Genomic DNA, 72,089 nt, shown 5'->3' on the forward strand with positions numbered 1-72,089 from the left:
GGCTCTAAGGGAGCCACTGAGGGCACTTAGTCTGCCGCCTTTGTGTTAGGGAGATGACAAAGTTACCCTTTGGAATAAGCTTCCTTGATGTGGTGGGGACCTGGGTCTGTGATACAACAACTTGAAACATAGAGTCATAATGAATTTGGATGTGACACAACCTAATAATAGGGAGAGGTGAGGCTACGTGCCAGATGACAGAACAAAAGAAAGTGAAAGCAAGAGAGAGAGAAAGAGAGCAGACTGCTCTGGAGCTAGATGCCTTTCCAGCAGCAGCAGGAGTAAGCTTGCAAACTTCTCCTTTCAGCAAAGAAACAAGATGTGCGTAACAACATGGAAAGGCCAGTAGCTTTTCTAGGCACTAGTGGCAAACATGCTAAGAAAGGATTTGGGACAACACTCCCATCACAATATCCTTAAACAATTAAAGAAGGAGTAAACCTAACCAAGGCATTGAAGGACCTCTATTACACCCAATCCTTGTCTCAGTCTCTACTTTGGGGAAATCCTAAAACAAAGACAGCAGCTTCCCAGTACAGAATCATGAAAGCCAATATGGCAAACTTCCATGCTCAGAAGACTCCTACCCAGGATGACGGGAAAACAGTTCCTGTCCTTAAACCATCTTGTCACCACCCCTGCTCCTTTCAGCCATGAAAGGGATGGGAAAGGAAGTTAATAGGGCGGAACTGACCATTCACCACACTCCTGCCCCCCCCCCCCCATCAAAGTTCCAGGCTGCGGAAGACCAGCTGCAGTTAGTTCTAGACACATTGCTCATGTTGGTCAGGCATTTTGATGGGCCCTGCATTTCTTCCAGAGGCACAGCTTGTTCACTGGGCAGCATCAGAGCACAGCAATTCTGCTGTGAACATCCTTTACTGACTGCTATGATAGAAAGTAGGGAAATCAAGGAGTCATGGGAAGGGGAAGGAGAGCTCTTGCCAGCAGAAAATCAAGAATTTCAACACAATTAGCAACATTTTCTCTGAAGGTTTCCTATGTGTGGCCACTGTTATTCATATATAGAGATATTTTTAAGTTAATAATGTTAAAATAACAATAAACCATGCTAAGACCTGATATTTTTGAGGAATCTCTCAAGACTTTTGTTTACAAGGAAGACACCCTTTCCCATGAGCCCAATGATCTAGGATATCTTTTTCAGCTATAATCCTATCCAATACACCTCAGGAAGGACCCTAACATCCCATTTAAATCTTTAGTAACTCTTTGAAGATAGGAATTGAGAATCCACCAAAATCATATGTGTCTATATAAAAACAATGAAAGGCAACTCTCTCTTGAGATGCTCACATCCACACTTTTAACTCCTGAACTTAAATTTACATCAAAAATCTTTGTAATTTTTTGTATAAAATTTTATTTATTTATTAGAATTTAGTCACATTATATCCTGATTGTTATCCCCTTGCTCATCTCTTCCTATTCTCACACTCCCTCCATCTTCTGCCCTCTTCCCCTCCCCTAGACCTCTGGCAGGTGGGCCTTCCTCCCCAACCATCTGACCACAGCCTATAGGTCTCATCAGGATAGGCTGCATCCCCTTCCTCTGTGTACCCACAGGGCCTCCCCTCCAATGAGAAGTGATCAAATCACAGGCACCAGAGTTCAAGCTTGTACAACCACTTTGGAAATCAATCTGGCACCTTCTCAGAAAATTGGGACTAGTGCTACCTCAAGACCCAGCTATACTCCTGGGCATATACCTGAAAGATGCTCCATCATACAACAAGGGCATGTACTCAACTATGTTCATAGCAGCTTTATTCATAATAACCAGAATCTGGAAACAACCTAGATGTCCCTCAACTGAAGAATGGATAAAGAAACTGTGGTACATTTACACAATGGAATATTATTCAGCTATTAAAAACAAGGAAATCTTGAAATTTGCAGGCAAATGGGTAGAACTAGAAAAGATCATCCTGAGCCAGGTAACCCAGACCCAGAAAGACTCACATGGTATATACTCACTTATAAGTGGATATTGGCCCAACATAGGTGCCCTCTGAGAGACTCATGCAGCGGGAGATAGAGACAAAGGCTGGCACTCTGAGAGTTGTACGGAAGAGCATGGGTGGGGGAATGGCGGTGGGTAGAAGGGCCCGGAGGGGTCAGGAGCCCCACAAGGAGACCATCAAAGCTGGCAGATCTGGACCCAAGGGGGCCAGCATGAACTGATGCACCAACCAAGGACAATACACGCAGAGCTAGACCCCCTGTTCCGATCTAGCCAATGGACAGTGCATTCTCCGTGGTTGGGAGGTGGGAGTAGCAGGGACTGCCTCTAAAAAAAAAAAATCTCTTTTTAACAGATCCTAATGCTGCTTCATACTGGCTCACCCTGAAATTCTTTTCTATGAAGTTAGGGATCCTGGGATCATCTGAGTGGAAGTCTCTTAAAATAACTCCTCAGGTTGCAGGGGCCAGTGGCACAGAGCTGTGACTCCAGCCTACAGCTATGGATCTGTGCTATCTGAAAGGGAAAGCAGCTCATTGTTCTAGGTGTCCGTAAAACAGGAAAGAAAAAAAAAATCCACTTCACAGATTATCTGGGAGGATGAAGGCGACTAACCAAGAAAATACTTGTCACATGGTGGATGTGCTGACCTACACCATACAGGAACATGGTGGAGCACTCTTGTGCTTGGCGTAGCAAACTTCCTGAGCACGAAGACTGTGTAAAACACAAATAGATTTCTCAAGTTCTCGGCAGAATACTGGGACTCAGTGCATGCTCAGTGGAGCACTGAATGGAGGAGTGAAAAGTGTAGACCGCAGCTGTCCTGCTACCATCCCCCTCAGGCCTTTGGGCACTTTGAAAGTGAAACTGATAACTTTGACTACCTGCAACCTGTTTGCCCTAGGCAGAGGTTCTCAACCTATGGGTCTCAACACCTTGGCTGTATTGAGTGACTCTTTCACTTGGGGGTGGGGGTTGGGGGAATGCGGTGGGGGGGGGTGGGGTAGGGTTTGAGGGATGGGGGGGACATATCAGATATCCTGCATATCAGATACTTACACTGTAGCAAAGTTAGAGTTATAACGTAGCAATGAAAATAATGTTAAGGTTGGGGCTTCACCACAACATGAAGAAGTGTGTTAAAGGGTCACAGCATTAGGAAGGGTGAGAACCACCCGCACAAGGGCATCATGCATCTGTGTGGAAGCTTATGCAATTAATGCCCCCCCCCAATAACCCATCAGTCTCGGATTTGTGGAAATAACCTGCTTTCCTTGCTCCGTACACAGAATATCTAGAAAGTACATGTTCTACCGAAAGCACTAGAAATCTGCCTTACTCTCCAGTGACCAGAGGTGCTAACTTTGATACTCACCCTAACATTCCCCTCTTGCTTGTTTTTCTTGATAAACTACTTATACCGAAATCCCTGATTAGCTTGTAGGGGAAGCTAAATCAAGAAAAATGCATTAGATTTGAATTGTTTGCGACACGTAAGGCTCTCAGAAGTGAGGCCCTCCCTTCTCTCTGCATCACCTCTCCTCCCACTTGGTTTGAGGTCTTTGTGTAAGCTGATTGGCCCCCGGGCCAGCGCACTAGCCAAGCCTTGGCTGGCTACCTTCATGCTGGCTGTGGTGGCATCTACTGTAGCTGGCTGGTGTTTCAGGACCGAGGCCCCAGCAGATCCCATGACTGATGTAGCGAAGCGAATCTTGTGTTTCCTGGGCACTAGGATGACCTTAGCTTGCTCAGGAATCATCCCCCTCATATGACTTGCCTGCTGTTGTGAAGAAAGTGACTGAATGTTCCATTTTCCTTGGAGTCTATTAAGAGTCTCTCTGTACACTTGCTTGCGGGTGTGTGTGCTGTCTGCTACATAACATAGAGGACGGTACAAAATGCTATCTCGCCAGAATGGGAAAGTGTCAGTGGTTTTCCAAGAGGGAGGTTCTTTCTCCCTTGGTCGGTCATTGTGATGTTGCCCTCAGTGGTGGCACCACAGAAAAGGCCCAGAAATGGGCATTCTGATGACTTGTGAACTATTAGTTTTTAAAGCTTTCTTTCCGAGTTCTTCTAGGTTCTCTCACCAGTACTGTTGCCGCATAATCGAAAACAACAACACGGAACTCCTGCTGTGCCTGTGTTGGGTTATAAGTACCAGAACGGACCCTTTCGTATTGACACTCAGCATTTTGGCTGGATGGTCACAGGGCACTGAAGCCATGCTGATTATCAACTCAGCTGTCCTTCATGCCACTCCAACTCATTTGAGGTTTTGTTCGTGTTTGCTCTTGTGTTTCCAAACAGGCTCTTCTAACGTTGTCTAGGATGGCCTTGAACCTGCTATTCATACCAGACTGGCCAGCTTTCATGCCTTAGAGTCCCACATGCTGTGATCACAGACATATACCACTATGCCTGGCTTCTTCACCCTGAGTTTAAAAAGGTTATTCAAAACTACCACTTACTTATTTAATATTTGAAATTACCTTTATTTTAATATGTGTGGGTGTTTGTCCTCCTTGTATGTCTTTGCACCACCTGAATGCAGTGCCCATGAAGCCCAAAAGATGGCTTCAGACCCCCTGGGACTTGAGTGACAGATAATTGTGAGCTGCCAGTTGGGTGCTGGGACCCACTAGGGTCCTCTGGAAGAGCAGCCAAGTGCTCTTAACTGTTGGGCCATTTCTCCAGCCTCCAACACTACCATTTATGATGTACCCCCTAGGTCCATGGCCTTTGCTACTCTGTTTGCATACATTATTTTATTTAATTCTCATGCCAACTGTCTAAGATAGGTTTTTTGTTTTGTTTTGTTTTGCTTTGTTGTATTTCTCTTGTCTTTTGGGTCAGGAAACTGAAACTGAAGAAGTCAAACTACCCTGAGAGTCATAGAGCTAGGGCTCAAGCCAATCCTTCGACATTAGGTCATGGACTTATTGGTTCTCACAATAATTCCCTCTGCTTTCTCTTAGGCCCCTGACTTGCCTGCTGGGAGCCAGAAAAGCGAGGACCTTTTAATTTCTGCCCGGGAAGCTGATGCCATATTCCACTCCTCCTTTTCCAAGCATGACTTGCTGTGGAATACTTGCTGCTCATCAGGGCTTCAGGTTGCCCCCAGGATCATCCCTGTGGACTCTGTGCAGTATCTATTTATCATCTTCTCAGATGTCTATGGTCCTATCTTCCCTAGACTCAGCCTTCTCCTCACTTCAGAATGTTTTGTAGAGCCAAGACAACCAACTTAGTCTCCTCAAAAGGGAAGAGTACCTTTGTTATAACATGAAGATGGTGACCTTTATCGAGGTCAGGACTGTATAACCAAGATGACAAATTTGTGACAAAGCATTAGATGACCTGTCCTGGGCACCCCCCCTGTCATCCTGTCAACTAAGCAGGAAGTCTGCAGTTGTGTCTTTAGGGCAGTTCTTGGGCTTTGCCCACTCCCTGTCTCAGCCTGTGTGGGAAATTGGCAGCAGCTTTTGACTTGGATGAGGAAATTCTTTATTTGGTGAGGATAGCTTGCTGTGAACCTGCAAGCAGGTTACCTGGTGGTCCATAGCCTACCTATGGCGATTTCTAAGCAAGAAGATCAGCGCAGCAACAATAAGGCTGATCACAAACAAATCCCAGTATGGTCCAACGGTGCTGTCCAGTTTCAGCCGTCTCCATCTCATGGTAAACTGCTGGCAAAAGGCAGTTAGTCAAAAGAGAAAACAGTCCGAGAACCTCACTATGGTCAGAACCATTTCTCCACAGAAGCCCACCACTGCCACCCTCTCCACAGGCCATCCCTCCTGCTCCCTTCCCTCTTAGATGTGGCCAGCTTCAGGGTAGAGCTCACACATAGGCTTAATTGCTACTTCAAGGATAAGTAGCCTCAAGTATAGAATTTAGCTGAGCATGGTGGCACTTGCCTATAATCCCTGTACTGGGAAGGGTCTCAAATTTGAGGTCAGCCTGGGTTACACAGTGACTTCGAGGTCATCCTTGGTTATATCATAAGGCTCTGCCTCAAAAATTATTTAATTTCTACTTTTAAGAAATACAGCTCTTTATGGTGCCACTTGCCGCCCGCCATCTGCTTACCAGTCTCAGATTTCAATGGCAGGAGTTGAAGTTTGAACAAGTATATATAGCACATCTCTGCTTAAGGCTCTGAGCAGAGAGTATGCTGGAAAAAGTATCTGATGAATTAATTCACTGCTTCTACTACATGGTGTCAACACACACTCAACAAGTAGAATTGCAGTGCTTAGCACAAGGCTTTGCATTCTATTTATCAAAGAAAAGTTAACTTTAAAAAATACTCCCTTGGTAAGCCTCATCATCACTCTGTCTTGAGTTTCTTGGAGTTTTCAGAGTGTCTGAGAATCTTTTTGGGACAAACTTACATTAAAAAACAGGATGTCTTGGAGCAAATGCATCGTTTCCAGTTTCATAAGAGCAAAGAACACAGGTACGTGGGCATCTGGGTTTGTCTGAGCAGCCATGTCGTACAATCTTCTGGCCAGGTGAATGTCCTAGAAAGAAAACAGCCCATTCTCATCAGGTATAGATTCTTGAGAAACAGAAACTGTTGTTAGAAATATCACAATTTAGCAGGTGGAGGTGGTGCATACCTTTAATCCCAGCACTTGGGAGGCAGAGGCAGTTCAATTTCTGAGTTTGAGGCTAGCCTGGTCTACAGAGAGTTCTAGGACAGCCAGAGCTACATAGAGAAACCCTGTCTTGAAAAACCAAAAACCAAAAAAAAAAAAAAAAAAAAAAAAAAAAGCCAAGCCAAACCAAAACAGAAGAAAAATCACAGTTTGTATTTGGTAGACAGAATGGGCCAAGAAAATTGTCCATGCCCTTCCTGGGACCCAAGGCTATGTCACAGCAAAGAGGATTTCGAAAATAGAAAGTTATAGACCTTAAAATAGAGTGTCCTTGACTATGCAGGTGGACCCTAATAATCCTAGAGGCCTTAAACCCAAAAGTCTCATGGCTGAAGGCAGAAGAAAGTCAGAGGGAGTGGGAGAGGGAGATTGAGGTATGAGAGGAATTCAGATTGTCACACAGGGTGGTGGGGGACGGGATGAGATTACAGGGAGAGAATCAGAAACGGCTCGTAGAGGCGGCAAGGAAGGAAGGAAGCAAGGGGCTTGGTCTTGACAAGTTCTGAGAACTTAATTCACCAACAACCTGAACAAGCTTGAAAATGCATTCCTCCCCACTCTCTCCAGTGAAGAATCGGCCTTGATTTTAGTCATAGGAGACCTTGATTACTGGCAAAAGCTGCCTAGCTCCGAGCCATTTGAGTCAGGATGCCTTCCAGGTGTGGCTGTCAGAAGGTTGGTGCTGCTTACCAACATAGGAGCCAAACAGGTTGGAATTAACACACAGATCAGGGTTTGCAGGATTTAGTTTCTTTGTTTCCAGGAAGACTTGTCCCAAACAATCTCCTGAATTGGCACCCACCTAAACATGCAAAGAGATCCAACCCCACAAAGTTGTCCTCTGATGCCACATATGCGCTAAATTCTAGAAATGACTCCTCACTCTTTCATCTTATTTAGCAAAATGTTCACACCACTGAAACACAAAATGTTCTTCTTTTGATATATATTGCTCTGTGGATGGCCAGGACTCTGTGAAGGAAAAGTCCATTGCCGACTTCATCCACTTAGATGCAACTTGTATGTGGTGCATGGGAGTTTATTTTACTTTAAGTTCAGTGATTCAGGTTAAGTGAACCAGTCTCTGGCTCTTCTTAAATAACATGTTCCAACTAAAATATCAGGTGTGCCACAGTTGTGCTTAATGTGTTCATATGTTCAAAATAGCTTCTTACAGGTCAAAGAGACAGACTTCTCAAAAAAAAAAAAAAAAAAAAGCCATGACACTTGAGTTCTCCAGGTCCACATATTTTAATATCACCAACGTTTTCTTACACTAACATAGACCATGTAAACAGAAACATGGTTGTTTGAGTAATTTATTTTCATTTTCTTATTATGAATACATCACTTAGAAGTTGGGGGGAAAATCTGATATTATAGAACTGAAAAGGAAAAAATTCACCCATAACCTTATTATGCAAATATAACTATGGATAGTATTGTATACACATACTTTCACCATAGATGATTTACTGGATTTTTTTTTTCTTGACCCCAGAACCAAGCCTACTACTTCATAATATGAGCAACTACCTGGTAAATATACAAACAAGTAATTGAGGGTTAAACTATAATAACAGGGCATTCTAGAACCAGATTATGAGGGGAAGGAATGAATAGTTTAGAATGTAGTTTGAAGAAAGGTCGTATATGAAGCTACTGTTATCAAGGAGAGTTAAGGCAAAGGAGGCACTGAATTTAAAGTAGGAAGGCTAGCTTATAATGACAGCAAAGTATTTTCAGTTTTTGTGTTTGTCTATCTGCATTGCCTTTGGGGGGGGAAGTGAAGTTGGTAACTGTTTAAAGGAGTTATACTTTACCAATGATAACACAGTAGTTTTTGATGAATTAAGTATACCTTAAGGCAATGGCAACACTTGTAACAAACCTCCCAAATTCAGGGATGTAACACCGAAAAGTTTGTTTTTAACTTTAATCAACATTTTAACTCGGATCTTCTTGGATTTTCTTCACTGGTAATTAAAGGATTCAGCTCTTTCCATTCACACACACAGAGAGAGAGACACACAGACAGACAGACAGACACACACACAGACACACAGACAGACAGACAGACACACACACACACAGACAGACAGACACAGACACACAGACAGATAGACAGACACACACACACAGACACACAGACAGACAGACAGACACACACAGACAGACAGACAGACACACACACACACACACACACACACACACACACACACACACACACATACACCCAGCCTCTGATTTCTGCTGTGTTCCATCAACAAAGTGCAAAGCTGCTAGGGAGAAGCCCCATATAGCTACTTTAGCACAAATGGCACCTTTCCCTTAAGCTGTTTAGTAAGGGACACATAGATACAAAGGATGTTGGGAAATGTAGTATAACTAGCCAGGCATTCTTCCGTGGAGGACTAGTGATTATAAGTCCCTAATGGGCAGAGGTATTTCTAATAGAAATGTAATGGGAAAGCATCAGAATTGAAGGCACCAAATAGTTTTTGCAATAGACCATAGTGATTAAAAATTCAGAACTGATGCAAAGTAGAGACAGTTGCGATGGCCAGGAGGAATGGACAGCAGGCTTTGTTCATGGATATGCTTCTGAAATGATTTAAAAAAAATTTTTTTTTTAGAAACACAAACTGACAAAGACTTTCATAGTAATTTTCAAGCAGAATGCTTATGTTTTTATATTCGTATCCTTGGTTAATTCTACTCCAGGTGTGCTGCAGAGCACTGCCCTCCCCACAAAGCAAGCGCCATCTTCATCAGGTCAGCTGAGTCTGCTTGCAGACGTCCTTACAGCTTCCGTTGTAGACTGTTGATACTTCCTCACAGCAGGAGGAGTTGGGGGGGCCCTTGGGCCCTCAGTTCAGTATCCAGCTCCTTCGCACAGGCATGTGTTTGTAATTCTGTCCTATTTTCACGTGGTCTCCGTGAGGCACTAAACTACACAGGCTTGGGAGCATCTGGTCTTTGAAACTATGGAGAAGTCAACATCCATGCTGAATGAAAACTTGCCAACGTGGCTGCTTTGGGGATCACCCACCATCCCGACAGTAACTCCTGACCCGTGCTGCGTAAGTAAAGCCCTCCAAAATCCATTAGTTCCCCAGGGTGAACTTTGAAGGAACCCCTCTTTGGTCCGTCCTTGGGAGTTTAGGAGGAGGAAGTGGGGCGTCCATCCACTAAGGGATTTGGGCAACAAGGTGTTATCTGACCCTGAGTTAAGTTGAAGCGCCCTGAACTGAGGCGCTTGTCAGTGATATAGGGGGATAAACTGTCTGCATTACCTCAGGTTCCAAGACAGATGAGACATCAGTGGCTCATGTTTTTACATGGACTCCACAAGAATTGGTTTATACCTCACCTTCCTTCCTTTAATGCAAGTGTTTACAGCACACGATCCCACCCACCTTCTTTCATTCTCAGAGACTCTCTGCAAATGACATTGCACTCACTTTGCTCACTGGTTTGCTCAAGAATTGGAAACAGGGATGTGAAGTGCTGTGATGAAGCAATGCTACAGTCCCTGGCAAGCTGGAAAGGCCGTCCTCGCAGAGCAGCTGGAATAACTTTGGGACTTGAACTCATCAGGATGATTATGTTGAAAATTAGAGTCACTTTATTTAATTTGGCTATGAGATGATGAGGTTAATAAACTTTGCCCTGGACACTTGGTGAATATTTTTCTAATTGCTAAACAAAAGAGATCAGTGAGGGTAAAACCCAGTGATCTCTCATCAGGTGAATCCAGAATCCTGAGATCTAGGTCTGAACGCAGCCCCTGGTCTCTCTCTGTCTCTCTGTGTCTCTGTCTCTGTCTGTCTATCTGTCTGTCTGTCTGTCTCTCTCTCTCTCTCTCTCTCTCTCTCTGGTTTTTATTTGTGTCCCACCCATCTCTGGTTTGATTTTCTTCTTTTTTGTTTTTCCTTTTCTTTTTTGTTTGTTTTTCGAGACAGAGTTTCTCTGTGTAACAGAGCCCTGGATGTCCTGGACTCACTTTGTAGACCAGGCTGGTCTCAAACTAACAGATCTGCCTGCCTCTGCCTCTTGAATTCTGGGATCAAAGATGTGCGAAACCACTCCCAGCTTGACCTCTAGTTTTTAATGTAGACATTTTCTGCCAAAACGAACAATAAACAAAAACCAGGAGACCTCAAGTGAGAAAAATGATCCAAGTGTGCAGTCTGTGAGTTAAGAGGAAACCTGGCAGGAAGGAACAGAAAAGTGATCAGAGGGATGAAGGAGAGAGGAACCTGTTTTTGTTATGATCCCCAGTGTGGGATGGGGAGAGGTCTTGTGAGAGAACAGGTGGTGTTAATCCACTAGAAGACAAATCACCTCATGCGGGAGCTTGATTGTTGCCAGCTGAAAAGATCCGTGAACAGACTCTGGGAGGAGATATATAAATAAGCCTAAAACTGGAGGCTGGGTTTTTTGGAGACTTATAATAGTTTTGGCTGTTCATCGCCACTTCGAGACGTTCCTGGAGTGAACTGCTCGAGGAAAGGCTTCGGGGCTCCAGGCTCCTGCTGAGGTTCTGAGTTCTGATTACTCCAGGTCCCAGCGGATGAAATCCCATTGATTACGCCAGGAGAATTGCTCCTTGGAACTGATATCCTTACGGTTTTGATATTGTATTCTTTAATCTACATTTTCCTATAGTTTAGGTTAGTTGGGTTATAAGTGACGTACGCTTTGTTAATAAGTTTGTAATAAAATATATTTGTTAAGAAAATTGAGCCTACAGAGGGAAGACCCTGCAGGTCTTTTTCTTAGTGTGAAAGGGATGCCTGCTCTCTGCATGTGAAGAAAGTGTCCAGCAAAGAGCCTCACCATTGACTTTGGAAGGAACCCCAAGCCATCGATGTGGCCTGACAGCTGGGTCCCGGACAGCATGTCCTCTCTTGCTGCTGTGGCCATGTGTTCTGGGAGGTTACTTCCAGGGACACAGGTAGAAAACAGTCTCACCACGGTGAAGATGTGGCTATTAGGAGAGTGAGTTCTGTTGTGAATCACTCTGTGTGTGTGTCTGTGTATGTGTGTGTGTATGTGTGTAGGGGATGGGGTAGGAGAGCTAGCTGAGTAGAGCACACTGAGTTGGGTCATTTGTACATTTTCTATAATGATGCTTCTTTTCTCTTGGGTTATGGTGTTTCCTATGAGGAATTATGAATAACAACCTTTGATCTTATTGAAAACTTAGCAGTCGTTCAAATTCCCTTCTGATCTAAATGGCAGCCATTTCACACGCTGCTTAACTACAAAGCCTTTCCACATAGGCTTGTTCATTTAATCCTTTAAGTGGGGTAAGGGGGGTGGGGGATGGGGTGAGAGCAGGGGGTGGTTGGGGGGTGTGAGGGGGTGGGCCTGGGCCAGGTATCATTAGTTCTGTTTCTCTAATGTGGATGGCAGTGGGATGTAGAAGAGCGATAGGCAACAGCCAGAGAATTATTGAATCTAGCCGCTTGGTCCTGTCCATGTTACAGACACAGATAGCTACCATCTGCTAGGTTTGGGGGAAGTAGGCTGGGTTTGGTGATGATAGTTTATTGCTCAGGGTGCTGAGGCTGATGAAAATGATCGGGTAAAGGCAGGGAGAGCAAGACAGTGGGGTCCATACTGCCAGGCGGTCGGTCCTGAATAAGCAGCCTTTGGCTATAGATGCACCGGCTCAGCGGTTCTCATCAAATTCCGTCCCAATAATTAATTTCTCAACTGTCAGTCCCACTGGACTGAAGAAGAAAGTACAGAAAGCCAAGAGTCTCCATAGAATTTCACCCTAGAAATGGTTAGCAGTATAAGCTGGAGAGGATAAACTTGGTTACTAAGAATGGCTCATTTTCAGTCCCATTGTTTTTGTTTTTTCTTTCTTTCTTTTTTTTCCCCTGAAATACTTGGGATCAGACAAGCTTTGCGTAACAGTCTGGGCCCACCACTAAAGAGCTGTGCAAACGTAGTTGAATGACTTGATCTTTGCAGTATGGATCCCTGATGCACACAAGAACAGAGCGCTTACCCCATCAAAAGGATGCATGATTTGCAAGGTTACATATATGACTACGTATCTGTCTGTCTATCTATCTATCTATCTATCTATCTATCTATCTATCTATCTATCCATCCATCCATCTATCACCTAACTCAAACTGGTTAATGTTGGCATTTAACATGCCTACATACCGGCCTCTGCCTTTTAGACACATAATTCATCTTCTGACTGATTAGTCCCACTGACTAAGGGATTCCCCACCCCCTTAGCACCTGTAGTATAGTGTAAGCTTTCTTCCATCAATGACAATGCTGTCTCTGTAGTCTCGGAGGCCTCTCTAGAGTTCCCAGGGGTGGTGTCATGGAGGTAATAGTTGCTTCGTGAGCTACTCCTAGGTTAATGAGCGCCACCTTACTCTCCAGCTTGAGCCTCATTCCACCTGGCTGTTGTTACTGTTAGGAGTTGGTGGAGGGGTCAGTGCCTAAGTCCTTGCGGTGAAGAAATAGAGTCAGGGCTTACTACAAAAAGATGTGTTGGGAAAAGGAGGAATTGGTGCATTAGATTGGCCCAAATTAGATTTCTTTTACCCACTAGTTATGTCCGTGGTATAAGTGGAGGATATGGAGGCAATAGCATGGCATATGTGTTAGCCCAGGGGACTCTTGTTCTTCCATATCAATGACATCAGTGAAATTTTCCCTTCTCACCCAGCGTGCCGTTACTAGCTTTGAACCCACGCGATTACCTTTGTGATTCCCAAGCCGTGTTCGTACATATAGGCCAGATTGAACATGGCTTGTGCACTGTGATGCTTGTCCGCTGCGATGCTGTAATGTGTGGCTGCCATTTCATAGTCTTTCTTAGTCCCATAGCCATAGTAATGGTAATCTCCAATTTTCACTCTAGCAAAAGCATTCCCTGAGAGAAATATCAGAAAGAGAGAATCACAAGTGATTCATGTATGGTTCTCAGTAAGTCAGCCCAATAAGCTGTAAAAACACCACATACACATGCATATGTACATGTATGCACATGAAATATTCAAAATCCCGCAGTCAAGATTACTCTATGTGCTCTATGAAACACAAAACAATGCTTAGTGCTAGTGGTCTTCATTGCAGAATACTTGTCGTGGTTATAATGCTCTGAAAGAAATGATAAACTCCACGTTTTACCTTTTAAATTCATATTTTGGAGGTAGGACAGCAACTCTTGGAAAAGTAAATTCCATCTTTCCTGCCCCTAAAATTCCTTCCTAAAACTCTACTCTCATGTGGCAGTAGCCCCATCAGGGCAAGGCAAGAACCACAGGCTCCTAATTACTAAAATTGTTCTGGATCCTAGTATGGCACTTGATAAATATTTATGGAATGATTAGGCAAACATGCTAGGATATTTTTAGAAAATGCCTTCCCCAGAGGTAATTTAGGATATTACTTTCCAACAAACATGGATATGTGGATATATCAAGGAAGGGGGAAATTGCATTACTTTTAAAGATATGCAACATTGTTCTTTTGAAGGTCACTTAGAAACAGCAGATGCCTGTGCATGGCACACGTGTGTGCATGTGCGTGTGTGTGTGTGTGTGTGTGTGTGTGTGTGTGTGTGTGAGTGTGAGTGTGTGAGTGAGCACCTCAAATGATGGCCATGCTTCTGTTCTACGGGTTGAGAGGATGAGGAAAAATTCATGTTGGATATTTGACTCAGCTGTGGCCAACCCTCCACAAAATCTGGGCTTCCCTGAAAAATGGGAACCACATGTAGCAGGGTCTGAGGTATGTCTTGAGATCTAGGACTCTTTCCAGAGTTCTCTGCCCATTTGGCTCAGTGCAGTGGCTATTTTTATTTTAAAGTGATACTTCTAGTGTCTTCTATTAAAGCACGGATACTTTAAAGAGATGTGATACCATGTGCCATCTTTGTTTCCCTTTGAGCAGAGCTATTGTTTTAAAGTTCTTAAGCTGATGAAGACATTAACTTTCAGAGTTTGATTCCCAGACAATTCATACAAAATGTATAGGTGATCCGGGCATGGTGGCGCACGCCTTTAATCCCAGCACTCAGGGAGGCAGAGGCAGGGCGATCTCTGTGAGTTCAAGGCCAGCCTGGTCTACAAAGTGAGTTTAGGACAGTCAAGGTTACACAGAGAAACCTAAAACCAACATAACCCAACCTAAACCCCAAAACCAAAATGTATAGGGGAGTGGAAGCAAGGACTGATGGGAACGGTACTCAGGCAAAGGGAACTGCAGAGGCCAGGGAAGACATGATACCCAAAGAGAAACCCACTCCATCTCTATGTCATCTTGACCTCAAGGTTCCATCCTGGCATAGTCACAAAGGGATGGGACACAAGTGTATTCTTAAATGTTGCAGTTAAGAGCAGCAGCCCCCAGGTCCCTAAGATTGGGGGAGAGTGAGCAAGCAACGGTATCCTAATGAATGCTACTGACTAAGGGCATGTGGTCACTCTGACAGGCTCCTGAACAGATCGGTTGACTAGAGAAACATTTCTACTTCAGCTCCACGATTGCACAGTGGTGTCTGAGGCATAATGGCTCAGTGCCCACTTCACATGAAGCGGCCGCTAAAAGAAGCATTAGTGATTGCTTGGAAGCTCTCATTACTAGATTTTCTACTTTTTGTGAGCCACTCAGCAGCCAGAGATTTGAGAATGGGCATGCTGATCTTTTGTGACGCATGATTATTTTCAGCAACTTAGTGTGTGTGTGTGCATGTGTGTGTGTTCAATTTAATATTAATATCTCTTCATTTTCAACTTTTCTTTGTTCCAATTTCCATGCCATTTCCTGGCTTGAAATAAACGTGTGTTTGTTGCAATTGAGCTGATTTGCCATGGCTGAGAGATTGCTGGCGTTGTTTTCTCACTCCGAATAAGGTCTTTATTGCATTTTAGAAAACATAGAATTTCCCACTAAAATCGCATTGATGGCTTGGTGCTGTATTACCAGCTCAGCTGGGTCTGCGAAGGCACCACTGTGGGCCTTTTTCCCCTCTGCCTCATATTAGCATCAGCTGAGAACCATTTTTTATCCTATTACTTCCTGTTAAAAGGGATGATTCAGCCTTAACAGGAGATGATTTCAAGAAACCTAATTGGAAATAAAATTGCTCTCTTATTGCCAGAGTTCCTCACACATCCAAATGCTAACTGTGACAGCTGCGCGATATCACTCTGATTTTAATACTATAATTTTAGGGGGGAAATTGGAAGGGACATGGTGATTCAAATGCCACCTGTCAATGCTGTTTCAAGCAATGATAGTTTACAGTCCTTACCACATATGAAACCAATAAGTAGGAAGGCCTTGAGGTGCCAAGAAAGGATCTTTACACTTATTTATACTAGCTTTTTAAAAATAGAATTCTACCATATTGATGGTTAGAGTGGAGATCTGAAGAATGTTGTCATCATCAGCATCTCATTTTAGATGAGAAATCAGACACTGCCAGTACATAATTAATTTTGCCTCCATACTCATAGGGACGCAGGTCACATCTCAGATTAGCTCAGGAAGCAGCTCAGCAAATGAATGGCTAAAGCCAGACCAAAGAAATTGTTTTCTTGAGTAAAATTATCACGTTTCCAACAACAGCTCTGGTACCATGGAGACAGAGACAAATTCTTAAGGCTTGCTAAACTAGGGGACTTTGAGAATAATGAAGAAAACAGTCTCAGAAATGACCTCTAACCCCAGGATAATTTGAAGTGGCCCCTGCTTGCCACCTTGTCCCTCTCTGTCTGTGGGCCCAACAACACAACTGAAGCAAATCAGATGAACAGTCACAGACAGAGTCCAGCTATGCACCTACTTTGCTCTGTTTATACCTTGAATGGCGGCTCGGTTCCATAGCAGGAGTGCCAGTGGGTACATCTTCTCTTTCTCCAGAATTTTAGCTTGTTCTGAAAAAGAAAGAGAGAAGGAAAACATCCCATTAAACAGGCTTACGTGAGGATGTGCATATGTGCATATGCATGGTCGGGGAATTGCAAAGATCTTACTAGATTCCAAAATGAACGCCGAATTGCTTTGAGCCACTTCGTATCCCATCTCGGCGAGCAGTGCATACTGAATAAGAGAGGAGTCTACGTCGCCATCCTTGTAGGCAAAGTAGGCTGTCAGGAATTTCTCAGCCCAGTGGCCTAGTTCACAGACACCTTTGTAAAGCTGAAGATTGGAAAAGAAATCAGAGAGGCCAGTTAGGTTCATCCTGTATCGTGTTCTGTGGCCCCAGTCTTCAGCTTCTGCCAGCTGACAAGGCAAGACTCTTTTTTTTTTTTTTTTTTAAAGAAAAACTTGCCTGGCTTTGAAAATTATTAATACATTTATCGGCACACAAATTCTCAGGGTAGTTTTGTCTTTAGCAAATCGTTGTCAGGCTCCTTTTTAATGTGTGTAATAAACTTTCCTGGATTGAAGGCTGTTCAGCAGGATAGAATATCAATGTGGAGGGCTTCCTTGTTGATTCTGTCATTTTTAAATTATGTATATATATTTTTATTTAATTAATTTATTCAGATTACATCTCAATTGTTCCTCCCTCTCACCTTCTTTCACCCTATTCCCCTCTCCAAGGCACTGTTGCTCTGCAGGGACAAGGCTACAGCTGTTGCGGAAATGCGAAGGAAGGAAAGTCAGAGCCGGAGGGTATAGGTGACACAGTAAGGAGGGAGGTGTGCAGAGCTCCATGGGGACAAATGTCAACTTAGCTGAATAGCCCTTATGTAACCAAAAGAGGTTAGCCATACATAATTCATTAGGAAGTTGGCAAAGGAACAAATCTAAAGATAGATTATTAGCTGGCAGCTTTTGAAATGAGCTTCAGAGGGACCAGATTGCAACGTGGAGGTATTTATACTGGTGCAGCGGACGTATTTAATAAATCAATGAAGGGCATTAAGGTTCTAGAAGCATTCTTTTGAAAAGCACATTACTAGCTCAGGCTGGGAAAAAAACCCACTTTCTTCATTGTCATCCGAACCCTCAAAAACCCAAGGACCCTGCTTTCTGAGAAGAAACGGGCCACATTTTCTGAGCTAAATCAAGCCTTCATTTCCCAAGTAGCAATTTAGAGAGCCAGCTTGCTCTGGAGATCCCACTGAGGGCTGAGACTCAGCTTCTAAACCGAACTCAGAGGCAAACTCAAGAGGGGAAGAGGCCATGTCTCTCTCGGCTCCCCAGGTTAAGATCCGCTACTGTTTTTCTTCCTGCCAGTGTTCATTTCCACTGCAAGAAAAGAGCTATGAAGCAAAGGCACCAACCCACTGTGTGAGGCAAATGGAAGACCTGTTTGAGCCACCCCGTGTTTACCTCCACGGCCGTTCTGCATGACCTCAGCACACCTGTGCCCGTTGCGTACATCTCGGCTAGATAGTAAATGGCGAGAGGCTGCCCGCTCTGAGATGCCAGGTAAAAATATTTGAAGGCAAGTTTATAATCCTTCCACACTCCAGAGCCAGCTGAAAATTAAAATTCTTTTGAGCTACTCATTTAAAAAAGAATCTATAAATATATTGGTCACGGTTGATACCCACTAGTCTGAACAAGATGGGGAAAGACCACCAGACCATAAGCCAAATGGACTCAGATTCACTGTTTTGGAGGTGAGTGGCTGAGTTCCTCTATGATCTTTACCCATTCAGAAAAATTAAGAAAGAAGGGCTGTTCTGTTTCCTGTCCATAGAGAGTTGAAGTATTGTACAATCATGAGAGATCCTCTGTGATCTCCTTACCATTATTGTTACATGTGCCCCCCTTCCCCCCACCATCCATGTAGAGCTCAACCAGGGCAATAAAGAGCAGCTCTGTCTAAGCTCATGACTGGAGTGAGCAAACAGAGGTACTTGGTGCTGGGCAGCCGCGGTAGATCCCTGGGAGGAGAGATTCTTAGCCTAGCTCTCCAGTTCCTGTTATTCCTTGCTGACTCGTTTACACCAAGGGACCTCACTAACGAAAGGGAGGGGGCTTTCCCTGATTCAACTTACACCCTTTCTAGCTCTAAAGTCTCATGGCTTTTTAACAGCAGTGCCACGGAGGAATTAAGCAACAGCAGTAGCTTAGCCTGGCATGGTGGCACCCACCTGCAATCACAGCGCTCTGGAGACTATACAAAGGGCGTGCTCAGTCCAAGGCCAGCCCAGACTGCACGGTGAGAATCTATGTCTAATTAGATAAGCAAATAGATAAAAAAATTTTTTTGCTTTTTTTTTTTTCCAAGACAGGGTTTCCCTGTGTAGCCTTGGCTGTCCTGGACTTGCTTTGTAGACCAGGCTGGCCTCCAACTCACTGCGATCCACCTGCCTCTGCCTCCTGATGGCTGGGATTAAAGGTGTGTACCACCACTGCCCAGCTGCAAATAGATAAATGTTTTTAAAAAATTAAAAAGAGCAAAAAGTCTGGAGGCAGATTGCTTAGAATTGAATCCCAGCCTGGCTGTGTAGTTTTGGATAAGATGTGTGGCCTTGATATGACTCAGTTTGCTCAGCTGTAAACTGTGGGGTATCCATATGCTGAGAGAGTAAAATGAGCTAGAACAGGCAAAGCCATTTCTGTTACTCTTTTCCTGGAAGTTTGAGGAATCGGACAGATTCTAAGCTGAGGACTTGAAGTGAATTAGGAGAGCAAGGTACTGAACACAAACATAATACAAAACAGGCCCTCTTGCCGGGCCACAGCGGAGAACGTCAGCGGCCTTCTTCACAGATGGGACCTCCTTGATAGAGTTGACTATTGCTCTGGGTCCACCTCTGGCATGAAGGACTGAGTAAGGGCACATCCGGGTCTCTGGAATCTGTCCTCACTGCCCCTTCTTTCAACTCCCACAGAAATTATTACACATGCCCCTCACTGTCTGAGGCCCCTTACCCTACTGACTTTGCTATTGCTCTAAGAGGGCACATAACTGAGGACAGCCCTACCTTGTTTTTTCTTACTTGCCTCCCTGCTCACCATCTTGCCCAGGTTTATGCTCTGGATCTTTCACTCCCCCTTCCCACCTGCAAGATGAGGGACCCACTTCTCCATCATGAAGCCTCCACCTGCCCAGAATCAATTGCATCTTAATGCCACTAACTTTTCTCGGAACCTCCTTTTATTGATTATAATTATCATCATATCTCTTAGCATTTTTATATCAATTACTTCTTGGATTTTCTTCCCTTTAGTTACTTCTTCTTTTGGAAACTGTTTATAGTTTCTCACCTTGCATTCACACCCTAACTCACTGTCAAGTAATTGGTCCTCTTTCCAATAAATACAATAATCTCATCAGGGTTCTCTATATCAACCAAACAATAAGGCCACTGGACCATTTCTCCATCCTTCTCACCTTATTCCCTCCTCTTCCTTTTCTCCTCTCCCTCCTCCCTTTTCACTTCCTCCTCCTCCCTCTGCCCTTCCCCCAACTCTCTCCCCCTTTGCTGCTACTTCTACTGCTATCACCAGACTTTGTGCTCTATTACCAGGCAAACGTATGCAGTCTCATCCACTTACTCTATCTGGAAAGTTCTATATTTTATTGCCCCTTTGGGTCCCTTTCGACCCCTCCCTCCCTTCCAGGCTTTTGTTCTTTTCCATGGCCACTCTTCTTTGGCTTATCCTTTTAAGATGGAAAAAAAAGGAGGGGTCACCAGATTTGATTATAGCCACATCTCATTTTTTTTCTCTCATTTCTTGTTTTTCCTTTGCAAGCTTGACTGCTCTTAACTTACACCTCTGTGTTTATGTCTCAGATCTTTCTTCTTGACATTATCCTCTCTTGTGAGTGTCACAGCTGCTTCTGGATGTGCACACTGGCTATCGTAAGCACCTCCAAGTTAAGCTTGTCAAAGGTGGCTGTCCTGAGACACAGATGTATCTCCCTGCCCTTTTTTTTCAACTAATGTCCAAGTCTTTACATTTCTTTAAAGCGCTCTTTAAACTGATACCTTAATGTCCTTTTAAGCCACTCAGACCTTTGATGATTGTTATAAGAGGAGATGACTTACGAATGCATACATCATCCTAAATAAGGTAGCCGTATTTGTGGTACCTACAGTAGTACATGAAGCCTAGCTGGAACTGTGCATTAGGCCATCCCTTCTCTGCAGCTTTCTGGAAGTATTTAAGTGCTTCACCATAATTCTGTAAGATAATTAGACTGTATTACTCAGAGCTATATGCATGACTCCATGGTAACAAACACATTCCAGTTTAAGAGTACAATCAGTGTCCTATAAGCCAGTTAAAACAGCACCAGAAATAGGTTTTCATTATTATATTAGATTCTATAAAGAAATAACTATCTTATTCCATTATAAATCATATTTGTCTGCATTGATAGTTGGTTTTGTTAGGCTGGGGAAGGTCACTTTAAAGACATATGAAGCTAAAGAGATACATTTCTCTTACAATAAAATTCTTAGGAAGCAGCAGTTTCAAAAGCTAGTTAACCCCGTGAGTCTCAGATACAACTGTGGTTGCTATTTTTGTTGAAGGTTTGTTCCTTTGTCTCCTCATAGAGATTTTACTGAATCATCTTATTCTCTGTAAGATATATTAGTTTGACTAACTAAGCAATAAAAGCCAATTCCTAGCTGGGCATGGTGCTGCAGGCCTTTTAATCCCAGTACTCAGGCAGATCTCTGTGAATTCAAGGATAGCCTGATCTAAAAAGCTAGTCCAGACAGCCAAGTCTACACAGAGAAACCCTGTTTTGAAAAACCAAAACCAAACCAAACCAGACCAGACCAAACCAAACCAAACCAACCAAACAAAACCAAACAAAAAGCAAAGACCCCACTTCCTATACATTAATGCATGACCATTAATATAATATTAACCCCACAAATGCTAGAAATATGGTGAAAGGATGACAATGTTATTGAGCTTACCACAGGAACACCTTTTCCATGAAAGTAAAGGAGACCAAGTCCATGAAGACCAATTGCATTGCCCTAGAAGAATTGAAAAAAAATCAGTGATAAGGAAAATTACTGCAAAATCAATTCAAATATTTCAAATGTACCCAGTAAGAAACAGCCAAGACCATCACTCAGGCAGATGGCAAATCATTCTGGCCTATTTAGTCCCCTTTCACACCTCCACAACCTCCTCCCTGGCAGAAAAAAAAAAGAAGGAAATGGAAGTCAGATCTTTATTTCATTCTTTTAGCACTTAGCGCTTGCTTTGTGAGGGATTCCAGAAGAGGCACTGGGCAGAGTACAAGGTAAACTCCGCCTTGGAGTTATAGACTTGAGCTATAGCGAAGAAGTGGGTCACCTTTTCCCCCACTTCCTTCCTTCCACTTGTTTTTGTTTGTTTGTTTTTGGGTTCTCACCAAATAGCCCTGGCTGTACTCAAACTTACCATCCTCCTGCCTCCTTCTCTGGAGCCCTAAGGTTATGGGCCTGCAGCACCATGCCTGGTTCGGTGGGTTTAATGTCTTAGCTGTGCTACATGAGGTAAGTCCTGGAGTTAAATAAGTCGATAATGTTGTGGGCAGATGAAAAGGGATACTCGACTGCTCGGTTGGTGCTAAGAGCTTGAGAGAATCAAAGTATCGTGGGAGTGACATTTGAGCCAATACTCAAAGGATGGATGTGTTTTCTAGAATAGGAAGGTCTATTCAGACAACTGTTACCTAATTTGGCCAAAGGGAGTTGACATCAATGACCAAATATCATTTCAGGATGTTGGATTTTAGTGTAACCATTGCTAACAGTAAATAATTTGATTTGTATATATTATGTAATATATTGTATATATTATTTATATATATTGTATGTATTATTATGTTATGCAGTATGCACTTATTCAAATTCAATGGGTCATAACATCACTGATATCTACCTGATGTTAAATTACCATTTCTTTTTCTCATCTAAACTCAACACTCTACAAATGTGGTGTTTTCAATAAGGGGAGGGAAATGCTCAGCCAGAACATGTTCTGGTATATAGGCATTTAGTGTGTCAGTCCTGGATGAAGTGAGGCTTAAAATTATTTCCTCACAGGCCAGGTGGATCATTGGGTAAAACTGTTTGGTGTGTAAGTAGAACAACCTGAGTTCCAGCCCTGGAACCTATAAAATCCATAGATTCCAGAAAGCTGTTCTCTGATCTACACACACACACACACACACACACACACACACACACACACACACACCCCTAGTGATTTTCCAACAGAGTTCCTCTTTCTTCTCTTTTCTCTCTCTCTCTCTCTCTCTCTCTCTCTCTCTCTCTCTCTCTCTCTCTCTCTCTCTCTCTCTCTCTCATAAGAATATCTCCTGTGTGTTTTGCCCTCTGGTGTCTGTGTAAGGAGCCAGGGCTTGGCCACTTGGCTTTTGTTCAGCAGATCTGCCGGTCGATCTCTTTTATAGACTTACAGAGTTTCTGCAGGAAGTTAAGTTCTGATAGAAAGCTCTCCAGTGTCCCCTAACAACCTAAATTTAGTTCTTGTGGACACAGCCAGAGCATGCCCCTGTGACCACGAAGGAGCACAGAAGCAGAGAAGGCATATTTCAGACACCACCTCAAGAATCCCAGCTTGACCCTGTGCATTTCAAAGGATTTAATATTATATTTTTAAAATCCTTGGGACATTCCACCAATATTAAACAGGTGGCACAAGTGCCCTCTCTGTTTGTTTTGAGCTAGGTATCAGTCCTGAGGCCTTAAAGTACACAAGCATTCTGTGCCCAAGCTACACCTCATCCTTTCTTTTTCTCTCACATCCACCTGTGATTTCTAACAATCAGTGGCTGCTCTGCTTAAGGAATAATAAGACTGACTGCGATGGATGTGGCAAATGTTGAAAAAATAAAATGGAAGGGGAGGAATGGTGAGGAAAGAGGGAGAGAGTGTTTTAACATCCAGAGCGAAATCCTTCCCTTTGTTCCTTCACGGGATGACTCAGTGGTCTTAAGGCCAGAGCATATATTTAGACTCTTAAGACAGGGGTGGCCCACTCTGTCATCTCCGAGCTCTGTGCTGGTGATGTAACGAGTCATATGACGTCATCCTCTGCGTGTGAGGGCCATTACCATTGTTAGAATGGTCATTTCTGCTTGCGAGAGACCCTCCTCATTGCTGCCTCCTCACTGCTGCCTCCTCACAGGAGGAAGGGGAGTTGTCAGACCATCTGCTTGAGATTCCAGTTGCTTTTTACACCCTCCTTCCTGCTTTCTGGAATTCAATCTCAGCTGCACACTGTCTCACACTTTGGGCACTCACTGGAGTGTGTGGTGCATACAATGATGGTGAAGCCACTTTCTATGCTGCACAGAGGCTTTCCAGTGGGGTGGCTGCTCTGGGGTCACCCATGTTCCTCCAAGTCCCTGGTTTCCAGCCCTTTCACGGGGGTCGCCTAAGACCATCCTGCATATCAGATTACAAGTCATAACAGTAGCAAAATTATAGCTATGGAGTAGCAAAGAAAATAATTTTATGGCTGCATGAGGAACTGTATTAATGGGCCGCACTATTAGGAAGGTTGAGCACCAGAGCTGTAAGTCACTCTTACTCTATAGGAAAGCCAATAAACTCATTGGTTTGCCAAGTGGGCTTTGGGTGGACTCCAACTTTGATCCGTCATTGAGTTCCATCTGGGGGTAACTCAATTAGGCCACTGATAGGATGTCAGAGAGTGAAGCAAACCAGAGGGCGTCTGTCTGCCTTGTCTAGGGACAGCACAGCGTATTAGTATCTCTGCTCCACAGAACAGCAATTCTGCACAGTCAGCTCTTGCCATCTTCAAAGAAAAGCCAGAAATCATTTTTTTTCCTACCTCAGAGGCTAATGTGGTAACAAGTTCTGAGGGAAGCACATCTTAACATGTGCTATCACAATTATGAATCACAAAAGGATCTGACTGTCCATGGTTTGATGGGACATTTACTGATTTTAAAAGCACTTTCTGGGATGAACAAAAACACATGTCTAGCCAACTTCCAATATACAGCTTCCACATTAGGGCTTAATGTTCTCGATTAGCTAAGTGTCATGAACCTAGGGAGCAGATGGTCATTTTCCTGACCTTTAATGAACCTTAGCAACAAGCTAGGGCCTGGTCCTCCTCAAGTTGGGGGGTGGGAAACAAAGACTTCAGGCACTAGAAAAAAAAAGCTAGAGGGCCCAAAGCTCTAGAAGCCCAGGAGAGGGGATGGTGCTAATTCAGCAGAATGAAAGGATCGTGTGAGTAAGAAGATGTGGGAAGCTTAGTGACGGGAAAGATGACTGAGTTCAGCTTAGACTGAGGACTACAGGAACGAAGGGCATGATACGTGCGAGGAGAGAGAGTTGGGCCTGATGTGGTCTACGTGAGATAAAGAGTTTGTACAAAAGAGTTTGTAAAGTGTTTATTTATTTATTTATTATGTATACATTGCTCTGCCTGCCTATACCCCTGCACACCAGAAAAGGGCATCAGATCACATTATAGATGGTTGTGAGCCATCATGTGGTTGCTGGGAATTGAACTCGGGACCTCTGGAAGAGCCGTCGGTGCTCTTAACTGCTGAGCCATCTCTCCAGCCTGTAAAGTGTTTTTTTATGTCCTAGTTCTGATGAAACCTTAAAGCAAACTTCAACAACAACAACATGTGTGTGCGTGCGTGTGCGCGCGCGCGCGCACGCACACACACACACACACACACACACTTTTGGAGACAGGTTGCCCAGGGTAGCCTTGAGCTTGATATGTAACTCCTGATCCCTCCTGCCTCTACCTCTGCAGTGCTAGGATTATAAGCTTGTATCACTTGTATCACATGTGCTTTATGAGGTGCAAAAGATTAAACCCAAAATTTTGTACATGCCAGGCAAAAACAAAAACACAATCCAGTCTACTGACTGAACTCAACCCCAAGAACATTATTTTATTTTTATGTTGCAAAACAAAAATGTGTATGAGAAATCTAATAAGTTGCTCAGGCAATGGTCACAGAGTATATAGCTGTGCCCATCTAATGCCATTGAACATTCCTTTAAATACAGTTTTACACTTCCATTGTAAAGAAGAAAAGCTGAGGTTAAAATGTAGTTCGTCTGGGTCACTGCTAGTTACAAATCGTCAAGTATCTGGGGAGCAAATTCACACACCCAGCTTCCTGGCAAAATTCCTTTGGAGTAACAAATCAGTATTATTTTCCCAATTACAAGAGGTTTTCCTCAGTTACCTCCTTTCAGCCTGCCACCAACCCCCTGCCTTGTCTGCCTAATCTAACGGCTTTCCAAATAGCTTTCTCAAAGACAAGGAGTAATAATTTCATACAAATTACAAGGGGGAGGTGCTGAGGACCAGCCTCCCAGTAATTTAACCACCAGAGAATTAGCTACGGGCTGCTTGTCAGTAGCCTCCTAAGGCAGTGTGCAGCTTGTAAAAACGGAGAACAGTTGAAAATATTCTTGATCCAAATGTATCTTGGTTGCCAGTTTACAGAATAAGATTGTAGGACAGAAAAAAATGCTTCTTACTGTGGGTACCAAAGAGTCCATCGGCCATTTTCCAAGGTTAAGCTAAGGGGTGTTGGATGGCATTCTTGGTTAGGGTTTCTATTGTTGTGATGAAACACCATGATCAAAAAGCAAGTTGGTGAGGAAAGGGTTTATTTGGATTATATTTTCACATTGTTGTTCATCACCAAAGCAAGTCAGGACAGGACCTCAAACAGGGCAGGAACCCGGAGGCAGGAGCTGACACAGAGGCCATGGACCGGTGCTGCTTACTGGCTTGCTTTCTCTGCTTTGCTCAGCCTGCCTTCTTATAGAATCCAGGACCACCAGCCCAGGGATGACCACCCACTATGGGCTAGGCCCACCCTCAGAGATCACTAATTGAGAAAATGCCTTACAGGTGGATCTCATGGAGGCATTTCCTCACCTGAGGCTCCTTCCTCTCTGATGACTCTAGCTTGGCATCAAATTGACACAAAACCAGCCAGTACAGATGAGGTCATTCCTTGTGTAGAAAAAGGATTTGGGGTAGTATACTAAGTTTGAGCTGATAGATACCAGCTTCACTGAGCCTACAGCAAAGATAGTTTCTTTTTGCCCCGCCCCCTCCCCTCTTTGAGTCAGTGTTACCGTGTAGCCCTGAGTGGCCTTGAAATCTTAGTGATCTGCCTGCCTTTGCTTCCCGAGTGCTAGGATTAAAGCTATGTTCAACCACACCCAGCAAGGCAAAGATTTCAACAGCAGGAGATGTATCATGAATGTCCTCAGCTTCTGTGGGGGGGGGAATGGGCTTCAGGACCTCCAAGGATACCAACGTCCTTAGATTCTGGACCTTTCACACGTGATCACGTATTATTGCATATGACCTATGCACTTTCCCTGTACATGGGATCATGTCTATATAACATAGCAAATGTACCCTCAAGGTGATTGATATAAATGGTTGTTATACGGTTAGAGAAAAAGACACAGCAAGAGAAATGCCTGTATGTATTCAGTTACAATTTTTGAATCCATGGTTAATTGAGTGCATGCATATGGAACATGGTATGCAGGGGGCCGACTGTCACACCTTCTCTGTACTCCCTCATAGCCACAAGCCTTGGCTGTGGATCGAGACTACAAAGGACAACAGTTAATATCCAGCAACTATTATATGCCAGGCAGCGCTTTAGTATTTTATAATAGGACGTCAAGCAAATCTTACATTCCCAACTTCCTGGTAGGAAAAGCGAAGCACAGAAAGGCTAATAGCTTATCCACGGCTGCATGGGGGAGTAAGCGTCAGGGTTGGTGCTCAAGCTCATCCGTGCTCGTCTCCTTTCCTTGGCTACTGCCCTAGCAACCTTCCGTGTGGGCTGCTGGGGCTCCAGCCTTTAGATGAACTGTGCCTGAGAAAAGCTGGATGGTGACTGTCTTTGTCTGTGCAGTCTGTGATTAAAGCACCCTCTCCATTATACAAGGGATGAGCTAACAATTGACATGTAATATGAATAAATTAATTAAAGAAAACACTCTCTCCACCCCTTACCCTTTATTGCCTGTTCCCAAGGCAGAGCTTCAGCTACTGCTGGGGGAGAGGGAAGCTAAGCTTCAGTCTAGCCTCCTGCTGGCTCCAGCAAGGGTGCCATGAGCATCTGCCCTTTTCAGTTACCAAAAAGATAGAAGACAGGCCATATCCGTCTATGTTCCTGCTCAGTATTTTATTGCTGATGATATGTTTTCTTTGGATACAAATGTGCTTTCTAAGCTTACTGTAAGGTCCAAAGGAAACTCTGGACAAATGGCCTCTGGGCTCTCTGAGCTTCTGTGGGTATCTGTTAGAGTCCTTGGTGGTGTCCTGGCTCCTCTCCATCCTTCTCACCTTGCCCCTTACCCTAAAATTCTCCACCTCATAAGCTTCCCTACCCCCAATTTTTATTCCCATAAACCCCTGCCGTTCTGGCCGTGAGCTTTCTTCGCCTTCTTTTGTCTTCCTTTCTTGGTCTGCTCTTTGCTCTCTTTCTTGTCCCTCCTCTCCCACTGCCCCCGCCCTTTTCTCATGGCCCAGTCCACTGGCCATGTTTAGTCTACTGCTTTCTCTCCCTGTTCTGGACTCTTCCAGATGCCCCTAGCTGTTCTCTCCCTCATATCGACAATAAAAACCTTCCCCTCAACCACACCTTGCAATGGTCATGTCCTCATTTTATACATGTATCCTAAGGGCTTAGGCCTTGGAAGCCAATTTTTGGTCATCAGTCAGCTTGGAACAGAAGCCAGTTATTTTATATGATTCCTATGGTGGGCCGAGTGTATACCTTGCTGGCCGCCATGGAGAAGTATTTGAAGGCAGTGGCATTATTTTGTGGTGCAGCCGCATTCCCCTCGAAATACATCTACAGACAAAGAAGAGTACATAAGTAACAAAATCACTTAAGAGTGATGCAAATATTTTGAAAGTAAACAGCACTGACGATTGCCACAGCATTGTGTATAATAAGTACCACTGGGTTTTATGTTGTCAAGTCGTGCCGTTATCTTAGTTTTTCTTCAAGTAAGAAAATAGGAGAAACTGTCACCTGCTACACACACACTAGAGTGATGTTGCCCCAGGACAAAGAAATGGACCCTGTTTGTGTTTTCTCATGTTCCTCGCATCTAAATTACAGTATGTAACATTTCTGGAAGCAGGGTGCTTATTCCCATGGTAACTAATGCAAATTGGCTGTAGGGAGCCAAGGCAGCCCTGGGGAGTACAGGGAGTGGTCTCTTTAATGGGAGAGAATATCCCATTAAAGGGGACATAAGGGCTGATTTTGATTTTGGTTGAGGTAAAAGTGTTTCTTATTCTAGGGGTGGAGGAAGAGACACCTGACTGGGCCAGGGCTTGTACCATTCTCTGATGGCAACTAGCCTGTTACTCACAGGCTCATAGCTACTCTCTGAAGAGTGCAGGCCAGGTGTCTTTCAAGGCTCTGTTGGTGCCGCAGATAAAGGCTGATATTCTAATAGGCTTCTTCCTCTCACTGCAAGAGTCCCACCCGCTGGCTGCAGCTGAGTGCCTCTTTAGTGCGGGCATAACTGAGTTCTTCAAGTGTGGTAACACTTTACCCTGCATTTAGCTAGCCGTACATTGAACTATATCTCAAGTCCGTTGAGAGAGGGGAGCAGGGAGAGAGTCAATTTTGTTGAATTGGCTCTTTCACCTTCATGTGGTTTCTGATAATTGAATTCAGGCCATCGGGATTTCCTAGCAAATGTCTTATCTGCTGAATGATCTCGCTGGCCCCTCTTCCTTGTATTTTTAAGCAGAGTCTCTCACTAAACTTGGGACTCACTGATTCAGTTAGACCAGCTGGCCAGTGAGCTCTGATGACCTGCCTGTCTCTCCCTATCCAGAACTGGGGTTACAGACCTGCATAACCACGACAGGCTTTGGGGTGGGGTGTAGTGGAGATTGAGCCCAGGTCGTCATGCTTGGCAACAGGAGCTTTATGGATTGAGACACCTCCTCAGACCCCACATTTCTTAGCTTTTAAAGGAATGACAAGCACTGATGAACTAGAAGCATGTACCTTTCCTATAAATGCCATGGCGTTTGTACTGCCAGCCTTTGCTGCCTTTAAAAAGTAGTATAGTGCCTTCTGGAGAGAAAAGGAACAGTGTTATTGGCAGTCACAAATACATTCTACAAAATGGCTTTTGAACTAGATTTTATTCATTCAATATGCTTTCAAAACTATCTGTAAAATAACCACTTTGTTCAAGGCACTCTTCCAAGTGTTATTTCAACCATAAACCTGAGGAGTGGGAGAGTACGTGTGTGTGTGTGTATGTGTGTGTGTGTGTGTGCGTGCTCAGGCACGTGCACGTGTGTATTCTGAAACACATGAGTACATATCATATTATATTTTATGTTATACATAATTTAGAGCATAAAGACATTTTTTTCTCCTCATATTTGGAAAAGTTAGGTAGGCATGTGGCTTCTTAGGGAAAGGTGAATCTCAGCTACAGATTTAAGTAGTTCATTATTTGGAAAAGTAGGCTACTATGTACTTATTTTGAGACAGCTTGTACTACAGTTGGCAGAATCCTGATGTTTATGAGGCAGCCTAATGCCAGCCACACACAGCTGCTTGCTGAGACTATGTCTTTTGTATAGGTCAGCTTCAAGACAGTTTCTTTTGAATCAAAATGAAAGAGACCAGCAAACCCTCTGCTTTTTCTAAGTAACAAGATTAAACATTTTAGAATAATCTTTTTCTTTTTTTTTTTCTTTTTTTGGTTTTTCGAGACAAGGTCTCTCTGTGCAGCCTTGGCTCTCCTGGACTTGCTTTGTAGACCAGGCTGGCCTTGAACTCACAGCGATCCGCCTGCCTCTGCCTCCTGAGTGCTGGGATTAAAGGCGTGCACCACCATGCCTGGCTCTAGAATAATCTTATCTCGTTCTGCTATACTCTCTAAGCCTCATCTTGACTTTCTAGAAAGTACCTGAGAAATAAAAGCGACCAACCCAAGGAGTGAGACTTAATGACAACTTTTTAGTGTCATATTTGAACACATTGTATCTGTTCTTTACAAGAAGTTGCCTGGGTTAATGGCAGATGGTCTGCCCCCTTCCCGGAGACTCATGATTGGTCAAAGACCTGAGAATAAGTTATTGTTGAACACTCAGCCCTAAATTGAGTTGAGCATTTCCTACCCCCGCCTTCTACCCCGACTAGCTCAAGGAACATCATGGGACAGGAGATGGAAAGAACGTGTGAGCCTGAGGATGAGGAGGAGTGCTGTCTTTTTGACAGGTTTCACTTGTGAATTCACGGCAGCTGTGGTTGCCTGCACAAGAACCGTGTGAGATCAAGCCAGCCATTGTTACAGCATGGGTGGGAAGGGTCTTATATGGCCCTATTCCTAGTCGAGGAGCTACTGGCAAAGGTGCTGGGGAATATAGAGTCAAGTTTCTTTGAGGGTTTGGCCACTGGTAGGTTGCTGATGTTCCAGTGGATGGGTCCACACCCATGTGTGACTAGGTGGCACTAACTAGCTGTGTTTTATTAATACCTAGAAGAATTTATATATGTCTGTATGTCTCTATGAAGAGGACGTGAGGTGAGAGAGGGATGTATTAGGGAAAGGAGCCTGGGGGAGTTAAGTAGGGAGTGACAGGTAGATATGATGAAGATACATTGAATACATGTGAGTTCACAATCAACACCAAATAATAATAATAATCAAAATATCAAAGAATAAATAAAAATATTCTAAAGCAAAACATGGTTTCTATATTTGCTCCCTGACAATAGTGCTCAGAAAAAAAATGAGTATATGTTAATAGCACAGAGTATGTGAGGAGATAAAAAGGAATGCCCCCAAATAATTAGATGGGCAGAGAATGAGAGAAGAATATATATTGTCCTGTTTCCTAACAAATGTTTATATGTTTTTCTTTCTAAATTCTCATACCATCTTTGCAGGGAAGGTACTATTAATATCTTGTGTGAATTAATGATAAGTATTAGACTTCTGTAAAAAGACTAAGCACAGTTTCTATGTCCTTAGAACTCTGATTCCGTGGTTAAAGGGGAAGGCCCGAGTGACAGAGCCTCACTACTGAAGCTCTCAGGAGGCACGGGAGTGTCAAGGGAAAGGGAGTCTTCAGTCCCTTCCTCAGAATGCCCGAGCTGTCTAAGAAATCATTGTTTCAACGTGGTCAGAGTAGAATACTCAAAATTTAGCACTTGTAAGGGGAAATGGAAGTGTCAGTTTTGACTGCTAAACGTAAGGTTTAATTTTGTTAGAAATATAAACATAATTAGAGATTTACAAGCATTGGGAAACGTTGAAACTAAAATCTCTGGACTGATCCGTGTGTGTTAGGTAGAAGAAACTTAAATGCTGGTACTGAAAAGGGGCATTTTGTATGGAATCTTTTTCTGTCCAAATACCAATCAGGCTGGCACTTGGGTTCTGAGACCTGGTGAAATTGGACACATTGGGTTGGTACTGTCGTAGACCATGGGCCAGAGCTAAGTATACACCCAAATAAGGGGGTCATTTATGCAAGTCACATTATCTCCAGCTTTGATTCCCTCATTTAGATCCCCCTCCTCTGTATTCTGCAGGCACCCTGTCATGTCCCTATAATGCCATTTACCTACCAACATATCTGTTTCTCTCCTTCAGTGTTGGATCCTCTGGACTTAGCAGTGCCTTTCATATTTAAAGCACACAGAAAATATTTTAAGAATGAATGAATCTTTATCAATCTTTAAAACAAGGGACCTAGACTTTAATCTTTTTGCGACATTTTGACCTAAATATTATGGTTCTAAAATCATTTCAAAGTCCAATTTAGTAGTTTGGCTCTTACTTAGCCTGCAGTAGAGAGTTCTGAAGAAAAAGTTTCATTCTGGGAAAGAGAAAAGTTGAACCTTTAAATGAAATACTCTTCTCAGAACAAATAAAGGTTCTAGAGTTCCCCAACGCCTGAACAATCGGATCCCATAAGGCTCCGGAGACTTGGCAGCTTCTCACTCACCACTTAGCCACTTAGCGGCATGGCTCCGGCTCCTCCACAGCAGCGCCTTACAGTCCCCTGTCGTGGCTAACTGTGCTCCTGGTTCCTGGTTTTATTTACATCACTGTCTTTGCCTACTTGGAACTTCAGTTCTTGGTTCTTCCTTTTTAAACTTACTGGTTCTGGTGTGATTGCTTCTTTTGTTTAAAACTGTTTGTTGTTGTTGTGGTTTTGTTTGCTTTGTTTTGAGACAAGGTTTCCCCGTGTTGCCCTGGCTGTCCTGGAACTCACTCTGTAGACCAGGCTGGCCTCAACCTCAGAGATCTGCCTGCCTATGCCTCCTAAGTGCTGAGATCAAAGGCATGTGCCACCATGCCTGGGTGTGCATACCTGGCTGTAAAATGTACTTAGCCTCACATGAACCTGCCATGCAAGTCACTTCCGTTGTGATCCATATGTGACGCTAAGTCCTTACTCTCAAGAGTTTTGATGGTTTGGAGGTGTAGTTCAGTTTGTTGCGTGCTTGTTCTTGCCATAACATGTGCAAACCCCTGTTTTGGTCTTTAGCACTGCATAAATGAGGTGAGGTGGTGCATGTCTGCTATTCCTGCATAGGGAGATGGAGGCAGGGTAATCAGAAGTTCAAGGGAACTCTCAGTTACATAGTGACTCTTGGTTACTAAATGATTTTGAGGCCAGCCTTGGCTACAGGAGATCATGCCAAAAACAAACAAACAACAAACAAACAAACAAACAAGTGGCTGCCTACGCAGCCATCCACGCATCTTTTGTATATTTATTGAGCAGAACTAAAGATGTTGGTACGGTGCCTGCTTCACGGGCTCAAGGCCTTGGGTTCAACCCCCAGCACCACCTAAACTGGGCATGGCATACGCTCCTGTAACCCCAGCACTCAGGAGGTGGAAGTAAGAGGATCGGAAGTTCAAAGCCATCCTTAGCTACAAAGTGAACTTGAGGCTAGCCTGGGGTGCATGAGACCTTGTCTCCAAGAACATTATTCTTGGAGCTTTTCACCAATTGCTCATTCTGCAATGTACACTTTAATCAGGATGGCTCTTATTGCAGATTATAGCTTAAAGTTCTGTTGACAGCTACTTTCATTCTCAATAGAAAATAAAATATTGGTTTCCTCACAGTTAACAGTGTGCTATTATGAAATATAGCATGTCCTGGGCATTGTGTTAAGTTTCATTATTTTAACTCTCTCTCATAAGTGTGGCCTTTCATTGGCTCTAGGAAAATCCCTAGCTTAATCGGTTTGCAACATTTTTTCTAGAATGAAAAGTGAAGGAAATAGAAGATTCTGAAAACATTCATGAAGATTTCTGTTATCCAAGGTTCTGTAGATCATCCTGAAATGGAATATTAGCTCTTTATAGAGAATGGGTAGCAAGAAGATGATACAGCTGCCCCGAGGGTTGATATTCTTCCTCTGCCAGCTTTAATTTAATTATGTTGCACCCACTTGAATAACATGCACCCAAGCACCCTGTTTCCTAGTTCAATTCATTCTGAGCTTTTATATTTTTAAGAGTACAAATGAAAGTAAAATTTGCACATAAAAATTCAAGATAATGTAATCAAGAATCGTACATATACACGCTTGAATAATTACAAGTTTGGTCCGAGAGAGGCCAAATTGTTCCCTGTGAAAACAAATTCTGAGAAATTAATTCAATCAAATAGCAAGCGGTGATGGGGAAAGGCAGGGGAGTTATTCCTGAGTATTTTAATTTTTTTTTTTTTAAATTTGCTGATCAGCAAACTGGAGCATCACATTTGAAATGAGCTTTGTAGTGATAATCCTTTCAGTGGACTGAAACGTCAAGCTGACTGAAGGGGTTTTCAGGCTGAGAAGCGTCATCCCACATGTAGGCTTCTAGCATCTATTGATTCAACACATATGTATTGAGTGTTTCATATACACTGGGCACTGCTCTGAGTAGAAGACAAACTAGTGAGCAAGAGAAACAAGAACATAATCCATTGTGGACACAGAAAACAATAAAGGCCAACGGAGTGGAGAGAGTCATATGTACTCTGAGGAAAATTAATGGTGCAGGAGTGTAAGTGGAGGACACTGGAGTTATCAAGAAAATCCTCTCCAAGGGGCAAGACTCAGAGAATAAGAAGCCACACATGGGAGAAGCTGATGAAACAACCTCTGGGCTCTGTCTTCCCTCTCCCTCGTGGCTAGCTAGCTGAGCACAAGCCAGTCAAGCTTGAGGTTTGAGATTTATGGAGGAACTTCCACATATGTGCAGGCTCACTAGAGTAAGGAGAAGAAAGGGCTAGCCTGAACTTGTCCCAGAGAGTGTCTGACTACTGGCCAGGCTCTGGAATTCGGCTCATGTATTGGAGTCTCTGGATGAGAAAAATGAGGCCCAGTTCAGCTATTAGAAAGTTGGAGATAAGTAGACCCGAGGTGATGATGCCCTTCTGTGTTCCTGCTTTGAAAATAGAGAGGCAGATTTTAGAGGCCAGACTGTCAGAGTGGTGCAAAACTAAATGGTATTTACCAACAATGACACAGATTTTTAATGCCGAAGGCCTGCATCCAAATTTTGCTTCCTTATTTTTATTTTTTTGCACACATGAGCATTGTGCCTGCATGTTTGTCTGTGTGCCATGCACAAGAGGCCAGGAGAAAGAGTCAGATATTTTGGATCTGGAGTTACAGGCAGCTGTAAGCCACCCTGTGGGATGCTGGGAACTGGACCTGGGTCCTCTGCAAGAGTAACAAGTGCCCTTAACTGCTGAGCCATCGCACCAGCCCTCAAATTCTGCTCTTTAATTACACATACTTTCCAGCTGTGCGACTTGAAACAATTTGCTTTCTCTCTCTAGACCAGGCTTTTCATTTATAAAACACACTTAAGGCAATCTCTCCAACACTGCTTCTGGAGAGCCTGCGATGGGTCCTCCTGATGCCTGCTTCCTGCCTGTTGCCACCATAGCCTTGGGAATCCTTCAGTGCTACCCAGGAGGGCTTACACTTCACGTGATTTGAGGTAGCTCCAGCTCCCTTTAGGTGTTCATGTTATGTGTGGCTGATGGACAGTACGTGTGTGTGTGTGTGTGTGTGTGTGTGTGTGTGTGTGTGTGTGTGTGTGTGTGTTGAGGGAGGAGGTTCTTTAAAAAGGCTGCTGCCATCCTTAAGCCAATCAAAGTTCCTATTTATAAGAAATGAAGAAATGTCCCCAGCATGCACCCTATGCCTAACATTTATTGCAGGCTAAAACCAGACAGTGGAGTAATCATGTGAATCCAGAGCTCCCATCTAAGGAGCTGGAATGGTGCTTATGGTTAGTTTTTTAAAGCCCTGGAAACCTTCATTTCAGCTATCCTGGGATGCGTGTGCTTATGTAAATTGCTACCTACTTTATGAAATTAACTCTGACATTTATCTAATGTTTACCATATCTCATATAAAGGGGAAAACACAGCACTAAAGACATACATAAACTAACAGTATCAAATGAAATGGAAAGTAGTAACAGATGCCTCTTTTTAGGAAATCTCCTTATAAAAGGGGTCACTTCCATCCCTTAGGTTCTTGGGTTTATGCTGAGACAGAGTTTGCATTCCTTTGAGAAGATGAGCACATAGCTCCCATAAAATGATAATAACTGCAACCTTATTTTTTTTTTTTTTTGCGGCGGCGGGGGGGGGGGGGAGGGGGGAGGGGAATCCTGTTTCCCCAGGTCTGTGGTGATTGGCACCATGAAACCACAACCAGAATCTAAGCAGGAACTTAGCCTGCAGCGCTGGCGTCTTACAGAGGAGGGCGCTGTGTAGGCGAGCTTTGTTATTCCTTTTCCTCCACTAGGTATTTGCACACTAATGTATGGTTAAGCGCAATGGTGAAATGTTTTACACCGTTACAGAGACACTGTTTAAATTTTAGAAAGAAGCAGTCTGATTTCTGACCTAGGCAAATCTGGTCTGATCAAGACAAATCAGGTCCTCAGGCTGTTTTGCAGAAATTTCCCTTAGGGACTTTCTGCTACTGGCCTTTGGGGAAGAGGAAAGTTCCAGGCCAGGAGATGGGGGTAAGGCCAAGGGGTGCAGGCGCTCTCTGTGTCCAACTGCACCCTGACAGAATGTAGCGGGTAGGGAATGGTGAGGGTCTGCACAGGAATGGGGTATTCCTTGGCCTGGCTGCTCCTCAGAAGTTGCTTTGTCGCTGAAGACGCTGAAGACGGGTTAGGAAAATGAACCGGCAGGTGGACTCTGCTTTCCCAGCTGCTGGCTCTCGGCAACTCGCTTGGCCTGCCTTGCCTCTCCTGTTCTACGTTTTCTTCACTGGCCCCTCAGCTTCCCTCACCACAACTGCTCTCTCCTAAAGGACAGAAGTTTGAGGTCAACTTACATAGTAATCCTGGTCTAGGCCTTTCCTTCCAATTAGATGTAACTGTCCAAGAGATACCTAGAAACGATGACAGTTTTGAAGATGGTTTTAGCAGCAATCTTAATGTAAACCAAAATAGCATTCATTTGTTGATTTCACTCTAGTGCATTGTTTCGGTTTGATGTTACTGGCTTGCTTTGAAAGAGATGGGGAAACATTTCAGTCTTTTATTTTATTCTGTGTCTTTTATTGTATGGTCAGTTGCTACTAGGCATATGGCTTCCTTAGGGGCAGAAAGCCCCTGGCCGGAGTGTGGTAATGACCAGGCTCATGGATGAAGGGGCCATAGTCTATGTCTCACTAAGATCTCATTGGTGCTGTACTGTCCCCGCTCTGGTGCCTTTCCTCAGGAGCTCACTTATATTAATCCCGACATTGGAAGTACTAGTTTCCCATAATTAAAACTTAGGTTTTTAAAAAGTGAAATTTCCACAGAGAAATGCAAAATCGCCCCTCCCCCTTCACCACCGTTTTACTATCACTATGGCAACTACCTGTTGAATAAGCCCCAAAAGATGCAAGTGGCAAGGGGACAAAACAGAAGTGGGGTGGAGGGGAGAGGGCACCTCCTCCCCTTCACACTCAAGGAAGGGCATTGTCAATCCTCCTGGCACTCAGAAGGAGCCAGCTCTCTGGCAATTGGCATGTTCTAAGAACGCGGTCTTTTCTGTGTACATTACTTGTATCTGAACATCTCCTCTTTCTGCCAAAAACTTATAGTATTGGTATATGTCCCAATCCAAAATCTCACTGTTGGAACTCAGATTCTCAGGTCTCTCCGTTAGTCTCACTTTTTCCACGGGGATACCTTCACTCTTTTCCAATTTGTCAGCAACTGCGAATAGAAACAAACCAGAGAATAGGACACTCGGCGTGTAAGAAGTAACAGTTATCTTGCAGGAAGGCCAGCAGACCCACTCTGCTTAAATAGTGCGGGAATCTGGACTGCCGACAGGGAAGAGCCATAGAAAATAGAGATTTGCTTTGTTTTGTTTATTTAGATCTGAAAAATGTTGTGTGTGTGTGTCTGTGTGTAAGTCTGTACTTGCTTTTGAAACTCATAAATATCGTCAGCATAGACTCTTGTGAGGATGTGGAGTTTTTTTTTAAAGAATATTTTTATTTAATTTTTAAATTTATGTGCATTGGTGTGAGGGTGTCAGATCTTGGAGGTACAGACAGTTGTGAGCTGCCATGTGGGTGCTGGGAATTGAACCCGGGACTTTTGGAAGAGCAGATGGTGCTCTTAACCACTGAGCCAACTCTCCAACCTGAGGATATAGAGTTTTAAAAAGACACCCACTGATTCCCTCTGTGCTGACTTTTCCTGAGATGAGCATTGCAATACAAGGGCTACTCCGTTCTTCCTTGTAAATAGTCTAAGAATAAATATGAAGATACATATGCTTGAATAATCCTAACAAAATGTACAGTTTGAAATACATATGTAGCAGTTCTGTTATCATTAAGCATACGAAACAATTTTGTCATGAATAGCCTCTGAAATCCAACAGGGCTTTTGTCAAGCCCTTGCTTTCCCCAGATGTCTGAGATACATGTGCAGATGTTTATTCTGAATGTAGAAGTTATCCTAATGGGTGTGGTCCACTTCCAGAAAGACTGTAATCTAGAGCCGTATGTAACGCCTGAGTGATGCTGCACGCGCAGAGATAACTCCCATGAGCCTCTGAGCACCCTCATTAGCCCATGCTCTGTTTTTGTAGACGAAAACTGTATGGTAGAACAATGCCAGTTTGAAGTGTGGAGTGAGCCCTCCTATCCATGTCTTCTGTCTGTTTCCTTTTTTTCTCATTTGTATTTATTTATTTTTTTGAGACAGGATGTCATTATGTAGCTCTGGCTGGCCTCTAATTTGAAGCGACTTTCCTCTGACTCCCTGTCCCAAGGGCAGAGATTACAGGACCATGCCAACATGTCCCCACTAGGAGCGTTTAACAAGCCACACAAAATCACATAGGTTAAACTTAGGGGAGTTTGCTTAATGTTTGTCAGTTCAAGAAACAAGCATTCTGGCCGGCATGGTGGAGCACACCTTTAATCCCTGTACTTGGGAGGCAAAGCAGGCGGATCTCTGTGAGTTTAAGGCCAGTGCTCCATAGTGAGTTCCAGGACAGCCAGAGCTATGTAGTGAGACCCTGTCTTGGAAAAAAAAAAAAAGAAACAAATATTGTAAGAAAAATAGAAAGGTTTGAAGATAAATATTACAAAATAAGAGGTGAGTGCCATTATTTAGAACTTTTTTGAAAACAATTAAGGTTGCTCCAACTTTATATTAGATTAAGGTTGTACTAAGTAGATGAGAGAGAGAGAGAGAGAGAGAGAGAGAGAGATAGAGAGAGAGAGTGTGTGTGTGTGTGTGTGTGTGTGTGTGTGTGTGTGTGTGTGTGTGTACAAGTACATGAGTGTGGAGGCCAGAAGTCAACCTTGGGGTTCTTCCCTCAAGTGCTACCCATCATGTCTTTAGATACAAGACCTATGACTGGCCTAGAACTCACCTGGTAGGTAGACTAGCTGCCAGTAAGCCTGGGGATCAGCCTGTCTCTGCTTCCCCAGCACTGAGATTGCAAATGTGTCCTACTATGCCCAATCTTTTTTTTTTTTTAATGTGGATCTGGGGCTTGAACTCAGATCCTTATCCTTGTACAATAAGCCTTTTATCAGCTAAGCTATATCCCCATTCCTTCCTGGTGTTACTATTTTAAAAACTGCTTGGTAAAAGTCTGACCTATTTCTAATTCTGGAGGAATAAACAAAACCCACATTTTTGTGTATGCAAGTGCTTTACCACTGAGGTAAGCTTCAGAACTGTTTAGATTAGAATGCGTTATGAGAGCTGGGTGTGGCAGTGCACACCTTCAGTCCCAGTACTTGGGAAGCAGAGGCAGGCAGATTTCTGTGAGTTTGAGACCAACCTGGAGTTTCAGGCCAGCTAAGATGATATACAATGAGACCTTCCTTGTCTAGAAAAAAAAAAAAAAAAAAAAAAAGCAACCAACAAATTATCCTCCCAAACCTCCCCCAAAACAGGTTTATGAGAATTACTCACTATAGTCTGCCACTTTCTTGTAGTGATTTAGGGCAACTTCACAGTTTTGTAGAACATTGATTCCTGACAAATATCTGTACCCCTAAAACACAAACATACATATATGTATTAATATGCAGATAGTGCTATTTATATCTATTTTGGTCTAAGAATGTTTAGTTTACAAACCAGAATCATCTGGGACATCATGCTTCCTCCAGCACTTCCAAATGTGTAGTATATCAATGCCTAAGGTAAAAGAAGCACAATTATATTGGTTTCCTAAAGTTAGACTCAAACTAAGCACTGTTTTATATTTATTTTAATTTATTATTATTATTATTATTATTATTTTATTTCTACCCCAGTAATGAACCAAGAGCCACTCCAAAATATGTCCCAAGTTTCAATCTGTCCTGTTAAGATGGGGTGTAGAGTCTATGAAAAAGGCATGGTATTTTTTTTTTCCCCCATTTTAAAATCCTACAAAGTAGATATTACATACTTTTGGTAAAGAACCTGACACATGAGACTAAGAAGTTTGTGGCAGATTGCCAAATTTCTCTGTTGAATAGACACTTTTAATACCGCAGTACAGAGGTCCTCTTTAGTAATAGATTGTATCCAATGTTCCTTTTAAATAAATACATTTTGTTTCAGGAAAGAAAATAGATTTCACTTTACCTTGGCTTGGTCATATTCCATTCCTATTCCATAAGAAGATAAAAATCCTAATGCCTAAAGGGCAAAAGAAAACACAAAACCAAATCAATCTATTTGTTTCATAATTTGTATCAACATATTTTTTTTTAAGATCTACTTCTTTTATTTTATGTGTGTGAGTACTTTGCCTGCATATATCTATGTGAACCTCATACATGCCTGGTGCCCTCAGAGGTCAGAGAGGAGCACTGATTCCCTGGAGCTGGAGTTAGAGATGGCTGTGAAACACTATGTAGGTTCTGGGAATGGGATCCTGGGCCTTTGCAAGAACAGCAAGTGCTCTTAACCACTGAGTCATCTCCCCATACCCATAAAATTTTGTTTATATTGATAAGGGATATTTTTACATACATTTCCATAATAATTTATATGGTTGAATAATTTATAATGCCATAACAAAGTATGTTTGTTGCAATTATGAAAATTTGGGAAACATTACAATATTGAGAGAAGATTATATAATATATATGAATCTGTGATAGTTCTTACTGTACTTTAGAATAAGGCTTAGTAATAAAACATTAAAGTCAGGCATGGTGGTGCACATCTGTAATCCCAGGAGGCTGAGGTAGGAGGATCATGGCATCAGGCCATCCTGGGCCAAGTAGAAAGACTTTGTCTCAACAAACAAACAAACAAACAAGCAAAAGTTAAAAACAAAAACAAAAACCCAAAACCAAAAGGAAAGCAAACTAAGAAATGTTATAAACTAATAGTTGAAATATGTTTTCCTTTGTTGCAAATAAAATTTTCCTTTGTAGGTTAAAATTTTTAAATCTCTGCTCCTTTTACTTTTTTGTGTCATGGGACTTAACCCTGGGGCTTCCCGTGTGCTAGGCGGGTAGTACTGAGCTATTTCCTCATCCCTGATTCGAGTATTTTCAGTCGTATTTTAAAAATAATACAGGATTGACATAGCAAATTATTTAAATCAAAATATACTGAAAGTGAAATAAGTGAAGGCCTGATCGCAGAGCAAGATGGAGGTATTGGGAGCCCCAGCCTGCATCTCCCACAGACACAGTTTGCCATCCAAAAAGCTTTTATAGAAACCAGAGAGAAGTTAAACCAGCAATCAGTGTGACGCACCAAGCTGGAAGTGCGATTCAAAGCCCACATAGGCAGCTCCCAGATGGTTTGACCTATGATTTTTCACATTTGCGATGGTGTGAAAGCAATATGTGCTCTGTAGAAATTGTGTTTTGAATCTGGATTTTGTTATTTCCTGGGCTAGTGGCACGGGATACTTACCATTCTGTTAGGATGCTGGGCACTGGCAGCAAGCTGCAGTTCCTGGTCAAACGTGAGCACAAGGGTGGACTGCTTTGTGATGTATGTATTGGTAAGCTATAGTATTCGGAAGGTGGCATGGACTAAGTGCATTTCAATTTGTGACATTTTCAATTTTTTTTTCCTCTTTCTTTCTCATTTCTTCTAGAAGCTGTCTGTGTGAGCGCCTCTCACCCAATTCTTATTGCCCACCACAGCAGTCTCCGGTCTCCTCTCATCTGTTCCTCATCTGCCATTGCTGCTATGTTATTTTACAGAGTTTATAAGAATGCTGTCAAATGCCAAGCACATCAAGCTGCATCAAGATCCAATAATTTAATCACCTCAGAAAATGAATAATTACACTACACTTTTAAAGATAAAGAACTTGGCTACTTTTTGTTTATGTGTGTGTGTGTGTGTGTGTGTGTGTGTGTGTGTGTGTGTGTGTGTAGGCCAGAGTACAATCTCAAGTGTAGTTCCCCAGGTACCATCTGTTGGGGTTGATCCGTCTTCAAGTGTTGGTTGCTTGCCCCCAGGCAACCAACCTTGTTGTCCTACAGGCAGATTCTCAGGCATTCAGGATGATGATTTTTGAACTTTGCCTCCCAATTTCCCCCTGATTGGATAATAAAAGTTACTGACAGCCTATAGTTGGGCATAGAGAGAAGTGGAAGGCAGGACTTCCTGGGAGAGAGAAGGATGCTGGAATAGAGCCAGGTGCACGGAATTCAGCCAGCAAGATGTAAGGGAGATGCATACATGGTGCCTGAGCTCAGGGAACCAGGCACGTGGCAGGATGTAAATTAGTAAAATGGTTATTTTAAGTTATGAGCCAGTTAGAGAAGAGCCTAGCTATATGGGCTAGGCATTTGTAAATAATTATCTGGAGTCTCATGAGTCATTATTATGGGAGCTTAAGAATGGGGTAGGAAAAAAAAAAAAAAAACCCACCCGAAACATAATGGCATCCTACAACAACTACCCGCTTCCTTTTGTTTGGTTGGTTTTGTTTGAGTCAGAGTCTCTTACTGGCCTGAAATCTGCAAGACTAAGTAGTGCTAGGGTGGCTGGCCTGCAAGCTACAGGGGATCACCTACCTGTCTTTGCCTCCATCGTGTTGGAGGTACAAGTGTGTGTTCAGCCCTGGCTTTTTTTTTTTTTTTTTTTTTTTTTTTAAAGAGGAAATGCTTTTTTTTTTTTTTAACACATTTTTATTGAAAAATAAAATAATTCATATTACATCTCATTTGCTATCCCATCCCATGCATCCTCTCATTCCTCCCTCCCTCCCGCTTTCACCCCATTCTCCTTCCCTATGACCGAGACTGAGGGGGACCTCCTCCCCCTGAATATGGTGCTAGTGTATCAAGTCTCTTCTTGTTAGTCTGCTGTCCTTCCTCTGAGTGCCATTGGGCCTCCCCAACAAGGGGACATGGCCAAATATGTCGGCTCTGGCTTTTTATGTGGGTCTGGAGCTAGAACCCAGACTCTCTTCTCTACAGAGCAGGCACTCCACCAACTGAGCCACGCCCTGAGGTGTTATTTTTTCCCCCTCAAAACACAGTAATTCTAACGCGTCAGTGTAACTTGTGCCCTTTATATAATCTGTCCGCTGATGAGAGCGTCTGGTCCTGTAAATTCTCATGTCCTTTAGGGTTAGAAAGCCTCCTTTTTCATGGCGCACACCTTTAATCCCAGCACTCGGGAGGCAGAGGCAAGACAGATCGCTGTGAGTTTGAGGCCGGCCTGGTCTACAAAGTGAGTCCAGGACACCCAAGGCTACTCTGAGAAACCCTGTCTCCAACAAAACAAAACAAAACAAAACCCAACCAACAAAACAAAAACAACAACAAAAAAAATAAAGCTTCCTTTTAAAGAACCTGTGCAGTGAACGTTCCTTGCAAGCGAAAGGCCCTGTAACTCCTCGACGCCTGGAAATGTCTATTTGAAATGGCTAAATTGGCTCTTTTTAAGGGCACCACTAGCCAAGTTTAGATTCAAAACATTTTTTTCCTTGCAACTCCTGGCAATTCTTGATTCTGCTTAGTTTAGAATCTGATTCAATTATGCAGAAACCTTGACAGTAAATAAACATATTGACCTTTAAAGCGAAGGTGTTATTTGGACTCATATTAGAAGACATTCCATCGAGAGTGCATCCTTTTGTGCAGAGCCCAGCAAACGTGTTGGTTTGATCCTTCCAGAAAAATTGTAAACGGGTGAATTTGTGAAGTGAAGCTGCCATTACATTTCTACCCTGTGACTGGGGAGGGGACGTTTCTCTCTCAAGCTCACTAAAATCATGAGGACTGGAGCATGGCGGTATCACCCTCATGCAAGTGACCGAGGGTCACGCTGCCTCCCTCTTCAGCAGGGGAATAAAAATGAGTGGAAGGCTCCACATTCAACTCATTTTTAGGATTCTTTTTTTAAAAACTAATTAATTAATTTTACATATACATGTATCTCATTTTTAGTATTCTGATGCTGGGTACAGCGTGCCAGGACAATAGAAGTTGGAAGACATTAAGGGCTGCCACTCCGTAGAATGTGCTGAGGACTGTCTGCACTGCCCTTGCCTTTAGTGGCTCTCTTCTTTTTTCTTTTGATATAAGGATAGGATAAAACTAGGTGGATTGTAAAAATGATTAAATCTGAACCCAGGAAAGAGGCGTATTGAGAGATGGAAAGAGAGAGGTAGCATCTGTGACATTTCAGCAGTGTTGAAGGTCAGATCCTGCATACTGGATTGCTCATAAGACTTGGTTCTGAGTTCTGCCGGTCTGCTGATGATGGCATTCAATACAGGGTTCGTAGTACCTGGGATTTACTGTAAAGGCTTTAGTGTGATGGATATTTTAGCACGTTTTAAGGCAAAATTCTCAGGGTCTGTAGTAACAATTTAAAGATCAAATATTCCTCTGTTTACTTTTCCTAAGAAATTATTAAAGGAGAAAAAAGATTAAGTAATCTCCCTCTAATTACTGTACAAAGTTGGAAAGCTTTGCGATCGTTACTTTTGGCTCAAGCCACATGCCAAAGCAAAGCGTAAATCAGTTTTAATGAGTAACTCAGACACTCTTAATATAAGGCCACCAACATCAAAAACACCCAACAGAAGCCTAGAATCATCAAAGTGATCATCAGATTGATGCTAAAGACGGCGTTTTCAGCCATATCATAGTGCTAATGACTATGGTCCTTCCAGGGAACGCTTCAAATTTGAAATAAGTGAAGACTATGTGGAGCCTTTGCCAATGAGATATAATTATTTTCAAATCACAAAACATGGTAAAACATCGCTCACATTTTTTTCTTTTATACATCAATTGTAGTTATTTTGATATGCTAGAAAGGACTTTCTTAATGTCTGTAGTAAAACTGAACTGTATAGTCAGTGAAGTGTACATATTTAAGTCCAATAACTAAAAAATTTTACATTTAAGTGTGTGTGTGTGTGTGTGTGTGCGTGTGTGTGTATGTGTGTGTGACAATATGCATGTGGCGTTCAGAGAACAACTCCTGTAAGTAATTTCTCTCCTTCCACTGAGTGGGTGGGGCAATCAAACTTGTGTTTCAGACTACACTGATGGACACCTTTCCCTGCTGAGCCATTTTCATGGAGACTACTCTATTTGCAGTTCTTTTTTTTTTTTTCTTTTTCTTTCTTTGTTTTTTTGAGACAGGATTTCTCTATGTAGCCTTGACTATCCTGGACTCGCTTTGTAGACCGGGCTGGCCTCGAACTCACAGCAATGCATCTGCCTCTGCCTCCCAAGTGCTGGGATTAAAGGTGTGTGCTACCACCACCCAGCCTATTTGTAGTTCTTATCATCAGGAAGGTACTGGGTCTTTGGAGAGAGAGAGAGAGAGAGAGAGAGAGAGAGAGAGAGAGAGAGAGAGAGAGAGAGAGAGAGAGAGAGAGAAAGAGGTGGGGGTGGGGGAGTGGGGGTGGGGGTGGGAGAGGTGTACTTACACTTATTTACTGTTGTCCTTAGAAGAATTTCCTTCAGTTTATTTGAATTTTTAAAATTTGGGTCTTTCTGAGTGCCGGTTTCTCTATTTTTTTTTTCCAGAATTTCTGATTGTTCCCCCTTTCCCTCAGACATCATAAGTATCTATTATTCTCTCTCTCCCCCCCCTCTCTCTGAACACACACACACACACACACACACACACACACACACGCTTTTTCTATGTACATAAAATATAAATATATATATAGTAATATTATTATTTGGTCACATTTTTCAATTCTTTAGGTGAATTTGTGTGTGACATTGTCCTTTTAGTTCCAAGAAACATCTCCAACAATTCAAAAAGTGTTCATAGATCAGGCTGGTTCAAGCAGCGTGCCCACAAAGATGCACCTGGCAAGCCCTGGTAAAGAGTTGTTATCCAGATGGCCTGTGGCCAGCCTGATCCCTTCAATCAGGCACTAAACTACTCATTTTTTTTTTTTTTAGATTTATTTATTATGTATACAGTGCTTTGCCTGCATGTACACTTGCAGGCCAGAAGAGGGCACCAAATCTCATTATAGATGGTTGTGAGCCACCCTGTGGTTGCTGGGATTTGAACTCAGGACCTCTGGAAGAGCAGCCAGTGCTCTTAACCTCTGAGCCAGCTCTCCAGCCCCCAACTACTCATTGTTTGTGGCACAAAATCTTTTTAACTGACTGTTCTTGTACAAAAAATAAAAATAACAAAAACAAACAAACAACAACAAAAGAAGAAAAGAAAAGAAAAGAAATCTACTCCTAGGGAAGTAACTGCAGTACTGACAGGGTTGACAGTCCTAGTTCAGTATCAAGTCCAGCTATAGATGTGGAGACTTCATGCTCATGCCCATGCAGATGATGTGCTTCCTAGGCCTGAGCGGCTCAGACTAAAGGTTAAAGGAGTCCAGGATGTCAGAAAACGTAAAAGTGGGCTTTTGTAGTGGACTTTTACCAAACATTTTTTAAAGCTTAACAAATATATATTTTTTAATTTATTTTATTTTTGTTTATTTATTTATTTAATTCATTCATATTACATCTCAATTGTTATCCCATCTCTTGTATCCTCCCATTCCTCCCTCCCTCCCACTTACTCCCTACTCCCCTCCCCTATAACTGTGACCTCCTCCCCCTGTATATGCTCATAGGGTATCAAGTCTCTTCTTGGTAGCCTGCTATCCTTCCTCTGAGTGCCACCAGGCCTCCTCATCCAGGGCACATTACCACACAATATTATACCTGGCCATATTTGAACACTATGACTGAAATTTGCATATCAGGTCAATGTCAAACCTTTTTTCCATTAAGTTTGTTCGCACACACATATTCTCTCTTCTGGTCTCCCTTGAGACCAGATGCACACATGCTGGACAGATAACTCCATTTTTACATGTGGGGAAATTAAGACTCAGAAAGGATATATCACAGGGTGGGGACATTGCCATATGTAAAACAAGGGCTGGCTGACCCAAAACACGAAGCTGATGGAGCGAACACTGTCACACACCGGTACGCTTTGGTGCTCTTTTGCGTTTGCTAATGACTCTTGTGGACATTACTTACTTCTTCCGGCAGCTTTGTGACACTTGTGCATTATCAGCAATCTCCTTGCCAGGTATGGCAACCCCTGCTTTGCTGCCTCGCTGTGACACTGTGCAGCCTGCAACTGCATTTCCTTGAGTTTCCCATCAGTGCCTACGTCTCTCGAAAGAGGATTGCAGCAACCAACAGCCACTGGTTGTAGCTTAGAGCTGTCTCTTTGGCTACGAGGTTTGTCCTGGAAAATTGTTTTCTTGCTGTCTCTAAAGCCACAGGCAAACACGTCAATCATAGGGTGGTGCAGTTAACCGAGTTTATCCATACATTGAGAATAAGGGAAGAAATTAAGTCTTATAATTTTGGGGTCATCCAGAGCTTATATTTTTAGTTAACCAAACTCTGCAGATTTAACAATTCTTGTACTTTATTATCATTCACAGATCTGTCCATTGGGTTCTTGAGGAATGTTTATTCAGAACATGGCTGTTCTGGCAAGAGATCGCATCCAAAGATCTTCTAGGTCTGTGTGATCCTGCTGGAATACAAATACTCCTTTATTCCAGGAGACAGAGGCAAACAGATTTGAGTTCAAGACCAGCCTGGTATAGAGCAAGTATCAGGTAAAGAAAGCTTAGATCCAGGCGTGGTGGCACATGCCTTTAATCTCAAATGTAGGTAGAAGGAAGCATCTAGATTTGAAAGTGACGTCTAACTGAATGGCAGAAAAGGTGACGAATCAGAGAAGATTTGACAGAGTAGGATACGCCCAACTCTCACAAGAAGAGAGAGAAAAAGGAAGCTATGTAAAAAGCAGTTTTACAGAAAGAGGAGGCAGTTTTTACCAGAACAGAAATAGAGAGATGGGTTGCAGAGAGAGAACTCAGGTGAAGATGGAATGAGCCAGAAAATGCGAAGGAGCCAGAAGATTATAGCAGATTGCTGAGTCAGTTTGAGGCTGACCAGAGCAATTCCAGGCAGAGAGAGAGAAGCCAGATTAAATAAATCAGCTGGGAGAAGAGTTTAACTGGAACAGCAGTGTCAAACCAGCCAGTTCAGAGCTCAGAAAGAACAAATAAGGATGAATTTTTTTTAATCTACCCATAGGAACCACATTTTATTTATTTTTTAAATTAATTTATTCTTGTTATATCTTAATGGTTATCCCATCCCTTGTATCCTCCCATTCTTCCCTCCCTCCCATTTTTCCCTTATTCCCCTCCCCTATGACTGTTCCTGAGGGGGATTACCTTCCCCTGTGTATGCTCATAGGGTATCAAGTCTCTTCTTGGTAACCTGCTGTCCTTCCTCTGAGTGCCACCAGGTTTCCCCCTCCAGGGGACATGGTCAAATGTGAGGCACCAGAGTACCTGAGAAAGTCATATCCCACTCTCCACTCAACTGTGGAGAATGGTCTGACCATTGGCTAGATCTGGGTAGGGGTTTAAAGTTTACCACCTATATTGTCCTTGGCTGGTGCCTTAGTTTGAGCAGGACCCCTGGGCCCAAATCTGCCTATCATAATGTTCTACTTGTAGGTTTGTAGGACCCTCTGGATCCTTCTACTTTGCTATTCTCCCATGCTTCTCTCATCTAGAGTCCCAGTAGGATGTCCTCCCCTCTGTCCCAGTTTCCTGGTAAGTGAAGGCTTTCATGGGACATGCCCCTTGGGCTAGTATGCAGATATAAGTGAGTATATACCATTTGAGTCTTTCTGCTTCTGAGTTAACTCACTCATTATGATCATTTCTAGCTCAATCCATTTATCCACAAATTTCGGGAATTCCTTGTTTTTAATAGCTGAGTAGTATTCCATAGTGTATATGTACCACAGTTTCTTTATCCATTCTTCTACTGAGGGACACTTAGGCTGTTTCCATGTTCTGGCTATTATGAATAAGGCTGCTATGAACGTGGTTGAGCAAATTTTCTTGTTGTGTGGTGGAGCATCTTCTGGGTATATTCCAAGGAGTGGAATAGCTGGGTCTTGAGGAAGCCCTATTCCCAGTTTTCTGCGGTAGCACCAGATAGCTTTCCAAAGTAGCTGCACTAGACTGCATTCCCACCAGCAATGAAGGAGTGTTCCTCTCTCCCAACATCCTCGCCAGCATGTGGTGTCGCTTGAATTTTTGATCTTAGCCATTCTGATGGATGTAAGATGGAATCTCAGAGTTGTTTTGATTTGCATTTCCCTGATGACTAAGGAGGTTGAGCATTTCTTTAAGTGTTTCTCAGCCATTTGATATTCCTCTGTTGAGAATTCTCTGTTTAGTTCCAAGCCCCATTTCTCAATTGGGTTATTTGGTTTGGTGGTGTTTAATTTCTTGAGTTCTTTATATATTTTGGATATTAGACCTTTGTCAGATATAGTGTTGGTGAAGATCTTTTCCCAGTCTGTAGGCTGTCGCTTTGACCTCTTGACAGTGTCTCCTGCCTTACAGAAGCTTCTCAGCCTCATGAGGTCCCATTTGTCAATGGTTGACATTAAGGCCTGGGCCGTTGGTGTTCTGTTCAGGAAGTTGTCTCCTGTGCCAATATGTTCCAGCCTCTTCCCCACTTTTTCTTCTAAGTGACTTAGTGTCTCTGGTTTTATGTTGAGGTCTTTAATCCACTTGGATTTGAGTTTTGTGCAAGGTGACAAATATGGGTCCAGTTTCATTTTTTTACACATAGACCTCCAGTTAGACCAGCACCATTTGTTGAAGATGCTATCCTTTTTCCATTGACTGGATTTGGCTTCTTTGTCAAAAATCAAGTGACCATATGTGTGTGGATTCATATCTGGGTCTTCGATTCGATTCCACTAATCAACCAGCCTGTTGCTGTGCCAGTACCATGCTGTTTTAATTACTATTGCTTTATAGTACAGTTTGAGATCAGGTATGGAGATTCCTCTGGAGCACCTTTTATTGTACAAGATTGTTTTAGCTATTCTGGGTTTTTTGTTTTTCCATATGAAGTTCAGAATTGAACTTTCAATGTCTTTAAAAAATTGTGTAGGTATTTTGATAGGGATTGCATTGAATCTGTAGATTGCTTTTGGTAGGATGGCCATTTTTACTATGTTAATTCTCCCGATCCATGAGCAAGGAAGATCATGCCATCTTCTCAGGTCATCTTTAATCTCTTTCTTCAGAGTTTTGAAATTTTTTTCAAACAAGTCCTTTGCTTGCTTAGTTAGAGTAACTCCTAAATATTTTATATTGCTTGTGGCCAATGTGAAGGGTGTGGTTTTCCTAGTTTCTTCCTCTGCAAGCTTGTCATTTGTGTATAGGAAGGCTACAGACTTTTTTGAGTTAATTTTGTATCCAGCTAATTTGCTGGAGGTGTTTATCAGCTGTAGGAGTTCTCTGGTGGAATTTTGAGGGTCACTTATGTACACTGTCATACCATCTGCAAATAGGGATAATTTGACTTTCCCCTTTCCCATTTGGATACCCTTGATCTCCTTTTGTTGTCTTATTGCTCTGGCTAGAACTTCGAGTACTATATTGAAGAGATATGGAGAGAGTGGGCAGCCTTGCCTTGTTCCCGATTTTAGAGGAATTTCCTTGAGTATCTCACCATTTACTTTGATTTTGGCTATTGGCTTGATGTATATAGCCTTTATTATGTTGAGGAAAGTGCCTTGTATCCCTGATCTCTCTAAAACTTTAAGCATGAATGGGTATTGGATTTTATCAAATGCTTTTTCTGCATCTAAAGAGATGATCATGTGGTTTTTTATTTTCAGTTTGTTTATATGGTGGATTACATTGATGGATTTCTGTATATTAAACCATCCCTGCATGCCTGGAATGAAGCCTACTTGGTCATGATGAATAATATCTTTGATGTGTTCTTGTATTCGTTTTGCAAATATTTTATTTAGTATTTTTGCATCGATGTTCATAAGAGAAATTGGTCTGAAATTCTCTTTATTTGTTGAGTCTTTGTGAGGTTTAGGTATCAATGAGACTATGGCCTCATAGAATGAATTTGGTAATTTTCCATCCATTTCTATCTTTTGGAGTAGCTTGAATAGTATCGGTATTAGCTCGTTCTTGAAGGTCTGGTAGAATTCTGCACTGAAACCATCTGGCCCTGGGCTTTTTTTGGTTGGGAGACTATCGATGATTGCTTCTATTTCTGTAGGGGAAATGGGACTATTTAGCTTGTTTATCTGTTCTTCACTCAACTTTGGCAAGTGAAATTGATCAAGAAAATCATCCATTTCCCTTAGATTTTCAAATTTTGTGGCGTATATGCCTTCAAAGTAGGATCTTATGATTCTTTGTATTTCGTCAGTGTCTGTTGTTATGTCTCTAAGTAAGGGTGAATTTATTAAGCAGTAAGTCTCAGAGGCTGAAAACATTCTAGGCCTAGGTTATATTGAACAGAGGCTAGAAGCTTCCAGGACTAGGCCTAGGTTAGCAGGAGGAGGCAGTAAGCCTCCCAGAGAACAGTTGAGCCAGGAGAATCAAAGTTACGTTTTACAGGTTACTTTATATATAATTGCAAAAAAAAAAAAAAAAATCTGTGGAGTTAAACACAATATCCACCAACATAAATTAAGATCATATGGATCTTTACAGTGATGACGTTGATCTGTATGTTTTTGCATAGTAAGAAGCCACAATATTAAGTGAATAAGGAGCAGCAAATGTGTATGGTTCTATTTTAAAAATACTCTATATAGTTATAAAACTTCTAGAAGTATAATAGTACAGACAGTAATTGTCATAGCTTCCTTCTGCTTAACTGAAACTATGCCTTTTCAGTCACTACCCCTGCACTATGTACCCGCTTCTCTCTTCTCTCTCTCTCTCTCTCTCTTTCTCTCTCTCTTATAATGAATGGCCATGATGTTCCAGGCATGCAAATGCATGCCCTACCATAGCTCCATTAAGCCACTCATGACTAATTAATTAATAATTCATTTAATTTTACATATTTTTTTTGTCTCAGACACTTGGCTAAATGTCAGAGATACCCCATTGAACAAGATGTAGTGCCCAGTGTTTTATAATTATCTTAGCTTTATAGATGCGGATTTAGAGAGATTGCCCTATTTGTCATGGGTATTTGGTTCAACATCTTCGGGTTCAACTAAGCACACAGATCAACAGGACCTTCATGAGCTGCATTTGCCGCCAGTCTTATTCTGGAAAGCAGGGGGCAAAGGAACCAAAGTGTGCCAGGGAAAAAGCACCAAGCCTTAGTTAGCACTGTACGCAATCTCCTAGGATCTGTCATCCCAGATGTCTCAGAAGATGACTCAGATGTAAGACCATGAGACCTCTATGGGGAGGATGTGAAGACCACCTTGGTGTTCATTCTCCGTTCTCCACATAACGGCTCCATGAGGACAGAGACAGGGCTCCCATTAAAAGGTTTATCATCATCAGGTTCAAGAGTTCACTATACTTTGTTCCCCTCCAAAGGCCGTTTGCCAGTCAGAGGCCGTTTCCATCATAAGCCATGCCAGGTAAATACATAGTTAAAATCTTATTCTTATCAGGTTTCCTGGGAAACGGAACCAGTGTGAACCAAAGGTCAAATTCTCATGCAGAAGAAGGGGAAAAGGTTTTGTTCAATAAGTAGCTTATCCACTAAGCAAGCATAATAGTGTATTCAAACTTAATCTGATTCCATGCCTAGTTCCTGTAGTGTATTGGCTGACAACAAAAATGATCTCTAGGTGTGTACACCTTTTAGGTGACTTTACTTTCACCTTCATATGCTCTGAATTCTCATGCGTGTGTGTGTGTGTGTGTGTGTGTGTGTGTGTGTGTGTGTGTGTGTATTTGCATATATATGTTAATGGCTGTGAATCTTGTTTGTAGGACAGATAAAACCATTCCATAAGACTCTAGCATCAGGAAAGCACTCCCTAGCTTTCTATTAAAAAGCTGAAATGAAATGATGTGTGGTCGCATGGCAATTCGGATGGTCTAAAAGTAGAGCTTCCCAGAGCAGGAAGCCCAGTGAACATATATGGCAGGTCCTCATAACCCCTGCACTGGCAGGCCTGCCTGGCTCCTGAAGGCCTTTGGCTTTTTACTTTTTATTCTCTTCACGCCTCCCAGCTCTCTCTTGCTATGTAGCTAGGAACGACCTTAAACTCTGATCCTCCTGCCTCTGCCTCAGGTGCTGGGATTATAGAATGTACCACCAAGGGACATTTTAATTGCTGCTGGAGTTCATAGTCAAGGCTTCATCCATGCCAGGAAAGCACCCTACCAACTGAGCTACATCCTGAGCCCCAGTTTACTGATTTTCTATGAAATGATTATTTCATCCTTGGAATAAAGTGAAACACATTTGTCAAAATAGAAAAAGAAATTCATTTAGCTTTTAAAAGATTTGACATTAAAATTCAGGCAAACATTACCTTAAGAATAGATTTTGTCCCATATTTCTTTGTAAAGAATGAACATGTTTCACAATGTTTGGCCTCAGTGGTCTATGCCAAAACGTGCACACGGAGAGACCATAAGGGAGCTTAGAGTGCGGCTCTGCTGTGCTCCTGTGAGCTAGAACAATTTATCCTTAGCTCCTGCTGTGCTCCCTCCTGGACACCATTTTAGTGGATTTGGAGCGGCCATAGGTCTGGGTCTCTGCAGTAGGGTGTGGGCATTATTTTTCTCCCCTTTCACATGTCTGTCTGTGTTAATTGTGGATCTATCTATTGAATAACTTGCACTGTCTTTCAGAACTCACGTTTTGGGCTTTGTGTGACCCTTCTTTAGCCAAGGACTCATATAACTGGATGGCCGCGGTTATGTTCTGACTGCCGAAACTTCCAAACAGCAAGGCATCAGCCATTTTTTCCATAGCTTTCAAATTTCCCATGTCAGCTGCTCTGGCGAAGAGTATGTAGGCTCTGTTTTGAGAATGTAAAGTGAGGAAGTTGATTCTTAGAAATGAGAGAGCCTGCCCCCTCCTTCAGATGATGTCTTTCTAGCAGGTAAAACTGTGTTTGTCATTATTGATAAGATGCAGCTTTGCTGAAATCCTTTATACCTCTACACCAAATATTCTTTCACTTCTATGTCAATTGAAGATTTGCATTTCAAATATGTCTGACAAATTATGAATCCACTAAAAAGGAGATATCTATGTAATATATACCAACTATATAAGGAGATACCCATGTAATACATACCAGCTAAAGTGAAAAATTAAAAAAGTATCCTAAAGTGAGCTCCTCTATGGTATCTTCCATTATTAATACCCATTTTCCTTATAAAATAAATTCCAAAAGACACAAAAATTATCATAATTGAAATGTCACATCTATGAAGTTGATATCAGAAGAATGCTGATAAATTTATATTCTAAACTAATATTCAAAAGCAGAACTAGTTCTTCAACACAGCAAAGCCAGACTGCTTGGAAAAATAACAATCCAAACAAACTTTAATGGATGGGGCTTCAGACTCTTAGTGCCTGGGTTCAAGTCCTGGACCCACTGGTTGAAAACTTCGGGGTAACTTCTCCATCTCTCCTTTGGCCGCAGCACTGAGATGGTTGTAGCACCTACTTGCGAAGCCTCCTGTGAGATGATGCTTGTGGCATATTTGGCATAGCGCCTTACTCAGCTAGTTCTGTTAGGATGATCATATTGACCAAGACTTTATAGCACAATAATTGTTCTGTAATTACATGGTAAATGGTGAAGTTTTAGTGCTTAAACATCTAGTCAATATAAGATCACCTTACACTGAATTTTCTATTACAAGTCACCTGGTCTGTATTGCAAGTAGTGACAGAAAGGCTAACAAGACTTAAACATGTGTCAGAGACAAAAAAAGTGCTTTGGGGATTTGTCCTTACTTTTATAACATCTTTTGGTAGTGGCAAGACCAAAAAGCATTATCCATAATTTATAATCTTGGATCAAATATATGAACACACACACAAACACACACACACACACGACAGAAAGAGAGAGAGACAGAGACAGAGAGAAATAGAGAGACAGAGACAGACATAGTGACAGAGAGAGAGACAGAAAGAGAGAGAGAGAGAGAGAGAGAGAGAGAGAGAGAGAGAGAGAGAGAGAGAGAGAGAGAGAGAGAGAGAGAGAAGAGAGGAAAGAGGAAGAGAGAGAGAGGGAGAAAAAAGTCTTTGATTCCAATTTAAAACAACCCAACTTTGTGCACAGCCTGTACTGATGCTAAGGGAAGGTGCTAGTTGGCAAAGGCTAGAGCAGAACAGGCTGAGGAAAAAGAGCCTCAGGCAGAGAGGCATCCAGTTAGACATTTGAGTTCTAGATGTCAAAATAGAGTGCCTGTTCCAATGGAACAAATTGGAAGCCAGAATGTCAAGAAAGAAATCACTCATGGTAAAAAGGAAACTAAGATTCTGGAAAGCAAAGAACTGGGGAAAAGGTCTCAAAGGTCAATGTGATAAATTAGTCTTGATTTTCAACTTGACTAGACTTATAGTCACCATGGAAACATATCTCTGGGTGTGAATCACCATGGAAACATATCTCTGGGTGTCGTTATGAAAGTGTTTTCAGACAAGTTTAACTAAAGGGTGAAGCCCCATCCTGAATGTGGGTGGTACCACCCCACAGGCTAGGGTTCTGGACTGAATAAAAAGGAGAAGAGCAGGCTGAACATTAGCATTTATCCTTCACTTCCTGACTATGGACACAGTGTGACCAGTTGTCTCATGGCCCTGCTGTACGACTTCCCTGCCATGATGTGACCTCAAGCTGTGACCCCAAGTAAAAGCCATCTTTAAGTTGCTTTGTCAGATAATTTTGTCATAGCAATGAAAAAACGCAAACGATACAGAAAATGTGCGCCAATGTGTGATGCCATCGATACGATAAACCTGACTATGCAGCTATGGTCTTTTAGAATTGTTTTGTGGGAGAATGTGGAAGAGTTTAGAAATATGTGCTAGAAGCCCTAGAATGCTGTAAACATAGCTTAATGGGCCATTCTGGTGGGATCGTGAAAGACCAGATGCTAACTGCACTCTGTTATACATCAGAGAGCACTCGTGCTGTATTTTGGCTTCATTTTGTCTGTGTTCTTAACTTGGGTGACACTGAATTAAAAAACAGTAAACTAGTTTGTTTGGTTGATGGGATTTTACGTCAGGATAGCATTGAAACAGTGGTATGGCTGAGTCTCAGCGCTCTTATTTAGACGAACCGTGAGAGAGACAAAAATATGAAAAGGAAGGAGCTTGGTAAGGAAAAGTTTGGGAGCAGAAGATTTGTGAACAGAGGAGGTTTGGACAAAGCATCTGAGAGTATTAAAGAGACTGTCATTGTTAGAAACCTCAGTCTCTTCACTGGGATAATAAAATAGGCCTCTGAGGGCAAGTTACCACCCAATAACGGAGCTAATTTGCAGAAGTAGGAATTCATTTGGAAGGAAAGAGCCTGGGCTACCTCAACAGGTGGATGTGTAGTGTTAATCTTGACGACCTGAGTTCATTCTACAAGACTCACATGGTGCAAAGAGGGAACTGATTTCTACACATGTGCTATAGCACGCACAATAAATAAAAACATAGTAAATTTTTGATTAATAAATGAAAGGAGAAAGCTTGAAATGAGTATGTCACTAAAGGGATTCCTTGCTAGAAAATAGCTACCCATGGAAGTGTTTCCCCTGGGGCGGCATACAGAAGCTGCTTGAGTTCCAGGAGGACCAGCCTCTACTTCAAGCCAGCAGTGAGACTTGGCAGTGTTGTTCATGTGATACTGATTTTGCAGGCAGACGAGATGAAAGCGTAAAGTACTCACGGAGGCTAGGGACTCACGGAGGCTAGGGACTCAGGCTAGGCAATGGATTGAGGTGCCTCACTGTCCTGCTGCGTGGCTTCTTTGCCAATATGGACCGTACCCTTGAACTATGACCCCAAACAAACTCTTCTTTAAATTGTGTGCATTTTGTCAGACTGATGCAAAAAGTAACTAATAGTCAATAAAGACAAATGTCTGGGCCAAAGATAAATGTCTGGGCAGGAAGAGAACCTGGTATTGAGATATAGACTCCACTTGAGACTTTCTGTCACCTTAGCTGCTGCTACAAAACCCCATAGCCTACTGGGATGAGAAGGGCACTGCCAGAGGCCAGGGAAAGGCACCTGAAATGGGGCATTCCATGTTGGACTCAGTCTAGTGCCAAGAGGTTGCAGCAGGCTAGGAAACAAATCTTTGTAGTTGTCTTAAATTCCATGAGCAGGGCTGGCATTATGGATTTCTTATTAGGAAAGTCCAAAGTCATAAAAGGGATGCTAGCAGCCAAACCCAGGACCAGGGAAGTTGCATCTGGCCAGGAAAGGTTAAGAGCTGGGCTGCAGATCCCCAAAAGGGGAAAAACAGGAGTTGAAGCGTTTCAGACCAGACCATAGGGTCAGTCTTCAAACTCCACACTGCTGCATTCGCCTCAGAAAATTAGGGTTTTAAAAAAGGAATGGATTCTTTGGATTCTGATGTTTTGTGTAGGACTGGTTGCCACAGTTCTAGGATGCTTCCAACATTACCATGCCTATTCTAATTTAATCAGCTAATTATGGTGCTGGAGATTAAAACCATCCCAGGGTTTTGTACATGCTAAGCAAGTACTTCACCATTGGGCTACATCAACACCCTTTATTTTGAGGCAAAAACTTGCCTCATAGTCACCATCTTCCTGACTCTACCTCCTAATACTGGGATTACATGATGCATGCACCACTTGTCCCCGCTTGGCTGTCTAGTCTTTGTGAAAACAAGGGATCTCTTTTTGTTGGGAGCAGATAGTTGGGTCCTATTCCTTCTATTATTTATTTCAAGCTCCCTTGTTTGCTTTCCCTCTATAGTTTCCACTCATGAGTTAAAGGCTAGAGGAAGAAGTAACACACATTTATCTCCTGATCTCTCTGTGTCAGGCCCTACGCTGAGAGATGATATTTAATCCAGGGTACGAAAACAGTGCAGGAACTCAGCAAGGACAAAACAGCCAGTAAGTGCGAGCGATTATTTGATCTCAAAGTCTTAGCTAGGGCCTTAAGGAGGGCCACACGTTGTGTCCCACCACTGGAGGGAATAGAGAGAGCAAATTTATGACTTCCTTTAGATAAGGTAGATAAATGAAAGTGGACTGAGATCACGTGCCCGCTGCCGACTAACCTCCCAGGTGTGACCATGACTACCACACTGAACAATTTTTTATTCTCCCAATGTTTGCTTGTTTGTTCTTCTTGCTGAGCTCTTAGAACCACTTAGCTAGACAGTCGCCAGGGACCTTGGGGATCTGCTTGTCCCCACGCCCAGTGCTAGGATGACAGGTGTGAGACACCATGCGTGGCTTTTACATAGGTGCTTAGGATTCAAACTCAGGTCCTTGTGCTCATTTGGCAGGCGTTTCATAGACTGCCATCTCTCTAGCCCCCTCCCAGTGCTTTCAGGGGGAGAGTAAAGTACCACTCACCTCATCAGACTCATCCGAGAACAAAAACAGTGTCATTTACATTAAAGTGCCTTGAAAACTATAAGGTTTATACAGCACCAGGCAGACAGCAGGCTAAAACACAAACCATTTCATTTCTCTTGGAATTTCTCATAAACTAGAGTGAAAAGTCACTCAGATCTATAGTTTGCTTCGTGGAAAGAGACCCCAATCTCATATACAATCCTCTTGCTTCTTAGGGGTGATCATTTTGTGACTCCTTCAATAGTCACTGAACCCCTTTAAAAGCAAAAGCTGAGGAACAAACTAAGCTTTTCTGTTATTCATATAAGGTTTTAATAATAAGTAGATTTTCAGAGTGTCTATTTCTTCACCTGGAAATGAACTTGGCTAAAGGAACTAGATACTTACTCTGTTTTCTGTTTTTGGCTTTTAGACTCCTGGAGAATCTTGTTGCCCATCTTAAATAACTCATCTCCTTTATCTGTGATACTTTTCTTGGCTTGCTGTTTGACTATATGGAAAAAAGGGGGAAACAATATTATTTCTATTTTTAATTTTTGAGAAACAATGTGCTGATGCTGTGTTAGCATTCTTGTTTTGAATTGTGCTACTTATTTGTTAAGTATTTGCATTTCAAGCAGACCATTCCTAGCTTGGGAGCCTGGAAAGCAAAGGAAAGATATGTTTCCATTGAAGGAGAGGTTCCCAGCCTAAGAAAATGCTATGGTTTGCTGCAAGCAGAAGGTGAGAGGTCTTCTGGCACACCTTCGACAGCTGTAGGGTCTTAGACACCATGCTCTTAGCCCTGGCCGTCATTGCCTCCCTTGTCTCTGCCACTTAGGTATTTAGACTACTGAGATTCCACAAGGACATGGGGCAAGAGATATCTCCAAGATGACCAGAACAGGCATAGGGGCTGAAGAGGCAATAGTCTTGAAAAGTTTTCTGACATTCCTTAAAACCTTGAGATGCTGGGGAAGATACACGAACTATCGATAATAATTTGTCTAGTTTAGGTGGAGATTTGGTATCAGTTTTATGAGACTTAAGAAAAATAAAGAAATGATATTTTCTAACACTTATGTAACGCTAAAAATTTATTTTGAAACAGTATCATTTGGTTTTTTATGAAAATATGTTTATTATTTTTTATTGTTAAATATGTATTTTTTACATATACATTTATATTATTACACATATATACAATAGACTATCCACAGTGAAAAGAATGATGCAACAATGAGGAAATATATAAATGTTACATTCTTAGTGTTTTGGCTATTTGTATTTGGCAACCTTGAAGAAAACATCTTTCCTATCTTGGTCCATCTAAAATTCTGAATGTAAATCAATATTTATAATATCTCATCATTATCAACTTAAAACATCTATATAGACCCAAAAACATCATAACCCCTAAACAACTAAGCTTAATTGTAAGACTACACTATCTGGTCTTCAACCCCATCAGAGAATTGAGAAGGAATAAAACTTAATTAGCTGAGTATACAGGGAGTGCAGGTTAGCAGCTTCCCAAATGAGAAGATGGCAGAGACAGTTTGCTGCCTGAACAGTCCCCCAAAAATCTCTGTAACGTTGAAGCATCTTCTTCAGCCTTCTGGCCCAATATATCTTACAGACGTACTTGTGAGGCAGGAACTATTGAGTACTTGCTTACCCTGTATCATTTGGGTTATGATAAGGTAAACCAATTGGTCAAGGTCCTACTTTCTCCTCTCTCTCTCTCTCTCTCTGTCTCCCTGTCTCTGTCTCTGTCTCTGTCTCTGTCTCTCTGTCTCTCTGTCTCTCTCTCTCTCTCTCTCTCTCTCTCTCTCTCTCTCTCTCTCTCTGTCTGCCTGCCGTGTGTGTGTGTGTGTGTGTGTGTGTGTGTGTGTGTGTGTGTGTGTGTGCACACGTTCTCTTGCTCTCTATCACTAAGTCCATTACACCACACAGTGGAATCTGCTTAGGAAAATTGAGCCTGAAGCCTTTTCAAAGGAAAGACATATGGGACTTGAAGCCTCATTAACAAGATCACAATGAACTTCAAGTGGCTCTTTTTCTTCTCCCAGACAAGATAACAAGAGTTGTCTATTTTAAAAAATAGAAAAAGAAAAATCAAAAAGTGAATTGAAAATTATTTTGATGCTTCAAGTTATTCAATCAATTCAGAAACACCAGACATTTTAGCATCTAATTTCTGCTTTGAGTTACATGTTATCTACACTCATGATTAAAAGAAAAAAGTAATAGGGGAAAACTGACTAATCTGTGTGTGGAATAGCAATTGTTGACATTAGCACACTTTCAAAGCACGAGCATACATTCTGGAAGGTTGACTATCAGGGTGATTTGCCATGGCAGATTCCTCCCCAGGGCTGTTACTTTTACTAGTAATTTTTTTTGCCTTCCCAAACATATTGAAATATATATTTTTGTTACTATAGTAGGATTCAATTTCCAGATAAAGTTATCTTCTTGATGCTTTAATTTTGCTCTTATGATTTGAAGGTTTCCATATTTGGGGAAAACACAGTAAAGAAATGATTTCAGGAGGTATTCTGAATTTGATGGGAGGTAGGCTAGACAGACACACAGGAAAAAAAAAAAAAAAAAAACAGAGGGAAGGGAAGGGCACTGAGATCAACATGGTTCACCAAGACAACCGTTCACAGTTCTTTGCTTTGTTGTAATAATGACACCTCTGTCCATCAACCTTGCCAAATTGCCTGCGCCCATCATGCATCTGAGGTAATGACACATTCAGACATCTTATAAAAGGACAGCAATGTGCGTGAACCTTATTCTTGGAAAAATCATGACCCAGTCCTGGGATTCCTCCCCAGGACACACATATACCTTAATTCCTGAGCAATCCCTCTTCACAATGAGCTTGCTGGTAAGGATGAGTTACTCCAAATCATGGGTGTGTGACTTGAGAGAAGCCCCTAGTCCCTCTTGAGAATATGCTTTTGAGGTAGGACAGAAAGACAGGGGAAAATAAGGAGATATGGAAAGGGGAAAAGAGTCTGGTTGCTGTTTTCAGTAGCTAAAAATCAAGAATTAAAGCAGCTGGGCATGGTGGCATACACCTTAAATCCCAGCACTTGGGAGGCAGAGGTGGGTGGATCTCTGAGTTCAGGCCAGCCTGGTCTACAGAGTGAGTTCTAGGACAACCAGGGATACACAGAGAAACCCTGTCTTAAAAAACAAACAAACAACAACAAAGATTTAAAATACAGTTAACATTTGCTGTGAAGATTGCCTGCATAGAGACAAAATTCCTTTTATATACAGACATTTCAAACAAGAATGTTAAAATAGCAATGAACTGTTTCTAATGCCTGAACACACGTGGCCTTCAAACATGACCTTCTTCTTTTCTGAGTCATTTTTCTGGGAATCTAACAAACAAAACTATTAATTTTTGTTCACAGTGAAAACATTCAAGCTTCCCTTGTCACGCTGGTGACCTTGAATTTTACTTTATCAGTTATAAGCCCATCCAGTGCAGCTCCTGGAGCCAAACTGTGAAAAAGAGTAGGTTCTTTAACTGTAACTTTAAATGCTGCCTTTGATGGCCATTGTGGCTGATGCAAAGACTCTAGTGTGACTCCCTCTTGAGGGGCCATTTGTGGCTGAGGCAAAGACTTGAGTGTCACTCCCTCTTGAGGGGCCATTGTGGCTGATATAAAGACTCTAGTGTGACTCCCTCTTGAGGGGTTCACACTCACTCTCTAGCTGTATCCTCTTCTTTCCCAGAGCCTCCATCTCCCTTGCTTAAATCCATGTTGAAATACCTTCTCCATAAACTCCAACTCTGCATTTTACTGGTTCATGCTTAGGTTCCTTCTGCTATGAAGTCAAGGATCCCAGCCTCACTGGGAAGGAGATCCCTAAAAAGAGCTCAGTCTACTACAGGAAGCTGTGCCACGGAGTTGTGTCTCTGGCCTATACTGCACTGGTGCTGATGCTTCACACTAATCAGCCCCTCCTCCCCCTGCACCAATTCTTTACTTTGCCTTGTTTTAAACTCTTCCTCTCACAGAGATAATAACCCAAAAGACTGGCTAGAGGGCTCTGTTTGATCTTTTAGTCCTTAATACTTCCCTCCGTACTAGCAGCAACAGATTTAAAGGCCCCCTCCCGTGAGTTTGGAGTTCTCTGAATGGCCAACCTGTAGGCGCCTGTTCTGCTCTGCTCAAAAGCCAGCCTTACTTATGAAAGGTGTTCTAGTTTCATTTTGTTGTTGTGACAAAAAACACTGTGTCAGCTTAGAGGAGGAAAAGGTTTATCTCAGCTTTCAAGTTACAGTCTGTGCTTGAGGGAAGTCAGGAGAGGGACTTGAAGCAGAAAACCTGAGGACTGCTCTTGCTGGCTCACTCCCAGACACAGGCTTAGCTTGATTTCTTTTGTTTTAGCTTTTGTGTATTTTTATTTTACGTATATAACTGTTTTGCCTATATGGGTGACTATGAACTATGTGTATGTCTAGCGTCTGCAGTAGTCAGAAGAGAGTGTCAGGCCCTGTAGAACAGGAGTTACAGATGGTTGTCAGGCCACTTTGTAGGTGCTGGGATTTGAACCTGGGTTCCCTACAAAGACAAGGGCACTTAACTTATGGATTATCTTTACAGACTTTTCTTAGGTTTCTTATATATCTGAGGACTACCTGTTCAGGGAGTGGTGCCACCCAGAGTGGATTGGGTCCTCCTATATCTATTAAGAACATCAAGATACTTCTGAACATCTGGGCACGGTGACACATGCCCTTAACTCCAGCACTCAGGAGGCAGAGGCAGGCAGATCTCTGGGAGTTTGAGGCCAGCCTGGTCTACATAGTGAGTTCCAGAACAGCTGGAACACATAGACTTACTCTTTGTCTCTGTCTTTCTGTCTCTTTATCTCTCAAAAAAGATAGTTCCCCACAAATGTGCCCACAGACTTTTCTGATCTATGCAATCTCTCGGCTGAGACTCTCTTCTCAGTTGTCTGTAGTCTCTGTCACACCGACAGTCAAGGCTAACTAGAACAAAAAGTACTGGTGATGGGCCTTGCAAATTAAAGAATGAGGAGTAGCTGTTATTAAAGATGAAGCAATCCATGGGCAGCAGGCACACACATGGTACAGCGACATACACATAGACAAAACTGCTCACACGCCGAGTCTAAAATAAAAATTGAAATTAAAAAGAGAGGATTAGGTATACCAGAGGTCTAATTCAAATGAAAGTGAGCATGGGAAATGTTCTCATTAAACTAAATGAAATTTGTAGTTTGACATGTCAGAAAGTTTTTCTTTCTTTTCTTTTCTTTCTTTCTTTTTTTATTTTTAACATTTTGTAGCTTCCTTTTCCTTATTTCCATTAATCTCTGTCTTAGATGATTAGAGTGTCAACACCCTTCCCCAATGCAACTTCATTTGGAGATCTGGTCTTTGATGAGATGGGTAAGATGAGTCATCTGGGAAGGTTCCCAATCCAGTATTCCTGGTGTTCTGATGAGAAGAGAAAGAGGCTCCAGGGTGCACACATACAGAGAAGAGACGCGTCACAGCGTGGGGCTTTCAGTGAGGCAGGAACCTCAGGGGCAGCTTCTTCTATCAGAGCCCAAAGTCTTCTGTCCTTTATTATCAGTTTAAATGATGCTGCAAGCTGCACAGGCCTTAAGGCATTCCTGTCCACCACTTTAATCTTTTAAACATACGTTCGTTAACCTTGAGCTAAGCACATCCTCAAATATATCATCTTTCTTTCTCAAACCGTGTCTTTAAACTGAGCTTGCTCGGGAGTGCACCCTCTGTGAATGTGCACAGTCTCTCTAATAAAATCTCCATAGTTTTCCTTTCTTGTTTTGCTTTGGAAATGTCTCCTATTACCCCCCCCCCCTTCCTCGCCCCCAGCCTGATGCAGGGATAAAACTCTACTATTTATGTCTTAGTAATGCTTATTTTGGCTCTGTACTTACCAAAATGCCAGCCCGTTGTGTAAAGTTACAAGGAATTAGTAAAAAAAAAAAAAAAAAAAAAAAAGACCTGGTATAAGTCAGGGACTTCGAATGAAGCCGAACCTGCCAGCACCTTGGTTTTAGAGTTTGGGTCAACCGAGGTACAAGAAAACAATTATTCCTGTTGTTCAAGACACTTGGTACATGATATTTTGTTATGACAGCACTAGGAAACTGAGATGCCTCACCCTATTGCATTGAAAACAAACTGCATCTCCTCACTGTAGGAAGAGACACACCTACATGAGAGCATGGACTACCTGCCAAAGGTAGGAGGGACTGCAGTTTTCCATGATCTCTCTAGGTCTCCAGCCTGGAGCTCTGACTCTGTTAAGCAGCTGGATGCCCCAGTCACTCACTTCTACCAGGTTTGCCTTTTGAGATGATAAGTAGGCAGTGTAGCTGGTATACTTCCCTGTGTTTGCCAGTCCCTGGACCCAGGGCACCTTTCCATGGGTGATGAAAGCACTGGTAACTTTTGGCTTATATTGCTGACCTTTCAGTTGCCAACTTTCCTAACTAGGTATGTTCAAGCTTCACATATATGTAGATATTTCCTTTGTAAAGACACTTCAGTGTACCTATCTCTCTTGAGATGCCTGTGCCCACTCCTGGCCTGTGTCACCTTCATCCTTTGTCTCCTTTCAAAGCTGGATCTTCTCCCAAAATGCCTTGCTCTTCTCTTTCCTTTGCCCTTTGTTACACTCCTCCTTTTTTATGTTTAATCACACTCTAAAATCTAAAGTAAACACACAAAGAAAGAAGGTAATAAATTATTTCACATCCCAAGTAATATTTACATCATGAATTATGGAAAGGGGCATGAAGAACTTAAGGAACTGATGGACAAGCCAGGAGTCTTGGAGTCTGACCACAAGTCAGGTGTATTCACAAAGTGACAGAGACAAAAGCAGAGGATTTGTCCCACAGCAGCAAAGCTGGCTAGCACTGATGGCTCTGTCCTTCTTACCAGTCACAGCTACATTTACTGTTCACTTCAGCCTCTCATTTCCAGGAGTCACATCAGGAAACCTCTCCACATTCGCCCTTATGTGTGCCAAGAAGATAGGATATTGTCAAAGGAGGGAGAATAATGATCTGTTACTAAAAATAGTATCACTCAAGAAAGAATGACTCGGCTCAGGGAAAGCAGATAAAGATGCGATTAATTAAAAATCAAAACAAAACAGAACACTTGAGTAAGAGCAATGCTACTGCAATAATATCCGTGATTATTTCCTGTTCATGGTCATCAAACTCCAGACCTCCAGGGTACTGGAGGAAGTGGTAGACAGTCTTAACTGTGGGAAAAAAAATACTTCCTTCTCTTCAAGCATCTATGAAAGTATGACTTGAAATCAGGATTATGGCTTGAGATACCATTCATTATCAAAAACTATTTATTTAGCTAAAAGAAATATATTTTGTAAAATAAATAAGAAGCAAACCAATATATGATAGCAGGTGTTAACACTTATAAAGTTGGTACTACGCGGTTCTTGGTGCTGATGCTTTCTAATTTTTTCCACTGACCGTAAGAAAGATTATTATTATTCTTATTTTAGTGCTAAGGTGATGTGGAAACAGAGACTGTGACCAAGGTCGCTCAGCTGGTACTCAGTAGATGATGACTCAGTTCAAGTCTGTGCTTACGTAGCCACCACTACTTTTTGTTTTTAAATTTAAATTAAAAAAATGTATTCACTTTACATTCTGATCGTAGCCCCTTCCCTCATCTCCCCTGGTCCTACCTTCCCTTCCTCTTCCCCCCATCTCCTTTCCCTAGTCCTCAGAAAGGGGGAGCCTTTTTCTCCTACCAACTGACCCCAGCCTATCAAGTCTCATCAGAACTGTAGGCATCCTCTTCCTCTGTGGCCTAGCAAGGCTGCCCCACTAGCCCACTAGGGGAAGTGATCAAAGAGCAGGCAGCAGAGTCCATTGCAGGGACAGTCCTATGGAGACTGAGGTGCTTATTGCCTACATCTGAGCAGGGGGCCTAGGTCCTGTCTATGTATGCATGGTCTTTGGTGCATCAGTCTCCTCAGCTGCCCCCCCCCCCTGCGCCTGCCCCCCGCCCCCGTCCCGGGCCCAGATTTGTTGGCTCTGTTGGTCTTCTTGTGGAGCTCCTGTCTCCTCTGGTCCTTCTATCTCCGCGCCCCCCGCCCCCTCCCCTTCCATAAGACTCCCGGTGCTGTACCCAAAGTTTGGCTGGGCATTTCAGCATCTGCTTTGATCGCCTGCTGGGTGGAGTCTTTCAGAGGACGTCTTTAAAAGACAAACATTTTGGAACATCATGGGCCCCATTTCTAGGCAACTACAACAGGAGGGGCTTTAGACCGAATTAACCATCACTTTGCAAGAGTGTTATAAATTCGTTTACATCTAAGCGTGTTTGTTGACTTGGAAAGATCTTCCAGCCAAAAGTAGGGGAGATAGTAAGGTGTGCACGTTGAGTTCCCTGAGAAGCAGACGGCAAGAGTCATGTTTCAGAAGTGTCTTTGGGTGGCTGAATCTTGCCTAGTTCTTCCTCGCAAAATCAAGCCCAGATCCCCAGCATAGAAGCTTGAAATGAACCATCTGGCGGAGGGGAACTTAGAACCCTGAGGCCAAGCTCCCCTAACTTGGATGTTTCCTTCCGGCGCTTCCCCCAAGATACAGGGTTGATTCAGCTCCTTCCAGACAGACGTGAGCGAGCTCTAGTCCACATTACTTCAACATGAGACAAACAATAGCCTTTGAAGCTGATCCTTCAAGATCAAGAGAGCAAAGAGTTCTTTCTAGAGAACGGTCCAAGAGAGCCGTTCAGTCTTCACTCCCAACCTCTCCCCACCGTGAAGTGTCCTTGGACCCTCATCTGGGAAGAAGTTGGGCTGGGCCGAGGAAGATCCTGAAACAGGTTTGATAAAATACTTGGCAGGCACCCCACAGGGTACTCTGGAGCAAGAGTAGGCTCAAGACTGTCCCAAGTAAGGTGAGATGATTAGGGCTTTATATTTTACTCCTGGTCTGATGGCTGTCAGCCGTGGCTACCAGTGGAGGGGGCAGCAGTCTGCATGCAGCTAGCTGCCTGTCTGGGAAGACTGTCCCATTTGGGACTGGCTACTGAAGGCTATCTGCAAACTGCAGCCTCAGCAACTGGGAACGAGTTCCTCATTAAAGGGTGTTTGTCTGGCACTTGTCAGTGTCTGTTGCAAATATTCAAAAAGTCAATGAAATGGAGCGCAAATGTTAAACGTAGCCTAGCTGGTTTAGATTGCAGAAGCGAGAAACAGGGATGTCCTAATGGGTTTTAGGTAAAGTGCAAAATAGCCTCCTGCAACCAAGGACATGGCAGTGGCTGAGTAAGGTAACCAAACTGAATGCTGACTAATCCCTCGGGAGGCAGGAAGGGACACAAGAGCCTGCAGGAGCGGGTGCCACCACTCCAGCATGCAGACTGGCTATTGATTTGTCCTGCTAATGATTTAATAAGGATAATTACTTTTTTAGACTTAATTTGATCTCAGAAGAAAGAATTAGCTATTGAAGTTACAGTGTTGAGGTACTCTGAGGGAAAATGTTTGAGGCACTTTCAAAAAGGTAGTGGCCATGAGAGTATCGTGTTCAACTGTAAACTATCCCTTGTGTGCTCCAGAGTTCTAAAGCTTTCTTCCTTTTGAGTATCACTTATAATACAGCATACAGCAAAGAAAATTCTGAACTTGAACTCAGTTGTGAGACCATATCCTAACTATGCAAAGAGACAAGTTCTCTCAATTTAATTCATCATTTTTCCCACTCTTAAGTATATGGCGGCTACTGTACCAGGACACGTCTTGTTTGTAAGTTATGGGGATACAACTACTCTGTGTTATATTTTAGAAATTCTGGGTTAAGGAACCATTGGCAAGATTGAAAATGAGTCACTGCTCTGTTTTCAAAGTGTGGAAAACCATATGCATATTCTAGAGAATTCAGCTTGATATTAATTGTTTTCCATTGCTTGAAAAGAAACATTTTGAGACTAGTTAGGCTAAGTTTTGTTTCTCTTTTTTGATGTACTCAGAGCTCTGGGGAATAGCACTTATTCAGAACACCTATATCTCATTGCGGAGATGATATCCTGTGCACAGATGTGTTAAAGTGGAGACTGCATAAGATCAGAAGTCAACAAGGTTTATAGTGAGCCTGTAATCATGTCTAACCCCCATGTTATTACTTCATTTTCACAGCTTGTGAAGCTCAAAGTGATCTTGCCTCCATGGCTTCCTCTTCCTTAACTCCTGATGCCCCAAGTACTGTTCTTATGCTATATACTAATGTAGGGAACACAAAGTCATAAGAGCCAGTTTAGGCAATGTGGTGCCGTTATAGACATGTGGTATAGGCCACTAAGGCTAATGACAGACACAGGAGGGATGGGGCCTATGTTATCACAAAGTGGCTGACATCAAATGTCCATAGGATCCAAAATCTAACAGTGATGTAATCTGTTATATAGCTATTGCTGGCAGAGTGTAACTTTAATGTGAAGTTTATATACATTTTGTCAGTGGCCAGAGAATCTGCACATTCATCAGCCTGCCTACATGTCTGTAGGCCTATATCTCCTATACGTCAGCGTGCCTCTCTCTCTCTCTCTCTCTCTCTCTCTCTCTCTCTCTCTCTCTCTCTCTCTCTCTCTCTCTCTCTGTGTGTGTGTGTGTGTGTCTGTACATGGTGTTCCATGTGCTGGCTTTCCCCCTAAGTGAGTAAGTGTGTTTTATCTGTCTATGCTACTTGCAATCCCTCAGCCTCCCAGTCTCCAGTGACCTTCCTCCTCTCCTGGCATCACCTTGCATCCACTGACTCACAGGGAAATGCAACATCTTTTTGAGTTGTTCCAAAAGAATATTCTGCTGGGTGGTGGTGGTGCACGCCTTTAATCTCAGCACTTGGGAGGCAGAGGCAGGTGGATCATTGTGAGTTCAAGGCTAGCCTGGACTGCAAAGCGATTCCAGGACAGCAAAGGCTATACAGAGAAACCCTGTCTCGAAAAAGCAAAAAAAAAAAAAAAAAAAAAAAAGAATATTCCCCTTATGAAGCAAGTCTGAGAGCTTCAGACTTAATATTTCACAAAATAGAAAGAGAGGCCTATGCATCCCAGGGATTTAAATAGCTTCTTTAGGAGCCATATTAGGCATGGATGATTTAAAAACATGACTTGAGATCTCCCAACTTTGGGATTTAATGACATCACCACCTTCCTGGATCCTGATAATTTCTCCATGTTTTTCTATATAACTCTTTGTATCTTTTCACAAAGAGAGAAAGCTTGGAAGCTGGCTATGGCATTGTATTACCATCAATCAGGAGGTAGAGGCAGGAGAAGGGAAGGGTCAAGATCACTCTCATCCTTGCTACATAGGAAGATGTTCTAGGCCAGCCTGGCATACCTGAGACCCTACCAGAGCAGACAAAGTCTCATAAGCATGGCTGGGCTGCCTAAACGTGAGCCAAACAAGGATGGCACCAACAGACCTTCTAACATGAAAGGGGGGAAAGTAAGAGGCCTCAACCTTACACAAAGAGCTGCAGGCAACTAAGGAGTGCTGAGAGCAGGAGAAACTGCCTTCCCCAGGGAACGGCACACCTATTGCTTATCTAATAGCAACTGGTCAGCCCTGAAAACATACATACAAGTAACATACAGACTGAGCTGGTTGTATTTATATACCACACACACACACACACAAAACAACAACAACAACAGCAACAATTGAATGGAAAAAAAAAGAGGTCATGAACTTGAAAGAGAAGCATTAGAGGAAGGAGAGGAAAGAGAATTGACACTATAATTTCAAAAAGTAAAACCACAAACAACCCAGAAGTAAACAAGCGAAACCTCCTAATCCTCTCTCCCTGGGACTGCAGGGAACCATCTTTCTTTGAAGGGTTGACATCAGCTGATACCAGATTCCTGTGTGGGGTGGGAGGGGGATCAGGAGCAGATGTTTGCCCACTTTCTATCTATTGATGCTTGTTACGGCAGCTTCCCAATCAAAGACAGGCATGCCGTTCAACATACTTCAGTAAATAAAAGTTTCTCAACTTCGTCACATTCAGACTTCTATCTGGCTCACTGGGTAGATATTATTCTGGAGATGTATAGTGGCTTACTGGGAATTTTGGGCTCTAAATTTGGCCTGATCTTATCGACTTCTGTAACAAGAGATTGGGTGAAAGATTAAAAATCAGTGAGTTATTACTAATGTAATAAAGACTGTAATTTAGCAGTCTAAAATGATCACAGTGAATTCTGTTTTGTTGTTGTTTTTGTTTTTATGTTATTTTGTTTTGTTGGTGGGTTTGGAGATGGAACACAGACCCTTGAGCAGCAAGGACCTGTCTTACTATGCTGCACTGTGCCTTACAGTAAAATTTAATAGGCATAAACCTTACATTTAATTCTTTAGTGTATGTGTCCTTGTATGTCCAAGCATACTAACATGGATCTATGGAGTGCCTGGGACTACTTGTAGGAGCCTGTTCTCTTCTTTCCCCACGTGGGTTCCAGGGCTTGAGCTCAGGTCATTAGTGCCTTTACCCAAGGAGCCATCTCATTGACCCAACTCTTAAACTTAAATCCAACAACTTTATGGGGGATGAAGGTATGGCTTGGTGGTAGAGCACTACTTGAAAGGCTTTGTGATTAATCTTCAGCACTGGAAACAAAAAACAGTGACTATGTAAGGGGTAAGAGCTACATGGCTTGATGGTTAATTAATGCACCACCATGTCTTGGCGACCGTCCTTAGCTATGCAAACACTACCCTAGTTTTTGCTGTGAAGGTGTTTTGTAGGCGTGGTTAAAACCCATAATCAAAAGGCTTATCCTAGCTAACCTGGGTTGGCCTGGTTTGAGACATTTCAGCACCTCAAGCATGAGACCAAGGCTTTCATAATGAAGACCAAAAATACGCTGGACAGATGGTTCAAGGGTTAAGATTGTAGACTGCCCTTAACCTCTGCCCCAGTTTAGTTCCCAGGACCCACACCAGGTAGGTCATAAACATCTGTACCTCCAGCTCCAGGGAACCCAG

General features: G+C 42.6%; 1 protein-coding gene across 1 annotated transcript; it reads right to left on the reverse strand.

Annotated features, from left to right (window-relative positions):
• Positions 1–5,550: 5,550 nt before the first annotated feature.
• Positions 5,551–59,495, reverse strand: Sel1l2 (SEL1L2 adaptor subunit of ERAD E3 ligase). The gene is made up of 17 exons (XM_051144743.1): positions 59,431–59,495; positions 54,317–54,479; positions 40,767–40,820; positions 40,272–40,331; positions 40,104–40,185; positions 37,717–37,871; positions 36,998–37,054; positions 29,660–29,728; positions 28,403–28,480; positions 21,543–21,605; positions 20,706–20,793; positions 17,983–18,131; positions 16,674–16,839; positions 16,500–16,574; positions 13,392–13,564; positions 6,382–6,510; positions 5,551–5,670 (listed from the first exon to the last, which is right to left on the reverse strand). Exons 1-17 carry the CDS (start codon positions 59,478–59,480, stop codon positions 5,551–5,553), a joined length of 1,731 nt encoding a protein of 576 aa, XP_051000700.1. The 5' UTR covers positions 59,481–59,495.
• Between the last annotated feature and the right edge of the window lie 12,594 nt (positions 59,496–72,089).

This window comes from Acomys russatus, chromosome 4 (assembly GCF_903995435.1).
Source record: "Acomys russatus chromosome 4, mAcoRus1.1, whole genome shotgun sequence".
NCBI classification, from domain to species: Eukaryota; Metazoa; Chordata; class Mammalia; order Rodentia; family Muridae; genus Acomys; species Acomys russatus.

Bases quoted from the DNA above. Each gene is read 5' to 3' on its own strand.
- Sel1l2 (XM_051144743.1), bottom strand. From the start codon at position 59,480: ATGGGCAACAAGATTCTCCAGGAGTCTAAAAGCCAAAAACAGAAAACA. The intron at 16,840-17,982 runs GTAAACACGGGG...TCCAATCTTCAG, and splicing joins CATGCAGAACGGCCGTGGAG to CTTTACAAAGGTGTCTGTGA. The intron at 13,565-16,499 runs GTATAAACAGAG...TATTTCTCTCAG, and splicing joins GAACCGAGCCGCCATTCAAG to GGAATGCTTTTGCTAGAGTG.